The sequence below is a fragment of the Saccostrea echinata genome, unplaced genomic scaffold (assembly GCF_033153115.1).
Source record: "Saccostrea echinata isolate AGI-Se365-2 ecotype Australia unplaced genomic scaffold, CSIRO_AGI_Sech_v1 ptg000064l, whole genome shotgun sequence".
Classification (NCBI taxonomy): domain Eukaryota; kingdom Metazoa; phylum Mollusca; class Bivalvia; order Ostreida; family Ostreidae; genus Saccostrea; species Saccostrea echinata.
Window position 1 is genome coordinate 7745864 of NW_026889813.1, and position 61974 is coordinate 7807837.

The 61974-nt window shown below is 32.8% G+C and overlaps 2 protein-coding genes and 1 pseudogene across 2 annotated transcripts; 1 reads left to right on the plus strand and 2 right to left on the minus strand.

Annotated features, from left to right (window-relative positions):
- Positions 1 to 651: 651 nt before the first annotated feature.
- Positions 652 to 21929, minus strand: LOC133175876 (guanylate cyclase 2G-like). Its single transcript, XM_061311018.1, has 12 exons — positions 21613 to 21929; positions 21086 to 21195; positions 16382 to 16516; positions 14742 to 14954; positions 14190 to 14296; positions 13805 to 13912; positions 11806 to 11916; positions 11306 to 11441; positions 11018 to 11172; positions 9229 to 9355; positions 5553 to 5634; positions 652 to 905 (listed from the first exon to the last, which is right to left on the minus strand). Exons 1-12 carry the CDS (start codon positions 21828 to 21830, stop codon positions 836 to 838), a joined length of 1572 nt encoding a protein of 523 aa, XP_061167002.1. The 5' UTR covers positions 21831 to 21929; the 3' UTR covers positions 652 to 835.
- A 4905-nt stretch (positions 21930 to 26834) lies between these two features.
- LOC133175719 (neuronal acetylcholine receptor subunit alpha-6-like) lies at positions 26835 to 28772 on the plus strand (annotated as a pseudogene).
- Positions 28773 to 35655: 6883 nt separating this feature from the next.
- LOC133175614 (uncharacterized) lies at positions 35656 to 45635 on the minus strand. The gene is made up of 3 exons (XM_061310726.1): positions 45611 to 45635; positions 42270 to 42429; positions 35656 to 35888 (listed from the first exon to the last, which is right to left on the minus strand). Exons 2-3 carry the CDS (start codon positions 42317 to 42319, stop codon positions 35708 to 35710), a joined length of 231 nt encoding a protein of 76 aa, XP_061166710.1. The 5' UTR covers positions 42320 to 42429; positions 45611 to 45635; the 3' UTR covers positions 35656 to 35707.
- Between the last annotated feature and the right edge of the window lie 16339 nt (positions 45636 to 61974).

The window sequence follows — 61974 nt, forward strand, 5'->3', positions numbered from 1 at the left end:
TTTTGTTCAAATTATTATTATTAGCCTTGTACTTCAACGTTTAAACAAAATTTAATCATTTCAGGTGAACCTCTTTCTTGTATGAACGAAGCTGTAATTTATGCGAAGAAAATGCTTTTATCTAGTTTTTTTTAGAATGTCTGTTTGTTTGCTGTTTAGCGTCCCTCCGAGAATTTTCCCCTCATATTGAGATGCCACCACTTGCCGTTGGAGGGCTGCAAATTTATCTGTACTTACGGCCTTTGAGCAGTGAGGGATCTTCTTTGTCATATTGTTGCTTACTGATTACTTTACTGAAAAGGGACACTACTCTAAATGGAATAATTGCCAAATCGGTAAGGAAATTTATAAGTTTCTGTTAAAATCGAAAATAACACTGGTGTTTTCTGGATGACATAACGTCGTTTTATCCGCCATGTTGTCGTACAAAGTTTGTATCTCGCTGTCCGTAGAAATATTGATGGCAGGACCGTGACGTCCGTTACCCAATGACAGAGCGTCATTCTCGTCCTAGGAAAAATAATTTTTATTTATCCAAACAAATCTTCTTTAAACAGACACGCTAAGAAATATCAATGACAGACAAGAATAAAACAACTTTAAATGAACAAATTTATTGACAACACGGAGCAGCTCCATTGATGTATGATTTCTATAACTTGTACATTGTGTAAGAATGGAATTTCAAGCTCATATCACTTTCATTTCAGCAAATCAAACTTGATGTAGTTCAAGATCTTGTGTCTGCTTTCCAAACGTACTTTTCAGAGTTATTTAACAATGAAACCACTTTAAATTCCACATTTTAATAACGAACTTGATTTTGCGATTCCAGTCAAGACATATTTTGATATCGAACTGTTGTTGGTGGATTTAGGTCATATGTACCTGGTTTCGCACGGTTTCTGTAAAATAACATAGACATTTGAACAAAAAGCAACATACAATAACCCCTCATTTTTATGTTTTATTGTATAAATTAACATCATTTTACGAATAGCTAAGAAAAAAAAGTGTATTCAAAAAAGAAAAAAATGCAACTGCATAACTCAAATGATGAATATACTCTGGTACATAAAAATGGTTATTAGATGTATATATGAAAGAAAACTAGATAAAGTAAATAAAAGCAATTTTTCTCCGTAAAATCATAAGACAATAGACTAACTATGACACTCTACTAATTACTTAAAGGTAAACAAATGGATATATAATGCTAATTTATTTAATTATTCACACCCTATAATACATATACATGTGTTAAATTAAACATTCTTTCACATGTTAAATTGCATTTCTAAAAACTAGTATATATATATATATATATATATATATATATATATATATATATATATATATATATATATATATATATATATATATATATATGATCTCCCATGATTTGTAGTTGGATATGATTTTTATCCAACGAGTTGTGTGTTTTTTATCCCCGAGCCTTGGCGAGGGGATAAAAAACACACAACGAGTTGGATAAAAGTCATAATCAACTACAAATCATGGGAGATTCTTTTTATCCCATGTTTAATACTTCACAACCAATGTTTTTCACTGTTTTATATAGGACTCCACTTTACTTTACTTCATCACGCTAACGCAAAAACCATTGTGACGTCACAACTGCACTTAACTGTGGGTTATGAAAAAAATATCCAATGAGTCATATCCACGGGATAAAGGGGTAAACATGGGATAAATATATATTAAACAAATATAAAAAGAAAACACAAGAATCCTCCGTAAAGCTTTAGCGCTTTCATTAAAAATCTTCAGAAGCTTTACATTACAAAAATGTATACACAACGGTAACATAGTAACAATGATTATGACGTTAAACTAAGCGGAACGTTTAATGTCTATATTGTGACGTCATAGATAAAATACTGCAATGATGATGAAAAAGTTCGGGAAAATCATAGGTAGTTTATAAGAGACTATTAAGTTTTGGCTTTAGAATACAAATAAAATGTTTTTTTTTTTTTTTCCCGTCTCTGGATATCACTGGCACATCTGAGTTTATAAAAAGGTGTGCACTTAGCTGGATTTGTCTATATTCAGGTGTACTGATGTGTTGCTTATGTACACGTACACGGGCACGGAGAGTGTTGCCAGTTTCACCAATATAATATTCTTTGCATCCAGGACATGTGATGGCGTATATGACATCTTTCGTATCACATGACATGTTGGCATTAACTTTAAATTCACGCCCGTTAAAATTATAACTCGTCCTCCCTTCTGTAATGTAGTCACATGTGCCGCATCGAGGATCTGACACTTTGACACCGTATAATTATGGTCAGCGAATTGGGAGGAACAAAGTATTCTCTTAAGGTTTTTGGGTTGACGTTTACTGCTGATAAAACGGCAGTTTTTGTATATAGTTTTCGTTTGTTCATCCTCTCTAAGTAAACTATTTAATTCATAAACAATTGAATTGATGTTTTTATTTCTCGGGTTGTACTTGTGAACAAAGGGTATTGTTTCTCCGTCCTTCGCACGTCGTGTGTTTGAAAGTAATTGTGTTCTATCACACTCCTTGGCTTTCATAATACTATTATCTACCAGTTGCTCTGGGTATTTTTGGCTCAATAAATACAATTTCAATTCCTCCAAACGGATACCCATCGTATTAATATTGCTCACAATGGTACAGATCCTTCTTGCGAGATTATATGGTATAGCCGTTTTAGTATGGTGGGGATGGCACGATCCGAAGTGCAGATATTGGTGTGTATCTGTCGGCCTATAGTATATATCCGTATTTAAGCTGGTATTATCTTTTGATATAAGAACATCGAGAAATTAACGGCATTTGCGTATCATCTGTTTCCATCGTGAATTTGATATCCGAGTTCATTTGGTTTAGTAGATTGTAAAACTCCGATAATTTGTCGACATCATCATCCCATAAGATAAAGTAGTCGTCTAAAAACCTTTTCCATTTAGACTGTATATTATTTGCAGATTCTATTCCCCACAACGAACATAATTGTTCATGTAACTTATGTTCTAAATAACCTAAGGTTAATGTTGCATAGGTAGGTGCGACTTTCGTCCCCATTGCAGTTCCCTTAGTTTGAAGGTAATGATGGTCAGAAAAAGCAAATGAATTGTTTTGTAAAACTAATTTAAGTGCTTCTAAAATAAAATTCTGTTGGAATCTTTCATTTAGTACATCGGGATAATTTTCCATCCAAAATTTTACAGCTTTTAATCCTAATTCTGTAGGAATATTAGTATATAAACTTATGACATCAAAAGTGACAAGTTTTGTGTTACAGGTGATCTGAGTAGGTAAATGATTTATAAAATCCAGATCGTCTTTTACGAAGCTGGGTACTTTTTGACAATATGGTTTTAAAAGTATATCCAATAAGTGACTCAGTCTTTGTGTTGGTGAGTTTGGTCCTCCTACAATGGGTCTGAAGCATAAATCACCTGGTTCAAGACACATAATACATACACTATTTTGATTTGCTATGGCGTCCTTAATAATTTTAGACTTGTGAACTTTAGGTAAACCATAGAATTGGCTCTCTCGGAATTCAAAGTTTGTCAAGTAGTCCTGTTCTTTATCTGTTAAACCTTCCGATAGTGGTCCATATACCAGCTTTTTTATTTTAGTAATTGTTTTTCCTCTCATGACAATCGTGCAGTCTTTCATAAAAGTTGTTGTCTTGTAACATTTGTAAGATTTTATTTTTGTAAAAATCCTTATTCATTAACACAACTCCACCTCCTTTATCAGCCTCTTTAATAATGATAGTAGGGTCATCACATAGGCTTTTAAGAGCTTTTTCCTCTTCCTTAGAAAGGTTGGATTTGATATTCCTGGGTTTGCTTGGAAAATGAATATTTTCTAATGTGTCGCAAACGGCATCCAAAGTTCGATTTCTTCCTCGTTTTGGATTAAACTTAGATTTGTTTCTTACAAGGTCTATTTGTTCTGCTTCTTGAGACTCGGAATCAGATTCATTGGTATCACTTTCATGAAAATATTCATATAGCCTGAGTCGCCGAGTATAAGCTTTAATATCCGTTTTAAGCTCTTGATAATTTACATGAGGTGTAGGGGTGTATTTAAGACCCTTAGTCAGTAATTTATTTCGGAATCCATCAGATTTCTGTCGGAAAGATTAAATACTTCTGGTTCTATTTTAATTACATTCCTGGGTGCATCCCTGGAATTGTTGTTGTTGTTGTTGTTGTTAACAATTGTGGTACTTGGTTCTTGTATCTTTGGCCTTGGTTCATTTTGCCTCCTCCTAAAAAATAATTGCGTACCCCTCTTCCAATATACGTAGTTCTTTCGTTTCTGTAAAAGTTTGGTGGACGTCTAATTGTTTATGAATTAAATAGTTTACTGTGGAGGACGAGTTATAATTTTAACGGGCGTGAATTTAAAGTCAATGCTAACATGTCATGTGATACGAAAGATGTCATATACGCCATCACATGTCCTGGATGCAAAGAATATTATATTGGTGAAACTGGCAACAGTCTCCGTCCGTGCCCGTGTACGTGTACATAAGCAACACATCAGTACACCTGAATATAGACAAATCCAGTTAAGTGCACATCTGGAAACTTGTGGATAAAAACGATTTAACTTTTTCCCTTTTTATAAACTCAGATGTGCCAGTGATATCCAGAGACGGGAAAAAGAAAAACATTTTATTTGTATTCTAAAGCCAAAACTTAATAGTCTCTTATAAACTACCTATGATTTTCCCGAACTTTTTCATCATCATTGCAGTATTTTATCTATGACGTCACAATATAGACATTAAACGTTCCGCTTAGTTTAACGTCATAATCATTGTTACTATGTTACCGTTGTGTATACATTTTTGTAATGTAAAGCTTCTGAAGATTTTTAATGAAAGCGCTAAAGCTTTACGGAGGATTCTTGTGTTTTCTTTTTATATTTGTTTAATATATATATATATATATATATATATATATATATATATATATATATATATATATATATATATATATATATATATATATATATATATATATATATATATATATATATATATTGAACATTTGCTACATACATACATATACACCTCCATCTTTGGGGTAAACATACGTTTCTGACCTATATTGGACATATTTGTCATTTTAATTTTTTAGAAATCTAAAACATCTAAACCTTACATAGAGACGTAGATCAACAATATCCTTATTTTCCAGAAAAAAAATGAACATCTAATTTATAAGGGTAAAAGTGGGAGAAGGACTTTACCCATCTGTCCACCCAGTATCAATATTTGATCCCATTTCAATAGAAGCAAAAAGAAAAAAAACACGGATCTGCATCTTTAGCAAGATTTGAGAAAATACGTTTCTTTATTTCCCTACATTTAGCATAATTTTCTAAAGATAGAGACAAGTTTAAACTCATTTTTTATTATTCGAAAATGAAACAGTCGGACAGAATATGGTGAAATACATATTTTCCCCAATATATGAGATACGTTTATCAGACAAAGCTCTTTGATTATAAAACACTTGTGACTTACTTGAAAACGCAGTAGATGATGATAGTAATGCTGAAGACAAGTAAAGCTCCAAGTATGGATATGATTATAATGTACACGCTGTCTGAAAAAAGGAAAATGATGTGTATAATGTATCAAATGCTGAATAAATAAAATCAATTGAAAAGTTTTTTAATCTGTTTTTCTATTAAACCCTTATGCAGAGTGTCCCAAAATACGTGATACCATTTGAAACAACCGCCAGAAACACAAGCCTTAACGTATTTTTTTTTTTTAAATATATGTCTCATTTAGTAATTGAACAAGCATTCTGAAAGTATTGCATTAGCAATACTAGTCCCCTACCGGCAAGTGTAATCTGGTTCCCGTTAAGAATTGAAAATGCCATAATTCCGTCAAAAATCAATGAAGCGGGGCGAAATGCAAACTTGATCTATAACTAATCAAGGTAAAGTCACATACCAAAAATCAGCTCAATATCTGCAAGCGTTTAGAAGAAAATTGCGGAAAAGCCTTAAAAATTGAAAAGGTCGTATTTCCGTCAAAAATCAATGAAGCGGAACGAAATGCAAACTTGATCTGTAACTCATCAAGATACACTCACATACCAAAAATCAGCTCAATATCTACAAGCGTTTAGGAAAAAAGTGCGGAATACCAAGTGGGACAGACTGACAGACAGACAGAGGGACAGACGGACAGACAGACAGACAGACGGACAGACAGACAGACAGACAGACAGACGGACGGATAGACTCAGAGGAAACCTATAGTCCCCTCCGGTTTCACCGGTAGGGGAGTAATAAATACAATTTTTAGAAACAAAATATTCCAATACAAATTTCATTTGGAATTGTGACGTCACAAAATTACATGTAGTGTTTGAAAGGAATAAGAAGATGAGAATCTAGCAGGATATGCGAGGATACGATATGATTATGGCAATGTTTTTTGAGTCTCATGAGGTATTCCCTAACAAAGATTCGAATGAGCTAATTGAAATAGGTAAGATGTAGCCTTTTATACAAAAACGGTTTTAACTCACTTTGTAATGTATATTCAGCACCCACAATTAATATGTTATAGTAAATTTTTATGGCGTCAGTGTTCTTAAAACTCAAAAAGGAACATCAACAAAACAGATTCGGTGGAAGGGCATATCCTTTAATTTTACAGAAACATGGTAAAACAAGCATTCTGAGAGTATTGCATTAGCAATACTAGTCCCCTACCGGCAAGTGTAATCCGGTTCCCATTAAACATTGAATATGCCGTAATTCCGTCAAAACATCATTGAAGCGGAACATAGTGAAAATTAGATCTTTAACTCATCAAGGTAGACTCACATACCAAAAATCAGCTCAATATCTGCAAGCGTTTAGGAGAAAAAGTGCGGAATACCAAGTGGGACAGACTGACAGACAGACAGAGGGACAGACAGACGGACAGTCAGACAGACGGACAGACGCAGAGGAAACCTATAGTCCCCTCCGGTTTCACCGGTAGGGGACTTATAATTAGTGGGTTACAAATTTTTATTCCAGTGTTTAAATATTGTAGGAGTAAATAAAATTTATTTATGTTTTATTAGTCCCCTACCGGTGAAACCGGAGGGGACTATAGGTTTCCTCTGCGTCTGTCCGTCTGTCTAGCTGTCTTACTGTCCAGCTGTCCCTCTGTCTGTCTGTCAGTCTGTCCCACTTGGTTTTCCGCACTTTTTTTTTTCTAAATGCTTGCAGATATTGAATTGATTCTAAGTATGTGAGTGTATCTTGATGAGTTACAGATCAAGTTTTATTCTGTTTCGCCTCAATGATTTTTGACGGAATTTGTTTGTTTGTTTGTTTGTTGTTTAATGTCCCTCTCGAGAATTTTTCACTCATATGGAGACGCCACAACTTGCCGGTGGAGAGCTGCAAAGAGGCTGTTGTAGTTCTTATGTTATTTTCCCTAAAGTTGTAGCAGTTTAAAAGAAAAAAATTAAATAACAGAAAACAGTCTTAAATTTTTTCAGATACAACGGTATATTCAGCACAATGTAGAACAATATTTAGAAACTGAATATTGACTTCCAATTTGCCATTAAATGAAGCGTAAATTAGTCACATAGCAAAATAAATACTCTGAGAGTATTGCATTAGCAATACTAGTCTCCTACCGGCAAGTGTAATCTAGTTCCCCTTAAAAATTGAAAATGCCATAATTCCGTCAAAAATCATTGAAGCGGAACGAAATGCAAACTTGATCTATAAGTTATCAAGATTAAGTCACATACCAAAAATCAGCTCAATATCTGCAAGCGTTTATAAAAAAGAAATAGCGGAAAACCCTTAAAAATTGAAAAGGTAGTATTTCCGTCAAAAATCAATGAAGCGGAACGAAAACCAAACTTGATCTGTAACTCATCAAGATACACTCATATACCAAAAAATCAGCTCAATATCTGCAAGCGTTTAGGAAAAAAGTGCGGAAAACCAAGTGGGACAGACTGAGAGACAGACAGACGGACGACAGACTCAGAGGAAACCTATAGTCCCCTCCGGTTTCACTGGTAGGGGACTAATGATAGAAAGGAAATTCCAAAGGCTGATAAAATTGCTGCATAAATTCAAGGCATTATCTCATTTAATCTAATATTAAAGAAACTTATCGTGTTTCATCTTAAAACAAAATAGTAACAATAAAACTAGCAACGTTTGTGCAGCAATGTACAAATATATATGATTAAATACAAAATGTTCGTTAATTAATATATATTTGACTAGGAAAATCATCGCATGGGGAGAATAATTTTCGGAATAATTAGTAATTCAGTAATAATGTTAAGTCTCCTTATTATTGATAAGACCCTTACTTTCAAGTTGAGAAGACAAGTTCTTACAAATAAAATGTGCATAGTGTAAATCATGTAACTATTAAGACTGAAAGTTTCTCGCTTTTTAACTAACAACAAAACTGAATTACATCCGACATGACTTTAGCTTTTCCATCATCAACTTTGCCTATTTATATAGTAATATTTCACTATTAGATGCATAAGGTTTTATGTCTATTCGATAGGCAATAGCATGCTCTGAGTACGACCAATTTTGAAATCGACAATAAGCTGATATAACAAGGATTTCGACAACCTCATTTAAAGAATTCTTTGGCTTTGTTTGCAAATAAAATTTCTCATTTGGTCGTATTTTGACTGACCTTTTTCATACCAATTAAAGCCATTGTCTTTATACTTAACTTGACTCCGGATCATTCCCTCTACCTGATTAATACATAGGGTTCACGGTGATCTGATTGGTCAACAGTAAATGCTTACTTCTCCTAGGCATCTTATTCCACCTCGGATATTTCCAGAGGTCCGAGTTTTAATTATGCACTGTTCACAAATATATTGTTAAAAAGATTATTGAGATCAATCACTGTTCGTTATCTTCACCTTATCTTCATTTCTCTTGGCCAAAATTTGACGAATGATTCACAATTATTTCCCTTCAGCATAGATGGATAGACGTTTTTTTTAAAAAAGTTAATAGCTTATTGCTAGATTCCCTTTGAGTGCAAACCATTGTACGCACATTAATCAATGACTTACTTCATTTCATGTAACAATGTGTATGTGTTATTGTCAAAATAGATGCAGGTAAAAAAAAACCCCGTCTGCCTGTCTCTGATTACCAATCTTTTATAATGAACTGACCTGGTCGTTTCTCCGCCACTGGACATTTTTCACCAATAAAGCCACATTTAGGCTCATCAGGAGGAGCATTCTTGACGCCTTCTTTGCCATTTGGCCATCGACTGACGTGGTCTGCTGTCTTATTACCCTTAAATTATAAATTTAAAAGAATTATGAATGAGATGGTATTTAAGGACAGATGATACAAACAAAAAAATGGATGCCTGGATTGGTATATATTTACTTTACCTATTTTGGGTGTAAATGATTTGAATAGTAAATTTCTAAAATATTAAGAAATTGTAAACTTTCTGGGATGTCCAAAATTCCACCTTTCTGTAACCATCCTTAATAATCTATACAGATTTTTGTCACTTTAAATCAGAATAATGTGAAACTTTAAATTTGAAAGAAAAACAAAAATCTATGCGGTTAAACTTATTCATTTTACTTATAAAAACATGAATGAAATTGTTATTTTCAAAACTTTTGATGAAAGTTTGTTTGTATCATCTGTCCTTAATAAGCTGCATTTTTTCCATTGAAATAAAACAATCAAGAGTATATATATATATTTATTACATTTTCAACAGTGAAATACTGTGATTTATTTATTGAATAAAAGTGGTATTCTCTCACAGTGTGAAAGGATACCAAAATGATATTCTCTCACAGTGTGAAAGGATATCAAAGTAAGTAAAAAATAATTTCTGGCCTGTCATAAGATAGAGATAGTATAACTAACCATCTTGACAGAGCTAAAACTGCAAATTTCTTCCCAAATATGTTGCTAAAATCCATGCTATGTAATGTTTTCAATCTCGCAACTGGTAAGCTATGACGTCTCAACCGCTCAACTATGAAGTCAAGCCTATGACACTGTGTTAAGAAAAGACAGAGGCAAAGGGAAAATAAAAAAAATGTAATAAACAGAAAATTCAATGTTCTGTAGATGAATATGAATTTATTTCACTCATGAGACAGGATTTTTTGATATTTTCACTCGTGCTTCGCACTCGTGAAAATATCAAAAAATCCTGTCCCACTCGTGAAATAAATTCCATATTCATCTACAAAACATTGAATATCCTCTATATATATATATATATATATATATATATATATATATATATATATATATATATATATATATATATATATATATATATATATATATATATATATAATGTTTTATACTTGGACATGGAATTTATTTCAAGAGTGGGACAGTATTTTTAAAGAAATTTCCAAGAGTGCAAAGCACGGGTTAAAATGTAAAAATAGCCTCTCTCGCAAGTGAAATAAATTTCATATCCAACTACAAGAAATTGAATCTTTCTGTTAATAGATTTTCTTCTCGTAACGCAGTGTCGTAGGCTTAGACGTCATAGTTGAGTGTTTATTTGACGTCAAGGCTAAAAGAATTGTGAGATTGATTTTTTTTTTGGACATTTTCTTCCCATATACTAAAGACTCATGTTTAGAAATACAGGTTAGGTAAAACTTTCTTGATTTCTCTTCTTTTAACAATATTCCTTATTACAGGTAAGAAACGGAATGGATAGATATACACAAAATTATCGAAAGATTCGTTTAATGAATGCAGAAAATGTCAAAGAAATTCAGGGAGTATATAGACATTGCTTTTAAAACAGTGTAGGTATATCAAAGATTTGTTATATAATTTAGGTAATATAAAAATGATTAAAAGCATATTTATTTGTTTGACTTGACCAGTGGAAAATATATCAATAGATGAAAGGATTTATATAAAGATATTAAATTATGTACTGGTACCTCAAATTTATACCTCAAATTTAATCTCCTTTATCCCTTTACTGAGATAATTAATAGAAATGATTCTGCTAAATGTACCACTAACGGACATGTCTAGAACTTGGAAGTCAAGATTTCTATCTCCCTGATGATCTATGTTCACTTTTCCAGTTAAACCATCAACTTCCTCTGACAGAACAAAATGAAAAAAAAAATGTCATTACATAAGAAAACAAAAATATTCTTCATGCACAGAAAGTAAAGCAGAATCAGAAAATAATCAGACAGAGAAAAGTCTTTAAGCAGAACTTATTAAAAATACCTTTATCTGTCAAAGTTGTAGCCATTTTAGCCATGAGTTCCCCGTCAAGTGGATTTTTCTTTACTTTTAGTAGTTTATCAGTTAACATTGTCCACATTAATACCGCATCAAACAGGTAAGCTGAGTAGGCGTCTGGCTTGAATGAATGAATGATTTCATATCATCATGCTTTGTTACTTTGAAGGTGTTATGATTATCAGTAAGTAAAAATGTTCATTAAATTCATTGGAGTTATCCAAATCTTTATAAATTTTTAAAAAACGCATACTGAATGTGGAAGAAATGGTGAAGATTAGATAAAAATTACTAAACAACGCCTGAAGTTTGATTTTTATTCATATTATACTTTAAGCATGGGTGAATAGCAAAAGATACACAAATATAATGCACAAAGCTATGGTTAATCAAATGTATATGTGCAGTTATTGAGCTTTTGATATAACATGCAATGATATAGTATAAGAAATATCGACAGTACGTACCTCCATAGGAATACTTACCAAAGTAGGCTTAACAGGTATATTCCAGTTAGGATTAGATTTATTGCCATTTTCTTTAGCAACTGCTTTGAAAAGAGTCCATGGATCTTTCTCTAAGGATTTCACCAAAATCTAAAACATATAGTTTTTAGAGAATTAATTGACCTCTTAAATTGTTAAAGTCCTAAACACAGGGAACACCAATGCGTAATTTCATTTTCTTTATAAATTCTGTTGAGGATTATGCTAGACGATGGGCGAAATATGAAGAGGAAGACCTGAACACTTTGTCACACTGAATAAAGTCTTTTAGAAATTTATTAAAGAACTGGATAAAGTCTTTTAGAAATTTATTAAAGAATCGTGTCAGGAAATAAAAAGGCAATTTGCTAACCATATATCCTTTCATATTTTATGGTTCCAGCAGACAAGGCTTTCAACAGTATCGTCCTTGTTTGTAAAACTCATTATTTCAAATGCATTTTAAAAGAAATTGGTTTTAATTCTACATCTGGAAATCCAACTTATACTCACGCTCTAAGAATGAAATTCTTCAAAATCACATTCCAGTCTTTAAAATTTTTAACATTCCAGACAACGAAAGTAATTTCAATCTACCCATTCTATACTGGATTCCTAAACTTATAAAAATCCTTACAAAGATACATTGTCAGGTCCAGAAACTGCTTTACCAAGCCCCTATCTTTACTCCTCACAAAAATATTAACTGTTGTAAATGAGAAACTACAGATCTACTGTGCTCTGTATATCCGAAAAGTGGTTTTATCAAATGTAGATTCACATAAATTCTAAAGAACTTTTAGAGAATTTAAAATCTCAAACTTTTCAAAAGTCCGTAATATTAAAACATATGACTTTTTAACACTTTATGGAACCTTTCAACTCGACATTCAGATATATCGAAGACGTTTTATCAATTCCCATTCTATCCCTATGTCCACTCGATATATCCCATTGAACTCGAAATAAAAGATACCACAAAAATTGCCACTTTCGTTTTACATTTGAATGTTTTATTGAGAATAGACGATAAGGGCCAACTATCAACTTAACCGTATGACAAACGAGGTGGCTTCTCCATCGTCAACTTTCCTCATTTATGTAGTAGTATTCCACTTTCCCCTGCTTTTTGTGTTTATGTCTCTCTACTTATTCGGTATTTTTGATCATGCTCTGAATATGATCAATTTTACAAGCGAGACAGGCTACTGAAAATAAGTTGATGTTACAGGGATTTCAAAAACTTCGTTTAAAGTCAGTATTTCGTAAATTCCATGGTCGTTATAATGACCTTATTAGTAAATACACCCTACCATTGGGTTGTGTTATGACTGACATATTTCATACCAATTGTTTGGCCGTTTTTATGTTAAATTTGACTACTGATATTTCCGTTTACCTGATAAATACGTAGAGCTCACGGCGGGTTTGACCAGTCTTCTGGGGATGTTTACTCCTCCTAGGACCGGATCCCACCTCCAGAGGTCCGTGTTTTATGCCCTTTTCACAGATTTGTATTGTTTATAGGTTTGAGATCGATCACTGTTCGTTATTTTCACCTATTTCATTATGTCATTAAATTTTTTATATTACTTCGATTAACGAGATTGTTCAATTTCAAATATTCAACATATCAGGTCTCCTATAAAATCTTACTCTTTGCGGTTCTTTATTATTTTTTTATGTGCAATGAATATTTAAATGCTTTATTTGAAAAAAAATGTATAAAGAACATCAAAAAATTAATAATCAGAAATAATCAATGATCTAAAGTATCCAAATGGCAAGAAACTTTTGATTTACCGATTAAAAAATATAGGATACTTCAACAATATCTCAACATTCCTGTCTAAAAAATATCCATTATATACTTTAAATGGAGTTACAATATTTAATATATTGATGACTATCATTGAAAATTCGATCGAAGTAGATATATAATAAATTAACATCCATTTATATTATTGGTTACAAGAAACAAAGGACTTAATTGGTTTACATGAAATACTGGTTCAAATGCTTCCCTTGCTATATCGTCACTCGAGTCATTTCTTCTCCAAACCTTATCAGAAAATACATCAGATTCCATTGTGTCATATGTGTATAGCTGAAATAAAAATTAAGCAAAAATAACATTTTTCTACTAAAAAAAAAAATAATAATAAAAAGATAAATAAAAAACTGACTGATATATTAAACAAATTTAAGATTTCTGATAATGAACATAATATACGATACCATCCAAGTCAACTAAAGATAAAAACATACTGTTCAAACTTTACTTGTAGTTGTAGCTATCAATAGTATGTTTTTCTTACTTCATTAGTAATGAATATTACAGAGTAGAAAATTAAAGATATAAATGAAAAGAATGGTACACGTACTTCACTATGAATACAAAGAAAAGCAAACTCTCCCTTTGTCATTCCAAGTTTATAAGCAACTAACATGTATCTCCGCATGTCCAACCAAGGTAATACCATGATGATAACTGCAAAATAATGTTTATTACCGAAGCAATCTAGAAAAATTCATTTTAGTTATTTATTTTTGATCTTTTTATTTCAAAAAAGAAACAGAATTAAAATTTTATTTTGATCTATAAACACTTGAATACATAAATATGTACCAAAGAAACTTTTATACATGTCAAATAATCCTCTACAAAACAAATCAACTTGATTTCACTAACTCAGTCTGCATATGTAAAGATCATGTGTTCGATTCATGACATGTGATTCGGCGACTGACTGTTCACTTATAAAAGCTTGATATTAAAGTGGAAGTTACACATTTTGAAGGTGTTAGAACAAGCACTATCACGGTAAAGATTCTAACCAGTCCTTGGATGTGATAGGTCTAAAATTGTGACTAACAAAACATTCCAAGGAAAGCATATTAGTGTTCTTTTTAAGAAAGAAAAGGGGAAAACGTACTCCTAGAATTGCGTTTCAATTCCGTGAAAATTTGTTCTATATTTTCCTCCTCCATATTGTTGGAAACTTCAAACGATTGTAAGATTCTGTACCACGACTTATTTTGGGATTTAGAAATTTCAGACGCCAAGGCCCTATGTTGATCTCTTTTGTCAAAAATAATTGCAAATTGTGTCCACGAAAAGAGAGACATAATGTGGAAAATAACATCCGCTGAAAGAAAAAAAAAGTATATCAATAAACGTAATAGATCGATTAAACCAACTCATAACATGTATCTAAAATGCAAGTTTAATTCAGTAAAAAAAAAATTGAAAAAATTATTTCACTTAGCCGGAGGAAACTTTCCTTATAGAAATTTATAGAAATGTAAGGAAGAGATACATAGGAAGAAAATTTTAAAGCGTAGAGTAACTAGGTTTGTCATTGCTTCTGATGTTCAATCATCAGTTCATGGGAAATACACAGGAACAGGTAAAAATCTGATTACCTTCGAATATTGACCCTCATGAAAGACGATAAGGCACATTTGGCATTGGAGAATTGTTACAACTGAATTTTAATAAATCCCATATGTTTTCCGTCTTTTACCATTAATTTTTGTTGAAGAATTAATTTCTTTTGGGAACAAATGATTCTACATTATTTGTAATCTTTGAAACAGATACTGTTTTTTCATACATATATACTTGTAGTTAATTATGATCAATAGAAACAAGATGTGTTTGTGAAACACAGATGCCTCCGTATGACAGCAAAAAATGCAAGTCAAACTCAAAGGTCAAGGGATAAAAATTGTTGTTACCCAAAGAAAGGACTTGTTCTCAATGAATATACCTGTGAAATATGATAGCCCAAGCACTAACCAATAGTTATGGCCAAGGTTAAAGTTTTTTTTTAAATGTGGGTTAAACTCCAAGGTCAAGCTTAAATCAAAGGTACCCAGGCCTTGTCATAATACATATTTAAAATATTAAAGTCCAAGCAACTGTTCAAAAGCTGCGGCCAAGGTAAAAGTTTTTCTAAAGTAGGTCAAACTCCAAGGTAAAAATAGTTAGTATCCAAAGAAAGGCCTTGTCATATGGAATCACCTGTGAAATATAAAGGCCCTAGTACTAACTTTTCAACAGTTACGTTCAATTTTAAAGTTTTTTTTTAAAAAAATGGGTCAAACGTCAAGGTTAAGGTCAAAGAATATTTTCATCCATGGAAAGGTCTTATCACAATGAATACACATGTAAAGTTATGGCCAAGGTAAAAGTTGTGTAAATTCTTGCAAAATTGGGTCAAACTCCAAGGTCAATGTCAACAGATCAAATATGTTGGTACCCTAAGAAAGATCTTGTCACAAGGAATACACATGTGAAATATGAGAGCAATAGGTTCAACCAATCAAAAGGTATGGGCAATGTTAAAGTTTTGCAGACAAACAGATAAAGAGACAAACAGACAGACAGGCGGACGGACAGGGCAAAGACTATATACACCCGAATCTTCGATTACGGAGGCATTATATATATATATATATATATATATATATATATATATATATATATATATATATATATATATATATATATATATATATATATATATATATATATATATATATATATATATTCATGGAGTGCCATACTTACGAAAGCGTGATAGGGGTCCCAAGAAGCGTACCAAAGTTGAATACTTTTTTCGATCTTGAAATTCTTCCCCTTGTGATACCCAGTCAAATACTGGTATATTCCAGTGTGCAGCTAAAAGAGCAACTCCTCTAAGACCTTAAATATATATGTACATGTAATTAAATAACCAGTGTAAAGTAATATAGGTATTTTGTATTGATTTCTTGGGAATATCTAAAAAAAAAAAGGTTACAAAGCTGCAAATGTTGTCATTCCATTGCATTTTCAAATACTTTATTCCCATATTTTTTTTATGATAAAAACTATTTAGTCGTAAGGACACAAGAGAGAGAGAGAGAGAGAGAGAGAGAGAGAGAGAGAGAGAGAGAGAGAGCAGATAAATAAGTAAACATGTTGTATTAATTTCGCATTACTCGCAATATTGTAGGGGAAAAGGTTTTGGTCAGAAAATTGTTTCCAGAATTGATATACACCACTATTTTATGCCAAGATATTATAATTTTTGATATCAGAAATCAGCATATTCTTTTATTCTCGTTATACTATGAGATTGAATGTTAATTTTTTGTTCAAGTGTAATTACTATCTGGAAAAGCGTTGTAAAGCGTTGATTTAATCTTATTCATTGCATGACCCTCCGGGGAAGAGTGGAGCTACAGTAGATGATCAAAGTATTACATAGGAATAGAAAGGAACAGAATCTTTCAAAATCTTCTTCTCGAGAAGCATTGATACTGATGTGATAGCTTCATTACATTTTGGTCGCCCGCGTGGCGCAGTGGTTAGAGCATTTGCTCTAGAGTAGCAGAGTAAGGAGTTGATCATTACGTCGCGGGTTGTGACGGAACCTATTGTCATTTTGCACATAATGTGACAATATGTACCTACCCTCACTGCACATATTGTCGTCTATCGGTACATATTACCGCCAGCTTAAAAGTTACATATGTACATATTGTCACTGGCGACGTTATGTGCCTTACGTTCACTGCACATATTGTCGCCCCACAGATATTGTTGCTTAAAGATTTTTTTGTTGTGTTTTGGTAGTTTTGTGAATGTATTTGATGTGTAAATCACACTGACGTGTCTCGTATGCTATTTCATTCAGCGTGATTGTGATGTCCTTTCATATTGTCGCCGGCGATAATGTGTACCTACCCTCATTGCCCATATTTTCGTCCATCAGTACATGTCGCATGATATACATGGCAATACTTCCATATAGACTATAGATCATTGCTTTGCCTTTTTTGAGAAGAAAATTTTTCAAAGAATTTTCCCTTATATTCCTATGTAAAACTTTTATCACCCATTGTGGCCCCACCCTACCCCTTGGGTCATGATTTGAACAAAATTGATTTTGTTTTTGTTTGTTTGTTTGTTGTTATAATATCCATCTCGATAATTTTTCATTCATATGTAGACGTCACCACTTGCCGGTGGAGGGCTGCAATTTTAGACCTATACTTGGCACTCAGGGTCGTTGAGCAGTGAGGGACCTTTTGCCTGCCTGCACCTCATAATTGAATGTACGCTATGTAATGAAGCTTTCACATGTGTCATCTCTTCTGACCCAGTAGAAAAAAAGATTTTGAAAGAATTTATTTCTAAATATTTTGTGAAAAACTTTGATCACCTATTGTAGCAACACCCTTCCCCCAAGGGACATGATCTGAATAAAACTAAATCTCTACTTCAGAATGAAGCTTTCACATAAGTTTCAACTTTTCTGACACAGTGGTTCTTAGGAAGATTTTTAAAAGATGTCACTAAATTTTCAGTAATTCTTAATTACTTCCCCTGAAAGAGGGCATGGCTCTTCATTTGAACAAACTTGAATCCCCTTTATCCACGGATGCTTTGCAGCAAGTTTGGTTGAAATTGACCCAGTAGTTCTTGAGAAAAAGCTGAAACTGTGAAAAGTTTACTGACAGAGGGACGGTCAGACAAAATGTGTTCAGAAACGCTCACTGGAACTTCCAGTTCACGTGATCTAAAACTGTCAACCCAAACACCAATTATATCGGCACATAATTGTATATAAGAACGACGCAAAAACTAATTTCCAAATAATTATTACTACTAAACAAGAAAACTAATATAGGTGATGCTCGATCTCTCGAAGTTCAAGGGACCGCAAGAAAAGTTCGAGAGATCGAGGGGTTCGAAAGATAGAAAGTGAATAAAATCCGGAATTTTCAGTTCCGATCATCATTGTTTTACTATTATAAATACCGGAAGTACATGTTGATAATGTCATTGCACGTTTTCATTCGTATTTTACAGGTAATTCACTTGATTTCAACAACAGTGATCGTATTTTGAATAAATAAAATGATCTTTTTAACTTTTTGTATTTATTTGTTCCCATTTCATGATTTCATGAAACCTCAATAGCGATCGTCGGTGTGGCTACCCCCCGGGTAAGATCGGGTCCTTCACCAGATTTCTCGTATCAAATAGGCATCCAGATACTGTGATAAAATTTCTTGTGCAATGTTTGTAATACTGGGATTATATAGACTCTAATAAAACTTCATAATCTATGGAAAATTATTGACACGTTATTATTTTCTAAAAAATATCCTCTCGCTGTCAAGTCAAAATAAGTTGTGAAGCAATCCGTTTATAATTTACCAATTATAATCAATTAATTATATCAATACTCGGAAGCTGACAGGTATAGTGTCATCTATGTAAACACCCAATTAACACCTCCAGGCGTTCACTGTTTTCCAGGTAAGTCCAAGCTGCATTAATTTTACGCTTGATTAGCGTATACACACGCGCAATCATATATAACTTCGAGAAATAGAGAGTAAAAACCAAAGAAATGTGTGTGATGGGACCCAGGTGTTGGTTCGAGAGATAGAGAACTTCGAGAGATCGGAAGTTCGAGAGATCAGAAGTAAATTTGCTTAGTTATATAGAAGAAAAAAAAACGGTACCGGAGGTTCACTTCGAGAGATCGAGAACATCGAGAGATAGGAGTTCGAGCCATCGAGAGTCACCTGTACACGTACACGTATTCAATCTCCAAGTATATATTATAAGAAAAAAGAATAGGCCGATTTTTAAGATATCGGTCCTACGGATGAGACCGTATAAACCGAGGTCCCATGTCGCAGTAGGTGCTGGCACGAAGAAGATCCCTCACTGCTCAATGATCCTGAGTGCCGAGTATAGGTCAAAATTTGCAGCTCTCCAGCGGCAAATGGTGGCGTCTCCATATGAGTGAAAAATTCTAGAGAGGGACCTTAAAACAACAAACAAACAAACAAAACATTACCTAGTGTACATTTTTGTACAGTTTTGTTTAAATGATGGCCCCCAGGGATAGGGTGGGGTCACAGCCGGCGATCAAAGTTTTACGTAGGAATATGCAAAGAATATATTTTAAAATCTTCTCAAGAAAAATACGCTCATGATTAGTAATTACTATACGAAAGCAACCTCAGGTAGTGTTAATTTAAGTTTCTTCAAATCATGAACCCCGGCTTAAGGGTGGGGGCATAATGTGCGATCAAAGTTTTACAAAGGAATAGATAGGAAATTTCTTCAAAATTTTCTCAAGAACAGCAAAGCAATGTTAAGTCATATTGATATGGAAGCATTGTCACGTAACATGTACTGATGGACGAAAATTTGTGCAGTGAGGGTAGATACTCATTGTTGCCGGCGACAATATGAACAGGACAACAATATGTACCGTCACAATCCCGCTACATGAATTAGTACAGGAGACATGTAAGTGTGATTTACACACCAATTGCAACTACATTCACAAAATTTAAAAAAAAGCAACAAAGAAATCTATTTGCAACAATATTTGTGGAGCGACAATATTTGCAGTGAGGGTAGGTCACAAATGTCTCCAGCGACAACATGTACATTTGCAACTTTTCAGCCGGCGACAATATGTACCGATGGACGACAATATGTGCAGTGAGGGAAGGTGCATATTGTCGCCTACGACAATCTGAACAAAACGACAATATGTACCGTCACAACTCGTCCTAGGAACCTGATCGATCCCACTCCATCCCATCTCATCACTCTTCGTTATTTTTGCCTATTTCATTATCGTATTTACATGCATATTTATCATGTTTACACTCTTTACCGTATAACTTGTATACAACTGTATCTAATATAGTGTTCCATGATAGCTGCTTCAGAGGAATTAAAATGACAACTGTGTGTACAAAACACTTTCTTGATTTGCTGTTTAATGAAAATACAATCTCATGAAAACTGAAGATATGTACCTCGACAGTATCATCGTCATCCATATAACTGTAACCCTAACAGTGAGACAAAAATATGTTTAATGAGGGTACCTGCGACATTATGCACACGTGTACAAGTATACATCCTGCGACAGTGTGTACCGATAGACGACAATAAGTACATTGAGGATAGGCTCAGATTGTCGCCAGTGACAATATGTACAGAACGACAATATGTACTGTCAAAATTGATATTCATAAAATAAGTTTTTCATAGTTGTTCTTTGATTCAACACAGCGTTGGAGAAACAGTTTTAGTTGAAATAGCAAAATCAAAATAAATACTTCATCAACTGTTTAGTAAGCATAAACATTGCAGTAGTAATGCAACAGATCTAGTCATTAACTATTTCTAGGCCATGTCTCACATGCACTGACTGCGTTTTTGTTATACACATGTATATGCACTTACTAACAGGGCAGGGTGGTCCAAAGATGACATTTGGATTATATGTTTCTTTTGCGTCTAAAACAGCGGCCAAGGCCGTCTTTTCATTGCAGTCTGTATCATACCACTTTACTCTGAAAGTAGAAAGGCGTTTGTGTACAAGGATATGTCAAAAAGCTGGAAAGAAAAATTGCATCATGAAAATAACACTTAAAGAATTAAATCAGACATAAAAACATAGAAAAAAAAACCTAGGATCACAATGAGACTTATGATATTGGTATTAATAAAATTAAACTAATGCAATGCACTTTTTGGAATTATTTCAAATTTGTCCAATACAATGTATTTTGGATAATGGTACAGATTATAATTTTGAACATCAGAATACACTAATTTCTTTTTAATTACTTTGGTAACAGTTAGTATTGAGAATTGTGATCATATACCTCGAACAGAACATACATATAACGAAATTACAGCCAAGTATGGAAAAATAATGATAATAAAAACATTATTATATATGGCATATCCAAATTTACTTTACTTACTTTATGGTGGAATTCTGAAAAACAGTCTGAGGTGAATTCCAGTTTTGACTTAGAGCAGTTAAGGCAACTTTAAATGCACCAACACTGGAGGAGGCACTTAAATTATAATACTTCTTACTCGGAGCCATCCACGCTATTCGAAATTCATATTTTTCACTATGCAAAACAATGTTAGTTATTCCAAATGTGAAAATTATTACCAACATTATAAAATTCATATCCGGTGTGAATATGGAGACGGTTTATTTAAAATTTGTTTGCAATTCATCAGAGGAATGAAAAAATCCAAAAAACGAAATTGTATAAATTATATGCTGTTTCCACTCTTTCGAGCATAAAGTGCACAACAAGCCCAAAGTTATCGTCATTGTTCTTAAAATAAAAAAGTAACGTATGAACTTCATTAAAAAAAAAAATTTTTGTTCTTCTGTATTAATCAAATGAAGGCGTCACGTCATGCTTGAAAACACATTTATGTTGATTAACAACTATTCTTATGCTTAAACAGACAACTGCATGATATGCAAAACTTATACACGGATTTCTGAAAATCATAGTCATTTGAAATTATAAAATTTTATTGCAATCAGCTAATTTTTTTTCTAGACTGTATCTTCCTACAGACTGCTCAGTTATTTTTGGACTTAGTTCTAGATATTTAGTTTCTGATCATAGTATATCATATCATCTTATAAATAATTCTGCACTTCAGTGTCATAAATGTAAAATCAGCTGACAATACGATAAACAAGATCGAACCAAATAATTTACTAGTACTCAATGTTTTGTCGTAAAATATAAAGTTCATTGCTTAGTTTCATTGTTTCTTTACGTATCTGTGAAAGATATGTAGATAGATATGTAAAATATGTAGTGATTCATAAATAAACACTAATGACTGTCCTTGCATATATCTTACTATAAAAAGATGACTTTCTCAATTTTTTTGAAAAGAGGAGAGTATGATCTATACACTAGACAAAATTGCTAACGCACCGCCAAAGCAATGTAATAGTCCCTTTCTAAAACTTGCTCATGCCGTTACTTTTTGTTGAAATAAGACATTTAAATGCCCAAACTAATAAGTAATTTCAGTATATATATCTACTGGAGCGTAACTATTTCCTAGAACTGCATGAAAATTCTTTTTTGAGGAATAATTTTCAATTTTTTTCTTTGTGTTTGTGTTCTTTATGATTGCATTAAAATGAAACTAATAATAATAATAATAATAAAAGAACTGTTATAGGACAGTCATTGTGGTGCCTGTAGGATGTTTCAAAGATAGGTTTGTAAAAAATTGAAACAAACTTTTTGTCTCTTTTAAATTATAGAAGATATTGCGATTAGATTGGCAAATATAAAAATGTTTTTGACAGGGGGGTTGCGACATTCAATCGACAAAGCACAATCATTGCAAGAGTGTGATGCAACCGAAAGTGTGCATGGTGGACGGGAACAGATGCCAAAGCACGGGGCGACTACTATGTGATATGATAAACATATCGCTCTACATCATTTCAGAGACATGGACATCGCCGATGTTGCAACCTTTCTGGCCCCCACCGGAAACCACCAGCTTCATATCAGTACATAACATTGCGCGAACAGGCTCGGATATTGGTTTAGAAACAATGAAGCCATTTGAGGGTCTTGTTTTGACTCCAAGACATTCGCAAATTCGGCTTCATTTGGCATAATAGCAATTTGAATTTAGTTGTGCCGATTAAACAAATGTTCTATCTACAGATGAGAATGTTGACAAAATATTGTCTAGCTATATATAGTGTATAACTTGCCTCCAACAGTTGTATCCATCCGTGATTTAAAAAAAAAAAATAGATGAGATGCTTTTCTAAGATATCTTCAAGAAGTGTGTGAAATTAGACCTTCTTTGAAGTCTAAGCTATTGTATGAAAGACAAGAAAATGTTATTTTCGTAAAAGGTTCATTGCAAATTTCAGTTATGTTCACAATCTTTACTCTATCTGACCATGTGTAAATAAAAATTTTAAAGATTTATATATCAATAGATTCAGCTATATGCATCTCATACGAATTTACAACTTTATGGTCCCACTGCACGACGTGGAAACCAGTCCTTCGGATGAGACCGTATAAACCGAGGTCCCATGTCGCAGTAGGTGCTGGCACGAAGAAGATCCTTCACTGCTCAATGGCCCTAAGTGCCGAGTATAGGTCCAAATTTGCAGCCCTCCACCGAAAAGTGGTGGCGTTTCCATATAAGAGAAAAATTCTCGAGAGGGTCGTTAAACAACAAACAATTTTATGGATAATTTATTCAATATAATTATTCTTATATACATACAAGGCTTGCTCACAAGATTTACAGAAATGATAGAGAAAATTATTAATTTATATCATTAAACTTAACGAATCCCACTGTGGGACGTGGAGACCGGTCCTTCGGATGAGACCGTATAAACCGAGATCCCGTGTCGCAGTAGGTGCTGGCATGAAAAAGATCCCTCACTGCTCAATGGCCGTAAGTGCCAAGTATAGGACAAAATTTGCAGCTTTCCACCGGCAAGTGGTGGCGTCTCCATTTCAGTGAAAAATTCTCGAGAGGAACGTTAAACAACATACAAACAAACAAAACAAGCATTAAACTTAAAAAAAAATACCTTTTTGCAAAAATCGAGAACTGGAATGAATTGAAGATTCTGTGGGGAAAAGATGAAGTTAGACTAATTTAATAACATTTTCAAGGTAACATTTCCCTTTGAAAGTTCTATTTTATTTTCTTCTGAACTATACAAAAATGAGTAGAATTTGTTTTTAGAAATTACGTTAAAATACTGTTCACATACTAAGTAACAGAAACATTTATTGAACTCAAAATGGATCTTCAAAATTGTGGTGACTTTTTGTGGCCTCGCTACTTTTAAAAGTACTTTTATATTCAACAGCTACAAATTGTAATTAAAACAAAACTTTTGCCAAGAAGAATTATGCATCCACACTCTCTGTTTTACCAGAACCAGAGGATAAACTTATCATACAGATGATAATCCATCAAAACAGAAGGTCGGTGATTTTCCCGCCGTAGAGCTAGAAATTGCTAAAAATCATTTCAATTAAGTTTTAGTTATTTAATATTTACGTATGTTGTACTTTTCAGATAAATTACTGATGTCAGTTAAGCTCTTCAAACTAACAATATCAGGCCGGTAGCAACGGTTTAAAATGATCTGACAAGCAAGAAAAAACCCCTCCTAATTACTCAAATCCTAGAAATTGCCAGTGCTGGACAATACAACAGAAAGTGGAAATGGCCAACCAGCATCTAAATGAAAATTTACTATAGCAAAAAACTATACTCAGAAAAAAGTTTAGGGGGCTCCTTGCCCTCAGCGTTCTATGGGCCTGAATATACAGTGTAATACAATTAACTGTCATAAAACTGGATTCTAAGAAGGGGAATATGAGGAAATACTAAAGTGAAGATAGATTTTGATAAATCGGGGATATAAATTTCACTCGATAGTGAATGTATTAATCCAATTTTTATCATAAAAAATTATGTCCAAGAAAAAATGACAAGGAATACAGGTGAAGTTGTGTTTATTTAACCTTGAAGATTGCATAAACACTAACTTTAGCTATGAGGTCAGATTTTGTGATTTAAACAATTGAATCTTTTAAATAGGATAATACATTGTTATTTAATTTCTTTATAGGGCTTATAACAATTTGCTTCAATATTTAAAATGATTTAAATCATTTAAAAAATAAAATGTGTTTTTACTGTTATCATGCTCTACGTATGCTCTATGCTCTACGTATGAACAATTTCTAAAACGAGATAGGTTAATTATTGACAAACAAGTTGATGAAACAAGAATATCAGCAGTCTCGTTTAAAGTCATCATTTCGTAAATTCTATGGTCGATACAATGACCTTGTCAGCAAATACAACCTATCATTAAGTCAAATGCTGACTGAATTTTTTCATACTTATTGTTAGGCCATTATTTACACACTGATTTGTCGACGGATTTTTCCGTTATTTCCCAATCATGACAAGGAGCACACGGCGGGTATGGCCGGTCGGCAGGGGATGCTCACTCCTCCATGGCACCTGATCCCACCTCTGATGTCTTTGAGGTCCGTGTTTGCTCTGCTCTTATTTTGGAATTATTTAATGGACTTTTGAGTCGATTACTTTTCGTTATCTCCACATAATTCATTATAGGGGATTTAAGTTTCTAGCATTGAGGAAGAATGTTAAAATAAAATAAAAATAATGAAAGTCATTATCACCGGAGATGATAAAAATACACTTTATTATTCATATATAAACAATGTAAAAAGTACGGTGTCTTTTTCCCTCTCTCAGTGAAATACATTTTTCTTTTTCAAATGATAAAAAATTACAGCAAAATCGTGTAATTTTAGAAGGTACATTGAAAAAATCATAAGGTTGTCATGTGACTTCTCCAATTAACTCTTACAAAATAACATGCAATGTTCTACATGAAAAACAAAATTGTGTAAACAATCTAATATTAATTTTTTAAAAGTAGATAGAAACGTTTCACAACAGAAATTTTATGAAGATGTTTGAAATAACGTTCTACCTAAATTATAACTCTTTAATTCGATTAGTTGTTTTGTCTACAGTTTTTATACGCAGTATTTTAGAAATAAAGTTCGCGTTTTCGTGGATGTTGCAGCAAAAACTCCGAAGTCAAGAAATGTTGTTTCTGAAATATTAAAACCTAGTGTATATTAAAAATTGTTCAAAAGTAAGATCTGGGAAATAAAATATAGTTCCACAAAATATTGTTCCTCATTTAATGCTTTTGGTATGGAATTTAATCTGGGGTTTTAACTGAATATAGTTTAATTGGCATTGTAGAATCCAAATTTATCGTGAGAACTAAAACATTGTGCAGAGTTTTCGAAATATAGGTCAAGACAAAAATCTGCTCAAAAGCTCTTGAGTGAACCTCTTTAACTTGCTTTATGAGCAAAATCGCGGTGTGAAAATGTTGTGGTGAGGTCCTTGGAACAGCGCCTTTAGTTAAACCGGCTGTTTTAGGCAATACACAGCTTATGAATGAATTATTATTTACTCTTTGAATGCGGCTTTTTAGGTATTAAAACGTGTAAAATGACAATTTTATCATTGTTTTAGATAGCTCAAACCTTAAGAGATCGTATACATGTTTATAATTTTTCCCCTGTAAGAAGGCTATATGATGGTTTGTATGTGGTTTTCGTCGGAATTTTAAAGTTCACAAAACACATATAAGTCACGAAATAAGGATGCACGGAAATACGAAAACAAAATACGGAGGGGTCAGATGGAGTTTTGTTTTCGGAATACGAAAATTAAAATGACGGATATTTGTTGTTGTTATTGATGTTGTTATTAATTCAGTAGCAACTATTAATATAATTATTGTACTTTTGTTAATATTTCTTAATAAATAAATTCTTAATAATTCGTATAATTCTTTAAACTGTATGGAAATGCACGGAAGAATTTATCATCCGTGTAAAAACAATCCGTGATTTGTATATTTTCTCTATTTCCCTACATCCGTGATTCCGTGTCCTGTCAGTGTTTTGTAAATTGCGTCGGCATTTAATTGAATAGGCCCTTTAAATAGCTAAAAACATGATAGACCTGTCATTTAATTAACACGTTTGCAGTCGGATCTCTTTTGATGCATTTAAAATCTCCCTTGATCTTCTATAAATTGTGTATTTAATGATAATTAAAGGCCTGTTTTGAACAAAAGGGTTAGCAGATTTTTTTAACACATTCAAAACCCGAATATAAAAGCACTATATAATGTAATTTAGAGTATGGATTCAACAATGCATTTACTAATTATTAACCCAGAGTACAAAAAGAAATGGCTTAATTAGCGAAGAAGAGGCTATCCAAAATAATGAGCAATCTGGAGAAAGTGGGATTTTTGTTCACATTTCTTTTTCTTTCTTCTGTTTTGCCACTGTCTTGGACTTACAATATCAATGACGAACTGAATCTACACACAACATTGTTTCCTACCACATACGATCCTCACGTCAGGCCCGGAGCGAATAGGACAAGTCCTCTACAGATTAACGTAACTTTTTACTTATTCAGTATCAAGGAGTTTGACGAGACTATAAGTAAATTCTCCATCACCGGAGGTCTATCTGTATCATGGATAGATGACCGATTAATATGGGATAAAACAAGTTACGGGGGGATAGAGGTCACTATTGTCCCCCAGAAGAAATTATGGATTCCATTTCTTGTCAATATGCTGGACTATAATACATTGAGTGAAATTGGACATCAGAATATGAATGTAAGGTTGGAAACTGATGGACAAGTAAACTGGGTAACTCCTAATCTTTTTGAGAGTACATGTGATGCTGATTTGTCTTACTACCCATTTGATACACAAACGTGTACCTTGAGATTCTTTATACCAGGGTATTTGCCCTCGGAAATTACATTCATGATCACCGACCAGATGTACATGTCGGAGTTTAGTGAAAACAGTCTTTGGGAGGTGACTGAAACAAAGCTATATACTTTCACAAATACTCTTCTTCTCCAGGAGGTACGAATGGCCATCACTATGAGAAGGAGACCAGTTTACTATATATCGAGCTTAATCCTCCCTGTCGCTTTTCTTTCGTTTCTCCAGCTGTTTGTTTTTCTGATGCCGCCCGACTGTGGTGAACGGGTTGGGTTTGCTGTAACCGTGCTTTTAGCGATCGCTGTCTATCTAACTCTAGTTCAAGATAAATTACCAGAGGGGTCAGAACCCAGTGTATCTTTCTTAAGCTACAAGTTGTTGGGAGACTTTATGGTCGGCGTTTTTATTGTGGTAGGCGTTGTCATTGGACTACGTTTTTATCAGAGAGAAAATGACAAGCCAATTCCAATCTACTTGCATACTTTTCACAGAATTTCGCTTTGTGATTGTCTATGTTGCGGGAGAAACCGAAAAGTGCACTTTGATGAGGGAGACACCATCAAAGATATTTCACTGGACCCTGTGTCTGAAATTTTGACATGGCGTGATATTGGAATAGCAACAGATCGTTTCTGTCTAAAAGTGTTTGGATTTTGTCTAATGAATTGTAATATTCTTTATCTCATTGTCCTTTCTATCCTCTCCTAGAGGAAACATGGAAATACTTTTTTCAAATCGCAAAAGACATTAATTTCCAATAAAAGCAGATGAGTTTTTTTGACATATTTTTTTTAAAAACTATTTTCTCCTTTTAAGTATTTACTCTTCTTGGTTATGTTAAAAAAAATTAAGGTCTTAACCCTTAATAGAAATGTTAAGAAATGTTAAGAGAACAAGTTGTTGTCCTTTAAAAGGACGCTATACAGATATACGTAAGGAAATAATACAATTAGTTTGAAATCAATTTGAAAAGCTTGACATTACCATCAGCATGGTTTTGCTTTAATGAAATTACTTTTAATCGGCTGTAAAAACTAAATGAAATGGAGATTACGAACAGTATTCAAGCTCAAAAGTCCATTTAACAATACAAATTTTGGAGCAGAGCAAACACGGACCTCTCATACATCAGAGGTGGGTTCAGGTGCCATGGAGGAGTGAGCATCTTCTGTCGACCGGTCACACCCGCTCCTTGTGGTCCTTGTCATGATTGGGAAATAACGGCAAAATCCGTCGACAATTCAGTGTGTAAATAATGGCCTAACAATTAGTATGAAAAACTTCAGTCAGTATTTGACTTTAAGGTAGATTGTATATGCTGACAAGGTCATTGTATCGCCCATAGAACTTACGAAATGATGACTTTAAACGAGACTGCTGATATTCTTGCTTCAACCACTTGTTTGTCAATAACCTATCTCGTTTTAGAAAATGGTCATACGTAGAGCATGCTCTTGCGTATCGAACCAACTGAGAAATATAAACCCCGTATGCAGGTGATAAAGGTATATTGCTGCATAAGTAAGGGAAGTTGACGATTGAAAAGTTAAAATCATCTTGTTTATCATAAAGCTTTGTTGTTAGATTACCATTAACGTCTTTTTCTAGTAAGATATCCAAATATGAAACAGATGTGCCAGACTCTGTGATATCTTTTAATTCAAGCTCACCGGGATATATCGTATCGATATGAGAATGGAAATAGCCATTGTTAATTGACAATACGTCGTCGATATATCTAAATGTTGAGTTGAAGGACACAGCAAGTATTTTTTTCTTTTCACGTATAAGATTTTGACAAATCCTGCTTCATATGAATACAAAAATAGGTCTGCTAATAACGGGGACGCCATTGGTATCCATGGTAATTCCAATAGATTGTTGAAAGACCTGGTCTCCAAAAACCACATAGATATTGTCAATCAAAAACTCATGCAAGCATCTTTTTAGTATCAACTTCAGAGTACTTGTGTGTAAAATTAGAATGTTTTTAACAAAATAATTGCGCAAATGACCAAAGACAAGGTAAGTAAATTTACGAGTTCCATTTTGATTGAAAAAGCAGCTGGCAATGATGTCAAAAAGCCTGGACTTTCATTTATCGTGGGGAATGGTTGTATATAAAGTTGAAAAGTCGTAAGTTTTTATGCTGTTGATTTTGGTAAAAAATTTTTGATTTCAAATTTTCCAAAAGTTCCTTGGAATTTTTTAGTACCCACATCTGATTTACACCTTTTCTCGAATATATTGTTTCACAGTACTCCTGAAGTTTCTCCTTCACTACTGTTAATATTTAAGTGAGGGGTAAAGAAAGAGGCTTGGTAGAACATTTACTGGAACCCGCTGTGTATCTTTGTTTGTAAGAATTTTTATGAAGTTTCGTAATCCAGTATAGATATGGTAATTCAAATTCATTTTGGTTGTTGGGAATAGTAAAAATTTCCAAAAACTGACATATGATTTTAAAGAATTTCCTACTTAGAAAGGGAGCTATGGGGTGTAAGTTGGATTATCGCTTGTAGAATAAAATCCCAGTTCCTCTAAAATACAATTTCAATAATGAGCATTACAAACAAAGACAATGTTGTTACCTGCTTTGTCAGCAGGGACCAGAACATACTGATCGTGTAATCTATCTAATTCTTTTTCACTTCTGAATTATTGAACACAGAAGGATAGTTGGTTTTCATTTTGCCCTTTAATCGCTTAATAGAGAAATACCGACATCTTACGAACGAACGTAACTCGCCCTAACTTTCCATATCTCGGAAGTTTTCCAGGGACCAGTTATTGCGCCTAGTTTAAAATTAATAAATCGGAAAAATTAAGTACATGTATATGTGTATAATAGAACGGACAGTATTTGAATCACTTTGTAAATGATAATTTCACCTGTCTAATTTTTTGTAATCACTTACAGTGTAATTAAAAGCGGACAAAGAGAAGAAAATACGCCAAAATACCTATGATGGGTTAGGAAACACGTTTGTGATGCGTCAGTGGTTATACGTATATACATGTGTACTAGTGTGCGCTGTGTTTATTTGGGGAAAGTTAGTTTTATATCATGGATGAAATCTAAACTTATTCCCTGTATAAATCCATGCAAAGGCAACAAGTTACTAGGTGATGCGCTTATATAGTGTCTTGTATTTAAAAGTGCACATTTATGTGTTTGTAAGAGAGAGAGAGAGAGAGAGAGAGAGAGAGAGAGAGAGAGAGAGAGAGAGCACAATGGACAATAATTGTTTTAATGAATTATACAATGCAGTATTGTTTACTAACGTTCCAGAAATCAAACATTAAAAATCAGAAAATAGTTGGCACTTCTCCGGAAAACGTTATATTTTTAAGGACATACGCAACGTTCCTTACCTACTGATAATTTTTCAAGATATTCTTAAGATTATAGTGTCATTAGATGTTCGTATACAAAAAAAATCAGCATGCATTACCAGGGGTTTTGAAAAGATATCAACTGATGAAAATTCTTGTATTAATCAAAGAAAAATATACAAAAATTACTAAACATATATTCTAGATGTTTTGTTTATCCAAACTTGTTTTAGAAGAAGTGTACAATAGCATATATAAACATTAAAATGTAGCACACAGTTCCTTTAAGTTTTGGAACTCTTCAACTCCTGGGGAAAAGACAATAAAGTTCAAACTACGTTGCGTATGTCCTTAAAGTGGTCTCGTAGAAGTTTGTGTACTTGGGGAGGGAGAGGGGGTCGAAGCTCAACTAATCGAATTAAATGTCCATTTTCATTACATTTAAGTAAATGGATTACAACGATCCATATACTACAAACCTCATAAAAGTGGAATGGGGCAATGCATGCATATGCAATATCTTTTTTCCATATCGTATCTAGTAAAAGAAAACGTAGCTTTTTCATTATGTGAAATATCACTTCAAAGAAATAAACGAGCATTCATATGATAGACAGTATCTTCTTGGATGATGTATTATATTGCAATCTTCACTTAACTTATCTTTCGGCTGCCTTTCATGATATATGTTATATCTGTATAGATATGTGAATTATAAAAAATTGCAAATTATGCATTTGGGTAGGGTCACAGACGTAGCATCGTTTTTTTTTTAAAGTGGGGGGGGGTATAAAAAATCAACTTACCTGAAAAAACCTGACAAGCAAAAAAAAAAAACCTTCTTTCGGTACCATTTTTTTTCATACATTACTACATTAGCCTTATTTGACTGTACTGCAACGGGGGGGGGGGGGGGGGGGGGGAATAAGCCTTTCAATGAACATTTCCAACAGTGAAAAGTAATGTGTGGAAAAGGTGGGAGCAGGCCCTTTGATGCTACATGTCTGAGGGTGTTGTATATTTATTAAATTTTCTTTGTACTCAATGTTCCATTATGTCATTGTTCGTTAAGCATGCATTATTCGTCAGAATATAAAATTGTATACGTGAAGGGTAACTTTTGACCCCGCACTCAGAGTAATTTCGACCGAAGCTCTAATGTACAGAAAAAAATATAGTTGAAATTACAACTTGCGTCATCTCTAAGAAAAAAAATCATAGATTGATTCAAGTATACTGACAAAAAGATACTGTAGTTCTCAAAATGTGAATAATTTGAAGACATCAAGTGCATGACGCTGATTCACTGAGTTTTACTGAGTTGTCAAGGCATGCTTCAAATGTACCTGCACACACAGGCAAATAAACAGAACAGACGAGTTTTCAATGATGAGTAGAAGTAGTTTCTACTGATATTTTTTTTTCCATATTTTAATACAGTCATGAATTCTTTCGGTAAAAATAATATTGCTGCAGATTTATTTATTATTCATTAGTCGAATTATAAACATATAATTTTCGTTTTTAAAAGTGGGAGGGGTTGGGGGAGCCAGAGAAAAATCAACTTACAAGAAAAAATCTGACAAGCAAAAGAAAAAAAGCAAACACAAAAACAAACAAAAAAAGGGGGGGGGTTTAAACTCGAAAATCCTTTTTCATGGGGGGGGGGGGTTCCAACTTTTTTCAGAACAAAATTTTCTTCATACATTATCATATAAAAAATTGGGTCGGTAGATAGGTAATAAATTTTTTTCCAGAAAATTTCAACATTCTTATTGATGGAGAAAGAAAATTCAAGAGAAAAAATTATCGTTTCCTCAGTTTAATCAAGTTTTGAGTCGGATCATTTTTAGCCAGTCGGTGAGGGCAAAGAAACAATTTTTTAAAGATGGTCTAACCTAATTTGGCTGATACCATGTGTCTGGAAATTACTCACCGAAGCAGCATTCATGTGGACAGGGGTTTACTAAGGCCAATTTCTGTTCAGCTGATTTGCATTGCATTTAATTTGTGAAAACTGAATATTTTAAATGAAACGTGCATGAGTTTCAGTTTCAAAAACATTCTCATATATGTCACGTCAGGAATGGCAATTGATTAATTTTCAACACAGATATTGTCAGAGGTGATAATTCCTTGTAATGGCTAAGAAAATTATCAAAATAAAATTAAACCCCGCTTCAATATACATGTACATGTATTATAGCCATATCATGAATGCATGGTAAAAAAGCCCGGTCGTATTTTTCGGTTGATAAGGCTTCTTCTCAGATACATACGATCCTTCGACGTAATTTTGCTCCAGTCTTTGCCCCCCCCCCCCCCCTTTCAGCTCCTTGATTTTTTAAAATCAAATATTTAGGATTTCCAACGTTTCGGCATGAGCATTACGTAAGAGACATGATTTATTTAAATGCGCATCTGGTGCATCAAAATTTGCACCATATATGATTTACATATACAAAGTTTAGCCAGTAGCAAGAACAAAAAGGCCACTGTTTTACCTTTATTTTTTTAACTCTCCCTCGCCCTCTTTTTCGTAAGACAGAATCTTTGACTTCATGCTTCAAAATAAGACATTTTTCACTTTCCTTTTACATGTGTATTTCCCTTTTCGGAACCCCTTTGCTCTTTTAAATGTCCATTGAAATGTATTGTAGCGTCACTGTAGCGACTACGACAAGAAGTAATTTTCAGGTATCCTGCGGGGATTTTATCTTTTGAAATCGCAATAATATTGAAGAATTCAATAATGCAAATGTGAATACAATGAGCGATCCCCTTTTTTGGTTACGTTCGTTCGTAAGATGTCGGTATTTCTTTACTGCGAGATTTTAACATAGATGTATACGCGATCTGATTCATTTAATCCATTCTGGCATCGTGTCAAGGTCGTCTTTTTCATGTCTGGCCCATCGCCTGGCGTAATCTTCCACAGAATCCATAATATTTATAAAATCATGATGCCAGTTAAAAGATCGGGGTTCCCTCAATTTTGGCCCTTTTAAAATTATTAATTTAAGGTCCTCATTATTAACTATATTTACGTCACCAGTAATAACGTGTCCAGCAGGACTATAGTTGTAGGGTGAAGAAGAACATGAACACACACGATTGAGGATTATGTTTCAGATACTCGATATCTAGGTTCTGTAAAGTTTTCTTGTAATTAAAACGTTTGGAAGCAATAGTCGATGTATATCTGTAGGAAATACGAGGTGTAGTCTTCACCTTGAAATATGGTGGAATACAAGACTGGATCCTTTTGTGATTAAGAATATTACTTATAGAATAAAATTTTTAAGAAATATTAATTATAAACGGTTGCTTTTATTACACCAAGTATACTAATCATTGAGGAAAAAATATATCTATATAGACAGGCACAAACAGATATCAATTAGATAAATTTTATAAAACCATAATAACCATTAACAGTATTTTACTAAAAAATTATATACATGTATATAAAATGACATTTGAGCAACTGTAAAATATAAAGAAATGAAAATGATCAATATATTAATAAAATATCATAAATCGCAAGAATTTTCTGAGTAAAACGACTTTTCAAAACAAAAATTGGAAATGAGTCTAAAAACATTCAAATCAATTTCAGATTCAAAGAAGATATGCACGTATTGACTCCTTAAATTGTTAAGGAAATGGATATGACGTACATGTTTGTAAACCAATTAATAATTATCATTTAAATACCCTTAATTGATGAAAGACCTCAAATTAATCGATACATTAATTTTCATTGATATCTGATGAGAACCTCACGCGTGAAAAACATAATTTTAGACAGGACTCTAGACTATAAGAGATTAAGAGATTACAATTCTGAGGTGAATTAGTAACTTGTCACTGTTTCTGTGGAAGTTCGGAGTTCATCATTATACCTCTGATATAAAAAACTAATAGTGGAATTTTCATCTTTTCATGATTTCAAATCAATTCTCAAAACACGCACACGTTCATTCCTCTTTTGACTTCTTACCGAATGCCCATTTTCTTTCTTTTTTTGTATAATGAGTGCCTGGATGGCACTACCAATAATAATTCATCAGAATTTATCCCTTTAATGAAATAAATTTAACAACATACGTCTGAATAATTAATTATAATTTATCCAATGGTAACAGTTTCAATAATGATATATTGATATATTTGTGCACTGCATATTAGATATGAAATTATTTGATAGGATTTTATTAGGTAATTTATAATAATCAAAACTAATTGTTTTGCCAACGTTATTAATACATGTATGAATAAATTAACATGTTACTTTTCCTCAAAAATTCTCAGGCTTTAGAATAAAATGTGGATTTATCCGGCACCTGTCCGGCGTTACATCCGTCAGAGACACAACAGAAGTGACAGTTGTATTGTCCTGTCATTGGAACACTGCCGTAGTTGGTACAGTATTCCAGATCTGACGTTTGGTGGAACCACTTGTTTCGACACTCCTCCTCTGTCACACACCTAATTAATAAAAAAGAGAAAAATGTGTTGATGGACTCCTAAATATCGAAGGTTTTTCCATATTTTTTGTAAAACATGAGATAGGACTGTATACATTATCTTGACTCCTTGCTAAAGTTTTTCGATTAATACAAGAATACATAATAATTAAGGATTTTTAGAAAGCCATTCTTCTTTGATTTGATTTCTAAATCAATTTTCATTGATGTTTCTGTGTTGAATTCTTGAGAAAATGATAAATGTATTTAAAAATTTAAGCAAAAGGCTGTTTACATAAATGTGTTTAACCCAAAAATTTGTCACAGGGATAATTTAAGGTCATTTGGACAAAGGTACGGTTTCAATACAAATCTTGCCCAGTATATTTCAAAAATATGAAAGTGATTTAAGAAATTAAAATTCATGCTTTCTGAGTCATTGAAATTCCATGCAGTAAGAGCATACAAATCGTTTTTCTCATATGACTTCCCAAAGGCTTATTGTGACGCCATAGACTTGTGTATTTTCCCGAATTTTCTCAAAAAGTTGCAGAAGACATCATTTTCCAGTGAAATTTTCTTTCAGATAATATAGAGCACATGCATCGCCCACAAAGATTTTCAGAAGTATGATTTTTCAAAGGATTTTACACAACATATCCGAAAATTGCAGTGGGCGATAACTGTGAACACTATTTTCTTAAGGAAAAATACCCCAAGAAATGGGTCCTTTTGAGGCTTTTTCTGTTAAAAACTTAGAAGTGTACCAAATTAATGACGTCATATTTCCAGAATGGTCCTATTTCATATCGTATTCTTTCATGATTCATCACATTCTTATACTCAACTCATATTTAAGCCAATTCCATAACTTTTTGAAAACATTAAATTTTGAGGGCAAAATAAAGCCCAAACCGTACCTTCTTCTTTGACAGTAACTAGTCAAAAAAGCATGAACATCTTTTTGAAGTCTTCATTTCTTACATAAATATTTCATGGCTTTTTATAAAACTTTCGCTTGTATATACTTAAAATATATATAGCATACATACTTAAGATAGGCAAACTGTTTGCATGACTAATGTGAGCAGTTATGTATTCTTGTTTTACCCCCACTTGAAAAGCCAGGGTATATAGAATGATGGGGATGTTCGTGCGTCCTTGCGTTCGTTCGTCCTTCCGTCCATACATCCGTAACACTTCGGGGGTACCGATCTCTTATCAACAACTCCACTTTTACCACTGAATAAAATTTTAATTAGACTCTCACAGAATCTTTATAGCATAGTCCTATTATTAACCTTAAATTAAACATTTTTATCAGACAGTTATTTGGGGTTTACCATAGCATAACATGGGCACAGCCATTCTTTCTATTACATTTGGGGGTACCCATCTCTTATCTGCAAATTCTTCTATATCACGAAATAAAATTTTATGGGACTCTCAAGGATTCTTTATTACATAGTGCTATTGTGCATCTCATATTTCATGTTCTTATCAAACATATATTTGAGGTTTTCCATGGCAAAACATTGACACTGCCATTCTTTCTATGATATACGGGGTATCCATATCTTTTCCGCAACTCCTCCTATACCACTGAATAAAATTTAATAATACTTTCACATAATCTTTATTTTATAGTACCATTGTGACCTCCAATTTCATGATAGAACGTTTGCTCTAGAGTAGCAGATTAAGAAGTTGATCCTTACGTTGCAGGTTCGAATCCCACCGCTCCTTCGGATGAGACCGTATAAACCGACGTCTCGTATCGCAGTAGGTGCTGGTACGAAAAAGATCCCTTACTGCTCAATGGCCCTCAGTGCAGAGAAAAGGTCTAAATTTGCAGCCCTCCACTAGCAAGTGGTGGTGTCTCCATATGATTGAAAAATTCTCTAGAGGGACGTTAAACAAACAAAGAAATCTATTTCATGTTCTGATCGGAAAAAATATTTGGTGTATACACCTGTATAACTCTCTTACGAGCATGACCTCCTATACCACTGAATAAAATTTAATGAGACTTTCACAGAATCTTTATTACAGTTGCAAGGTGTCACTGTGCACCTTTTATTGTTTATTCTGATCAGACAGTTGCTTGTTTTTTTTTTTTTTGTTTTTTTTTTAAGCAAAAACGGACTTTGCCATTATACTCTTATGGAAGCAGCGGGCAGGGGGTGGGATGGGGTGGGGGAGTGGGATGAGTTATCATTTTTTTAGCTCAATGTTCACAGTACCTCTAGATTTAAGGATCCTAGTCTTGAGCTCAAGACAAAGGGTAAGATAAGTTGACTAGTGAATAAGCAATTTTGTCCATCACAAACTTGAATGAATGATACTAGTTATCATGCAAATAGTTTGCATGTTAATAACAGAATGTTCAAAGATATAACGCTTCCATATATAACATGAAGAATAAATTTACTACCATCCTTATGCTTGTGAAAGTTGTGAAATCTTGTATCATAAAATTTTCCATATAAGTAGACGTGCACAGCTGATTATAAACATATAATCAATTTGCATCCTAGAATGTCGCAATGAAGACTTATAAAATATTGTGAAGAAGAACAGGGACCACAATATTTAATTTGCAAAAAGGACATGCATATGCAACACACTATGTCATACAGTAGGGAAAGTGGTAATATGAATCGATCAGAAACCTGATTTCCCATGGCCACTAGTTTGAGTTTATCACCCGAAGACCTCTTTCTTATAGATAATTGTTATTTCATTTAATCTTGCATCAATACAAAAGAAAGGGAGAGAGAGAGAGAGTCATATTAGAGAAATACCGACATCTTACGAACGAACGTAACCAAAAAAGGGGATCGTTCATTGTACTCACATTTGCATTATTAAACTCTTCAATGTTATTGCGATTTCAAAAGATAAAATTCCCGCAGGTTACCTCAAAACTACTTCTTGTCGTAGTCGCTACCGTGACGCTACAATAAATTTCAATGGACATTTAAACGAGCAAAGGGGTTCCGAAGAGGGAAATACACATGTAAAAGGAAAACGAAAAATGTCTCATTTTGAAGCATGAAGTCAAAGATTCTGTCTTACGAAAAAGAGGGCGAGAGAGAGTTAAAAAAAATAAACATAAAACACTGTCCTTTTTGTTCATGCTACTGGCTAAACTTTGTACATGTAAATCATATACGGTGCCAATTTTGATGCACCAGAGGCGCATTTAAAGTTACATAGTGTCAATATCATGTGTTTCTTTTAAGTTTTCTTTTTCGTGTTGGGGCAAACTAAAATTATTTTTACTTGTATTTTTCTCCACAAAAGTAGTTTTTTTAGGTTCTGAAACCTGTAATTTTCTGAGACGTAATACTTTCAAGAATTGAATTAAATTTGCATGTGTCGTGCAAAAATCTTACTTCTGTAAATTTCCCCGTTTGTCCGTCACAGTGTCTCTTTAAACAAATTATGTCTCTTAAGTAGATTCCTTATTTTACGCGAGTGCTCAATATCGCGAAATGGCCGAGGGGCATCAAATCGCGAGAACAATAACTCGCGAATGGGTGATGTATCTAGAGATTTTACATACAGTAAAGCACCATAAAAATAAAAGCGATTAATTTTATTTTGCGAGTGGTGCTTCTCGCGTAATTACGCGATAATTTATTCCTCGCGTATATTTAGGAATCTACAGTAATGCTCATGCCGAATCGTTGGAAATCCGAAATATTTAATGAAAAAAAAAATCAAGAGCTGAAAAGGGGGGAGGGGGGGGGGGGGCAAAGACTGGAGCAAAATTACCTCTAAGGATCGTATGTATCTAAGAAGAAGCCTTATCAACCGAAAAATTACGAACGGGCTTTTTTCCCACGGATTCATGGTATCGCTATAATACATGTACATGTATATTGAAGCCGGGTTTAATTTTATTTTGATAGTTTTCTTAGCCATTACAAGGAATTGTCACCTCTGGCAACATCTGCGTAGAAAATTTATCAATAGCTATTCCTGACGTGATATACATGAGAATGATTTTGCAACTGAAACTCATGCACATTTCATTCAAAATATTCAGTTTTTTACAAATTAAAATGCAATGCAAATCAGCTGAACAGAAATTAGCCTTAGTAACCCCTGTCCACATGAATGCTGCTTCGGTAATTTCCAGACACGTGGTATCAGCCAAATTAGGTTAGACCATCTTTAAAAAATTCTTTCTTTGCCCTCACCGACTGGGTAAAAATGACCCGACTCAAAACTTGTTTAACCTTAGGAAACGATAATTTTTTCTCCCGAATTTTCTTTCTCCATCAATAAGAATGTTGAAATTTTCTGGAAAAAAAAATTATTACCTATCTACCGACCCAATATTTATATGATAATGTATGAAGAAAAGTTTGTTCCAAAAAAGTTGGACCCCCCCCCCCCATGAAAGAAGGATTTTCGACTTTAAACCCCCACCCCCTTTTTTTGTTTTTGTTTTGTTTTTGTTTTTGCTTGTCAGAATTTTTCTTGTAAGTTGATTTTTTTTCTCTGGCTTCCCCAACCCCTCCCACTTTTAAAAACGAAAATTATATGTTTCTAATTCGACTAATGAATAATAAATAAATCTGCAGCAATATTACTTTTACCAGAAAGAATTCATGACTGTTTTAAAAAATGAAAAAAAAAATCCGTAGAAACTACTTCTACACATCAGTGAAAACTCGTCAGTCTTTTTTTATTTGCCTGTGTGTGCAGGTACATTTGAAGCATGCCTTGACAACTCAGTGAATCAGCACCATACACTTGATGTTCTCAAATTATTCATATTTTGAGAACTACAGTATCTTTTTGTCAGTATACTTGAATCAATCTATGATTTTTTTTTCTATGAGAGGACGCAAGTTATAATTTCGACTATAGTTTTTTTTTCTCTGTACATTAGAGCTTCGGTCGAAATTACTCTGAGTGCGGGATCAAAGTTACCCTTCACGAATACAGTGTATCTTGTAATTTTATATTCTGACGAATAATGCATGCTTAAAAAACAATGACATAATGGTACATAGCTTGAGTACACGAAAATTTAATGAATATACAGCACCCACAGACATGTAGCATCAGAGGGGTCTGCCCCACCTTGTGCACACATTACTTTTCACTGTTCGAAATGTTCATTGAAAGGCTTGTTGCCCCCCCCCCCCTTTTTGTTGCAGTACAGTCAAATAAGGCTAATGTAGTAAAGTATGAAAAAAATTGGTAGCGAAAGAAGAATTTTTTTTTGCTTGTCAGGTTTTTTTCAGGTAAGTTGAATTTTTTTCTCTGGCTGTCCCCCCTCCCCATTTAAAAAAAACGATGCTACGTCTCTGACCCTACCCAAATGCATAATTTGCAGCTTTTATCATCCACATGTCTATACAGATATAACATATATCATGAAAGGCAGCCAAAAGATAAATTAAGTGGAGATTGCAACATAATACATCATCCAAAAAGATAATGTCTATCATATGAATGCTCGTTTATTTCTTTGAAGTGATATTTCACATAAAGAAAAACCTACCCTTCTTTCTTTATGAAGTTACTTTTTCTTTTACTAGATACGGTATGGAAAAAAAATTATTGCATATACATGCATTGCCCCATTCCACTTTTATAAGGATTGTAGTATATGGATCGCAGTATTCCATGTATTTACTTAAATGTATTGAAAATGGACATTTGATTCGATTAGTTGAGCTTCGACCCCCTCTCCCTCCCCAAGTACACAAACATCTACGCGCGAGCACTTTAAAAATATTACGTTTTCCGGAGAAGTGCCAACTATTTTCTGATTTTTTTAAAATGGTTGATTTCTGAAACGTTAGAAAACAATGTTACACTGTATAATTCATTACAACAATAATGTCCATTGTGCTCTCGCTCTCTCTCTCTCTTACAAACACATAAATGTACACTTTTAAATACAAGACACTATATAGGCGCATCACCTAGTAACTTGTTGCCTTTGCATGGATTTATACAGGGTATGAGTTTAGATTTCATCCATGCTATAAAACGAAACTCTCCCCAAATGAACACAGCGCACACTAATATATACATGTATATGTATACGTATAACCACTGACGCATGACAAATGTGTTTCCTAACCCGTCATAGGTATTTTGGCGTATTTTCTTCTGTTTGTCCGCTTTTAATTACATTGTAAGTGATTACTGAAAATTAGACAGAAGAAATTATCATTTACAAAGTGATTGAAATACTGTCCGTTCTATTATACACATATACTTAATTTTTCCGATTTATTAATTTTAAACTAGGTGCAATAACTGGTCCCGGGAAAACTACCGAGATACGGGAAGTTAGGGCGAGTTACGTTCGTTCGTAAGATGTCGGTATTTCTCTATTTATACATGTATTATCTCGCTCTTACAAACTGACCTTTTATAGCTTTTTGGATAGGCAGTTCCGTCATGGACAATGTCAGTCATGCAGAAATGTTCATCCGATGTACAATTCTGTAATCTTCCCAAGTAGATTGACCTCGTATCACAGGAGAGAGATGAATTGGCATCTCCACATGTATGACACTTTCTAATGCCTTTTATAAAATAATGAAAGATTAGTATTTAAACGTGTATATCTATATATTATTATGAATTAAATTCACCCAAAGAAAAGCTTATACAGGGAAGTGATGTGTGCTTTTCAAAGAGTAACTTTTACAAAACTCATCCCCATTCAGTATTAAACATCATTATACAGGGATATCAACAATCTCGTTTAAAGTAAACCTTTTGCTAATTCTAACTTAGTTCTAATGACCTTGCTTTACGAATACAACCTGTCACTGAATGGAATGTCGACTTAATATGTTTTTCATACAAATTGTTAAGCCTTTCATTCATGCTGACTTTTTTACGGATTAGCTTTTTTACCCGATCAAGGATAAAGAACACACGGTGGGCATGACCTGTCGACATGAAGTACTCCTCCGTGGCACCTTATTCCGCTTCTAGTATTTCCAGATGTCCGTGTTTGCCATGCTTTCATTTTGTGTTGTTGTATTCGATTTTGAACTTGATCACTGTTTTTTAAATTAAATCTTTACACAATTTAGTAAAGTATAATGAACATTAGAATAATCTTTTTATACAAAAATTAATTTGTATGCTATGAGATTTAAGATTAGAGACATATTGTTTTTGTCCTGTCTGAAAATCATGTCAGTATCTCCTTTCACAATCTTTAATCTTCCTAACAACTTTAAAACAAAAGAAGTTAGAGACTTTATGTTTTGTAAAGTTATAGAAATTATGACAGGGGTTTTTGAATTAATAATTTTTCATCCAACTTTTAAGTCTCCTTTTTTGATTAGAAGAAAACCTACTCAAATTTATATGGATCGAAGAGGGGTGGGATGTGTTAAGTCAAACAGGTATTCTATAAGTAATGAATGTATTGTTTAAATGGAGGGAGGGTCCGCTTGAGATTAAGGTCAGTTACATTATAAAAATGGTTAATAATTCGTTCCTCTAATTCAAATCAGTAATTTCAATGGTTGGCTCAATGTATGTTGCATTGTTGAACATTGAGAATAAATTTCTTACTATCTTTTATCAAAATATTACAGGAAAGACATTTATTTCAGCATGAATTATTACTGAAATGACACATACATTTATATTTAAATGACATTACTTTAATCATTGCTATCAAATGCGTGTCCAATGATGTAAAATAATAATATCAGCGTGTTAAGAATGTTTGACTGACACTTAGAATTTCTCTTGGATAATCTGCAAATATCAATACAACCAAAGGGGGAGGGTTACTTTCATTTAAATGTGAAAGGTATAAATGCTATGTATCTGTTAGGTATATACATGTATAAGGAAACTGTAAAACCACATACATGAACATGTAATTATTCAGAAGACATGTCCACTATGTCAGTGGCTTGTATTTGTTAACTGGTCGTCATTCTGACTTTTTAGTCCCCTACCGGTGAAACCGGAGGGGACTATAGGTTTCCTCTGAGTCTGTCCGTCTGTCTGTCTGTCTGTCTGTCCCACTTGCATTGGTTTTCCGCAATTTTTTTCTAAACGCTTTCAGATATTGAGCTGATCTTTGGTATGTGACTTTACCTTGATTAGTTATAGATCAAGTTTGCATTTCGTCCCGCTTCATTAATTTTTGACGGAATTATGGCATTTTCAATTCTTAACGGGAACCAGATTACACTTGCCGGTAGGGGACTAGTATTGCTAATGTAATACTCTCAGAATGCTTGTTATTATTGGAATTATTGGAATGCCTCCATTTGTAAGCTTTCATAAGAACATTGAAGGAAAGTATATATTTTCTAGGAATGGTAACATGATGTCAAATATTGTTACGAACTTACCGTATTGATACATGCAATTTGTTTGACTTTAATACTTTGTTATTATTGACTTTCTTGTTATATTTTTATTAAATCCATATGGTTATGTACGTGTGCTATTATTGTGACTTTCATTCGGACTAACAGCATAAAAGAAGGAATAAAACGAACTCTGAGCCCGATGTCAAAAACGTCCTATGTATTTGCAAATTAACTATTAATTGAAGAGATGAACAAAAGTTGATGTAATTGAACTTTATTAATTTGATTTGTATTCTTATAATGAGAAAAATGGTATGTTTCGTTTGTTCTATATCGGTAAAACGTTATTATTTACCTTTCACAGTTAGGCGCGCTAACTTGGATAATGGTTTGGTCATTTTGACGTTATGAGTATCTGACGTCTCTACGTCAACATGACAACTTTTCTTTATAAAGCAGAAGTCAGTTGACAGTAGGGAGCGATTCGGTATACTAGGTGTATAAGACAGTGGTATGTACAAACTGTACCCAGTCTAAGTATATTATTTTCCCGTTTGTGAAAGAGTCGTTTACAACCATGTTATTAGAAACGTCCTGGATTGACCATTGGTTCGTCACCCTTTTGTTAACCTAATTGGACCATTCGATCATCAAAATAAACCTTGTTACACAGGATGTTATTCAAATAATTCTGGTGCATGTATTACTTAAGGTAAACCAACAATTTATCGTTATTTATTATATAAATTATGGTTAACATAACCATTTTGACCTTGACCAGTGACCATAAAACCAACAGCGACCCATAATTTAGTAATTACCCTGTACCCTCAGTTTCGTTACACTATTTTGAACATGTTACATAATTCTTGGCATTTAATTGAAAAAATTGTATCAAAATATTTTTAAATACTTAATACAGATTTAAATTTGATACTATATTTACAAAAATCTGTTCAGCAGCCTTATCTGTAAACTCCAACGTAGGAAACAAATTTAAAATAAAGGAGAAATGAAGATTGATGTTTATCAAAGTGAGAGTTAGAATAACCTTACATTTGAATTAAATGTAGTTGCTTCAATATTTTTAGTGTGGAAATTATACTCTTCCATATTTTTCATTTGTTAAGCATAAAATAAGATAAAAAAGCTTTATTTATAATGTAAAGGGAAATGTAGTATCCAATGAATCTTTGAAGAAGGTGAATATAACAAAAAGCAATCGATGCCATCAATTTTAAAAAAAAAAACTATACAAACTGGTATCAGTTGCAAAATCCTGGACCCCTGGAAAGACCAGAGGTGGGATTAGGTACCTTTATCTATACAACACACCATGTAAGCTGAGGTATTTGCACTTCGCACTTGAGTTTCTGACGATGTTATTATAAGAAATCGAAAGAATTAGATATACCTGTAAATGTTGATGGACGACTGTTCGATGGTGTTTCAGTTGGTAGTACAGATACAGTACTTGTCCTTGTCTGAGTGGAAAGTTTTGATGTTTTTTTCTGCATTTTTTGGGGTTGTTACTGTTTTCATTGTTGTTGATTGTGCCGTTGGTGTAGAATCTAATAGAAATAAAAGGACATTGCCATTCCTTTTTTTCTTTTTTCAAAAAAATACTTCTAAGCATTTCAAATATCTGAAAAAATTACTGAACTTTTCAATCATTTAAAATAAACATGTACAATTTTTTAACAAACATGTAAAGATAAATTAGCAATAGATGCATTTTGGAAATTGGAGGCACAGGAACTACCCATAATTACAATTTTAAAAATAATGCTGAATTAACACTCCCAACCCCTCCCCCAATCCGTTTTATATTGAGTAGAATTTTTTCCTCAAAAATAGAGGAGACTTTAAAGTTCGATTAAAAAATATTAAACTCCTTTCATACATTTTTATAACTTTGCAAAACATAAAGTCTCTTACTTCCTTTGTTTTAAAGTAATAAAGCGAGGATTTAAGACTGTGAAAGGAGAGAATGACGAATTTCGGACAGGACAAAAAAAAATATGCCTCCGATCTTTAATCTCTGAGCATACAAATCAATGTTTGTACAAAAAGAGCTCTCGGATTTAATTCAAATGTTCCCTATACTTTACTAAATAATATATATATATATTTTTTAAATGAAAAAGATTTGATAAAAACAGTGATCATGCTCAAAATCGAATACACCAATACAAAATGAAAGCAGGACAAACACGGACATCTGGAAATACTAGAAGTAGAATAAGGTGCCATGGAGGAAAACCCAATGTCGACAGGTCACGCCCACCGTGGGTTCTTTATCTTTGATCAGGTAAATGAACTTATCCGTAGACAAGAAAGTATGAATCGATGGCATAACAATTTGTATGAAAAAAATATAAGGTCAACATTCGACTCAGTGGCAGGTTGTATTTGCAAAACAAGATCATCAGAACTAACATGGAATAAGCGAAAGGTTGACAGTATAGAACACTTGGCTGGCGGATTTGGGAAGATAAATAAAGATACACCATACTGACCATCAGAAAAACAGTGTCTTGTTAAGAGGACTTATCGCAAAAATTATCACTAAATCATAATTTTTCGAAGTAGAAGTTATTTTGTAAATAAGGATGCCATAAACGACATTATATAGTAAAGTATATATTTTGTGACTTGTATTAAAATTTGCAGAACAAAACATATGTTCCTCTCTAATAAATACTACCAAAATATACTTTTCTAATGAAGTAATATTTTTAGCTTTAAATCGGGTGATTCAAATAGTTCATGTCTTAATTAGACTTTTTTTTAAATTACCACATCTGAGAAGAATGGAGAAACAGAATGATTCTTACAAGCAAAATCACCTTTGCAACCATTGGCTGTTGGGTAGCTGCATTAGGAAAATATTGACAGCTTTACAAAATACACACATTTGTACATTATTCAAGTTCATTTGAAACTGTGGTGACCATTTAAAAAAATCTAACTAAGACATAAACTATTTGAAGCACCTGATTTTAAGCAAAAAAAAAATTAATTTCACTAGGAAAGTATATTGTTGTAGAACGTATTTATTAGGGAAATATTTGTTTTGGATGCAAAGTGTAATTACACATCACGAAATACGTACTATACTATATAATGTCGAGGCATCCTTATTTTATAAAAAAAAAAATCTTTTACTTCGAAAAATTACGATTTTATGACAATTTTTGCGATAAGTCTCCTTAGCAAAATACTATTTTTCAAATGGTCAAAATGTACCAAACTTTCCATATCCGTAAGCCAATTGTTTTAAACTATCCTGCAAGTGGATAAAACACTTGGCTGGCATGCAAAAACAACGCAGTTATTGATGTATAAAGCTGCAATACTCATAATAATTTCAGAAATGAGATATTTACTTTAAATTGTCCGTATGCATTGAAGTCGTCTCTTGCTTTAAAAAAAGAAAATATTTGCAATTGTTATAAAACTCAGACTCTGTAATTCAAAGAATAGTGAAAAGAAAATTATTCGGGCTGTCATTTTCTCTGTACAAAGGACATATCCTCCTCTAAATCAAACAAAAAGGATCAGCATTATAAATTTTATGTGTTATGAACTATTTTAGAGGTTGTTTTCTCGTCTTAGAATTATAGCCCCCCCCCCTTTTTTTTTAAAAAAAGATAATTTATGAAACAAAATATATTTCTTTATGAAAGGTAAATATTCAGTTTCAAGTATTATACAAACAGATCAAATATATGTTTTAAAGTGATATGATCCAAACTTTTGTAAAGCTTTATTAGGTGACAAAATAAAAAATTCCAAAATCGATGGACTGGCAACAAAAATTTCAGAAAAAAGAAATTAAATTTGTTTTAAAATTCAAACGATACAAAATTGCACCTCTTCTCTATCGGTATAAATTTTATTCGATCTTATTGAAATTTCCTTTTAACAAACAAATCTGAAACTATGTATACCTGTATTTATCAGCATATGAAAATTTAAAACAAATCAGTTATCTCCTAAAAACAGATATAGTTAACTCAAATATTGTTCATTCAAGATATGATATAAAATTAATGTCTTTCATTGCGAAAAATTTCATTATAAACATACTTTTTTATTCTTATTTATCAGCATAAACCAAAGAAACTTAGATTGTACGAAATGTCATAAATTGCCAATTTTAACTTTAATACCAGCTGGAAAATTCAAACTTAAACAATAAAACAAAAGGTAAAAACTATCATTCTCAACTTATACGATTGCATTACATAGGAATCAGATGTCAGACCATACCAAAGCAAAGAATATGTGGAAATGATCACGTAATACTCAGTAACTTTATTCGTTATAATTTTTTTTGTTTAAGATTCAACCTAGGTGAGTTCGATCTACTCTACCCATGCTGGCTTCCTAAACTCTATAAAAATCCTTAAAAGGAAAGATATATTACCGATTCTAGCAAATGCTCTATACCAAGCCCCAACTCCTTACCGAAATATTACTTGCTGTAAAGGAGAAACTTCAGACGTACGTTCTGTGCTACAGCATATTCTAGAAGTGGTGTAAATCAGATGTGGATTCTCAAACATTTTAAAGAAAAAATAAAAATCACCATTTTTTTCGAAAGTCTACAACATTAAAACGTATGACTTTTCTACACTTTATACAACCATTCCTAACGATAAATTAAAAACTAGACTTTTTGATATCATACAAAATGCTTTTTCAATAAAAATGGAACTCGGAAACTTTCCCTTTTGTGTGATTGGCCATCAACAAAATTATTTCATTAAAACACTCTGATTCTACACACAAGTACTCTAAAGTTGTTAATAAAAGGATGCTGGAGTTCCTCATTGATTTATGTAGTTTTCGGAGACCAAGTCTTCCAACATACTGTTGGAAACCCGAAGGCACTAATTGTGCTCTTTTATTAGCCGACCTGTTTTTATAGTCATATGAAGCAAAAATACTTACCGTGGCCTTCAACTAGACATTCAGATCTATCGGTTTTATTAAGAATATATTACCCATTAATATGTTAACTCGATATATCCCAGTGAATTTGAAATAAAAAACATTGCACTGTGCCACATCTGTTTCATATTTGCATGTTTTACTGACTATAGAAGGCAAAGGCCAACTAACAACTAAACTTAAGACAAACGAGATGACTTCAGCTTTTTCTTCGTCAACTTTCCTTATTTATGTAATAATATTCCGCTATCACCTGCATATGATGTTTATGTTTCCCAACTTATTTGCAACTCAAGAACATGCTGTAAGTACGATCGATTTTTAACCGAGGCAGGCTATTCACAGAAAAGTTGATTTTACAGGGATTTCAACAACGTCATTTAAAGTCAGCATATTGTGAATTCTATGGTCCTTATAGTAACCTTTTTAGCAAATGTAACCTGTCACTGGGTCGTATTTTGGCTGACTTTTTTCGTATATACATGTACCAATTGTTAGGCCTTTGTTTTTGTACTAAATTTGACTACGGAATGTTCCTTCTACTTGATCAATTCATAGGGCTCAAGGAGGGTGTGACCTATCAACAGGGGATTCTTACTCCTCCTAGGCACCTGATCCTATCGCTGTTTGTTATCTTCACCTTTTTCATTCACTTAAATGGACAGCAATTGCATGATTTAAACAAGCTATGAAATGACATAAACAATTAAGGAAAATACATACATATTATGGTGTATGGCCATCTATGAAATATATAATTATGGACTTTTTTGGTGTTGAGTATGGTTGTTTTACACCAGAAAAAGTTTAATTTTTTCAGTGCCTGGATATCGAACATCTGAAACATAAACCTCCAACGTGCCATGTTCCTCTTCACCCTACAACTATAGTTCTGCTGGACACGTCATTACCTGTGACGTATAGTTAATGATGTTAAAGGGCTAAAATTTAGGAAACCCCGATCTTTCAACTGTCGTCATAATTTCATATATATTACGAATTCTGAGGAAGCTCACGACAGAAAAAGAAGACCTTGACACTTTGTTAAAATGCATTAAAAGTATAGGATGGATGTTAAAATCTTGCATTATGCGATTGAAGGGCAATAAAAAAAATATATCCTTCTGCCTCAATAATTTGGAATTGAAAAAAAAGAATTAGATAGATCAGTATGAACTGGTCTCAGCTGACAAAGTAAGTAACAATATTGTCTTTGTTTGTAAGGCTCATTTTATTTTATTTATTCTATGATGTCAAGAAGCCTGGACTCTAATTTATCGTGGGGAATGGTTGTAAAACGTATTGAAAAGTACGTTTTAATGTTAATGATTTCCATTAAATTTGTGATTTTAAAGTTTATAGACGTTCTTAGGAGTTTTTAAGTATCCACATATGATTTACACGACTTCATTCTCGAATATATTGCTTTGCAGTAATCCTGAAGTATCTCATTCACTGCTGTTTATATTTAGTGCGGAGTAAAGAAAGAGGTTTGGTAGAGCATTTGCTGGAACTCGCTATGTATCTCTGTTTGTTAGAATTTTTATGTAGTTTAGCAGTATAGGTATGGTAATTCAAATTCATTTTGACTGTTGGGAATATTAAAAATATCTAAAATGGACATATGATTTTGAAGAATGAGGTTATGGTAATTCAATTTGTTTAGTGGGAATATTAAAATTTTTTAAAATGACATATGGTTTTGAAGAATTTCTTCCTTAGAAAGGGAGATATAAGTACAAGTTGGATTACCACTTACAGAATTAAATCTCAGTTCCTCTAAAAAAACACACAATTAAAAAATTGAACCTTACAAACAAAGACAATTTTGTTACCTGCTGTGTCAGCTGAACAAGTAGATATTAACTGAGTATTCTTTCTATTTCTTTTCACTTTTAAATCATTGAAAACAGAAGAATGGATGGTTTTCATATTACCCCTCAGTCGCTTTTAAGCGAAATTTCAACATCCATCAGACACTTTTAATCCAATATGACAAAATGTCTTTTTCATGTTAAGCTCATCGCCTGGTGTGAATTCATAATATTTATGATGTCAGTTGAAAGATCAGGTTTCCCTAAAGTTTGGCCCTTTTAAACAAGTGATTTAAGGTCCTCATTATTAACTTTGATTACAACACCAGTAATGACGTGTTCAGAAGGACTATAGTTGTAGGGTGAAGAAGAACAAGAATAGGTTGGAGGATTATGTTTCCGATGTTCGATACCTAGGCACTGAAAAATTTAGAAGCAATAGTTTATGCATATATGTAAGGAATACAAGGTGTGGACTTAGATTTGAAACATGGTGAAATACAAGACTGGACCCTTTTGCGATAAGGAAAATTACAAATATTAACTGCATCAATTCCTTTGTTGGCAAATTAAAGTTTAAGGAACAATATTTACTTCCACTGAATATTTTTCTCTTTCATTTCTTAAGAAGAAAACCACTGTCGTTTATCAGTCAGTAACGCCACTTAGCAAGCCACCTGTATATATTTCTTGAGCGACGTATGGCTCTTCCATCAATTATATGTACAATGACATACACATCTCTGATACAATATTTAACACATTTAATTTTACGTTAAATGTTTTTATAAAGCCTATGATTTGCAATATCCATAATCTTATCACAGATCCGAACCAGTATACTTGAGTTGAAGAATCTAAATATTGACCTTCCTTGACTTTTGAAATAGACTTTTTAAACTTTCAAAGGGACAGAGTAAAGTTTTGTGCGAATACATGTTTGATAACCATAAAGGATACATAGTGCAATATCAGACAAAAGGACTCCCAGTATTGACAGATTATAGCATTAATCTACCTATTTGTGATTTTTAATGAAAATTTTACATCTTGTGAATAAAAACGAAGCGCCAATCGCAATCAATGCTTTTAAACAACGCCTTGCCGAGGAGAAAATTCTGACTCATGCACAGTGATAAAAAAGAATTTTCTGGACCCGAAATTCTTTGCAACTTACAACTTCTCAACGTTAACTATCCCCCCCTCCCCCCCCCCCCCCCCCGGTTGACAATACAAATTCAACAAAAAATGAATTTTACTCATCTTGATTTAATGGATGTTGCAGATAATAGATTAAACATTCTTTGTTTAAAAAATGGCACTTTTAGGACTTCGTTATGGACTTATTACTATGAACTACTAGAATATGACGCTTTGTGATATCACGGTCTAGACATCCAAATGCCCCATGCGGTATCTAGTTATTAATACACAACTGCGTACTAACGATCGCACTGTCAATATATTACATGTACATCAAGCAGTTATGTATTGTCCAATATATTAATACTTATATCATTACTTGGCAATAATACATCAGTAATATAACTCTGTAACTAATTTGGCGTTTTGTTCCCTAATTGCATCATTCGTAATAACCTGTAAGTGGTTTTATGCAATAAAAAAAAGTTCTACAATGTGTATTCTGTCTTTTAGATTAAATGCATGTAAACTCAAGAGACACAAAGTCACAGATACTGTACCTTTACAAGAGCATAACAAGTGATGGCAGAGATAACTTTGGCCACTGTTGCAGTGAATATATCGACATTCTTTGTCTCTGAAACAAACTATTTGAACATGTTTCATTTATTCCAAGAACTTTTAAATACGACCTTTGTCATTTTACAGAGCATAAATATATCTCATAAGATTATCCGTAGCATATTACACACGTGTGATTTTTGCAACAGATGATACTGATTGATTTTTTTTAACTTAAGAGCCATTCTCTTTAAAAAGGTAATTTTATTTAGGAGCTGTGGCACGCTTACTCTCAGAGTTTCTCCAAACTTTATATGATAAACGCCTTTGATACAGCTAATTTAAATCATGCAAAAATTTGTTGCTATGTGTCATGGTTACCATGGCAAAAAATAATAAAGTTTGAAAAATGGCATTTTTGATTATGTTCAGAGTCCCATGGTTACGTTTGTAGCAATATGAAGCAAGTTACAGTGACTTTTTTCCAAAAGTCTAAGCTTCTTGTCTTAAATGCGTGTTAAATAAAACTGGAACATCAACTATACCATTCCTTACTTTGGAAACAACGTACTGAAGTTTAATAATTTTATTCATTCGTTTTTGTATGTCATACACTCAAAAGCAAAAGCAATTTTAGATTGAAATTCAACCAAATGAAAGAGAAGGATCCTTGTAACACATCCCAAGGAAGAAATGTGAAATTTCTCGTTAGTTGGCAATGGTTCCTATGGATTTGATACAGCTAAAAGGATTTCAAATTTACTTTCTGTATGTTACAATTTGATCCTATCTTTTTAAAGACCATTGACCCTTTTACAATGAAATATATGAAGATAGCGAACAGTATTCAGGCTCAAAAGTCCATCAAACAATACAAAATAGGAGCAGAGTAAACAAGGACCTCCAAACATCAGAGGTGGGATCAGGTGCCATGGAGGAGTGAGCATCCCCTGCCGACCGGTCACACCCGCCGTGTGTTCCTTGTCATGATCGGGAAATAAAGGAAAATCCGTCGACAATTCAGTGTGTAAATAATGGCCTAACAATTTGCATGAAAAACGTCAGTCAGCATTTGACTCAATGATAAATTGTATTTGCTTACAAGGTCATTGTATCGACCATAGAACTTACGAAATGATGACTTTAAACGAGACAGATGAAATTCTTGTTTCATCAACTTGTTTGTCAATAATTTACCTCGTTTTAGAAATTGTACATACGTAGAGCATGCTCTTGCGTATCGAATCAACTGACTCGTAAGATTTTTTGTGAAAAGGGTCACATATTTCTATATTACTTGTGATAAGTCTTTTTAAAGGCAATAATTTGATCCCAATTTTCACAAAAATTCAAATTTAATTCTAAAAATAGAGTGTTGCTAGAAAATAATAGAAATATTTATCTAAAAGCTTAAAAAATATACATTTCATTTTCTTGAATTTTGGATTCACAAAACTTTTTATAATTGATATTCATGAACAACTAACCTGACTTTCAATTTTGACTTCCACACAATTTCTTACTGGATGCAAGAAGCTAACACGAAGGATTAAATATTGCTATAAAGTTAATAAAATTGAACATTTTCCCTTCTTAGTGCTATTTTCTTTATCAAACTTTATCAATATATGTTATGATGTTCAGCTTTAGTTTTAACAGGTAAGTAGAATTTAAGTGAGTCAAATGATATGTTTCTTGATTAAAAGTAATTTTATTCCTAAAGCAGCAAAAATTGATCGGTTTAAACCATCTGTACTTTGTTTACTTGGTTACACTACAATGAAGCTATTAATCCCGATTTTTATGATGCCATCTTCGTTATCGGGTCCTAACAAAGTACATTTGCTAGTCTTGAATTCCCATGTTTTCTCTATGAAAGCAGCATTAATCTAAGCTACACCGTGTTTCCATTGTAACCATGATAGTTACATGTATCTTAAGAATGATATTGCCATTACCTTATTACTTAGGGTCAAATATTTCTATTGCTTGTGTCGTTGATTGAGTTTACTCAAGTAACATCCAAAATTAGTTAATATTGAGCGTTTTTCAGCATTTAAAATGTATTCCAAATGTACCCATGGTCATTACTTACCAAGGTGCACTGGTGGTCTACAAACGTAGAGATATATTCTAAATAGTTTCTTTATGGGATAAGAAGCAACTAAATGTATTGATTTTATGAGTATGGTTTGCTTGATTTTCTTAGTCTTAATTAAGGAATTAAGGCTCAATATAGATTCAAAGTATCTAAAAATTAAAAAAAAAAAATTCGGTAGCCGTGAAATATAGCAACTAAACTTTAATTGATATATGTTTCTGGCATCAAGTTGTCAAGTTCCATAAAAAACGGTGACTAAGCATGCCAAAAAAATTCAAGTGGTTATAGAATAGCTCTTAGAATAAATAACACAAACAAACTTTTTTTTCAGAAATCAGCAATATTTTTCATATATTAATATTTAAATAGGTAACCTGAATGATATTTTCTGGGTAAAGTGGGAGAATTTTGCAAGATTTTGTCACAATGTCAAAAATATGTGCAAAATTTTGTACCGAATTACATAGAAAACGATACAAAGTCGCTTATCTAGGCACCAAAGAAAACTTACGACTTTTTTATGTTTCAGGGATTGATTATTTATCTCATTTCCATTCAAAATAAAATCAAAATATATATCAATCCATGCATCAAATTTTTGTTTGTGGTATGTAGCCTTAAAATTCAAAAAATAATAAAATAAATTTACTAATTAAAGGATTTATCATTAAGAGGTTGATAAACAAAGAAAGAAAACGAAAATTAAGATGTTTACATTCAAAATTGTGTCAAAGAGGTCTTAAGCTTATATCTAATAACGAGAAATCTTAGCAAAAAGTAATTGAATGAATATAAGATATATATGCGTTGTTTGTAACAATAAATGATTAAGAAATAATACTTTTTAAGGCTCTGCATTAAAGTAGATAACATAATATACGACATACCAAAAATGAAGCCATCCATCACAGAAACATACAACCCTTTAAAAGAAATTGTAATATCATTTTGAATGTAATCGGAAATTGTGATTATTATAATTAATATTTCTTTGAAATACTTCAGTGCATAAAATGGAGAAACTTATATATATATATATATATATATATATATATATATATATATATATATATATATATATATATATATATATATATATATATATATATATATATATATATATAACAGGGCATATATGTTTATAATAGGAAAATACTGTAAAGGCCTGACACAATTTTTAAAATTCAAATAAGATAGTATAGATAATACCTCGTTAATCTCGCTTTGAAACCTTTGTCAGTAGTGTATTTGTGCAATACAGAATGGAGAGGGAGATGGGGATTAGTGATCAGGTTTTTTTTTGAAACATGTCATTGTTATTTATCTAGTCTAATTTTAAACCCATTTTTGCAATGTTAGCTAAACCTCTCATGAATATCTAATGTTCAATCAATGGCAGGTAAGTGTAAATTCTCTATATTTAGAAAATAGTAAGGTAAAAAAAAACCATTGAATCATTTTATTATATCAAAGTGTAAAATCATTTTGGAATTTAAAATTGGATCCAAATTGACAATATTCTATCATAAATATGCAAAAGTGAAATAAGGTTAAAAGCAACCGAAAAAGACCCAAAACCCGGCATTAAGTGCAGTGATCCTTTATTTTGTTTAAAAGAGTCAGTTTTTCAGACTGCTTCTTCACAAAAGGTCTTTTGAATATCAATTTAATGTCATTTATCAAGTTTTTATGATCATTAAAATTATAATAATTGTTTTCTTTTATATGAGATTTTTTTGCCCTTTCCGCCGCCCATAGGAAGAATCAACTATACTTAAAACTCTCTCATTGAAAATGGATTCATAGTTAATTCAAGGGGTAAGTATAAAAATCCAGTCTTCGGCATATACTGTTCAATCATTAAATTTATTTCTATCACACACAAGTTTATTCAGTTAATGGAAATCCCTGTCTGGATATGGCACTGCGCAATCCAAGAGACATCCAAAGTTGCAGCACTTCTCGAAGAACGAGCAGTCCTCATCTGTGGTGCAGCGGGCCAAGCAAATGCTAGAACTGGACAGGGCACCAAGTAATCGATTGTCTGGACATCTTCCGGGGTGGGTCGGTAGTAGACGCCCAGTGGCTGAAAAAATATAACAAATTATTATCATATCTAGGTCTTGAAATTACCCAGTTTTACCTAAACGAGTAATAAGTGTGTCAAATCACAAGCCAACTGCAAATAATACTTGAACTGAAAAATTAAGTTTAAACTTGTTGTAAAAGAATATCAGAAGTTTATCTTTTTGTTTGTTTTTTTTTTTCTTCTTTTTCATCATCCTGAGACAGATCTGGTAGATGCTGGTAACCTATGAAACAAGATTTAGTTTCGAAAGAGTTAACAAGTGAATCTAATTACATGTACATGTATTTCATAAATTGTTTACTGATAATCATACCGTATGTGCAGAGTAATCCTATTAACACGGCGATAAGAACTTTTACCATTCTGAAATCAGTGCACCCTTATCACAAAAGAAGAACAATTATTTCGCTTTTTGTCTCTTAATTTGGAAAAACCTTGGTGCTTAATGGACTGTTGCTTGACCTTTGCGTTTCTGGAATTCCGCAGAATCTACTTATATAGCGATTCATCATTTATAGCAGAAAAAATATTTATAGACGAAGCCTTATAAAAAGTCCTGCATGATTAATTTATGCTTTTCTCATAGATGTAAACAAAGTTTTTTTTGCTTTGTTTTTTTGTCTTTTGTTTATCTGTTTTGAAAAGATGCCTTTCACAATTAGCAACGCAAGGGCATCATGGTCATCGAGAACGTTCAAATACTATTCATAATACCATATACTCTTTAAACAGCATAATTTAGGATAACTGCGAAGTTTTTAGATAACTAAACTAATAACTTACTTCCAATGCATATTTATCATGGTATCATGGTACCTCTTGAAAATGGGGGGGGGGGGGATTATTGCTATTAAAGTTGCAATTATTTCATGATTTCATTATTGATGCGTGTATTGTAAGCATATTCAATGAACTTTGCCTTTGTAGTTTTTAATCATCCATTCAAGCTTACAGAATGATTCGTCATTATACGCAAGGGTGCTCAATATATGCTAGATACATGTTTATGCATTTTCCTTTTATAAGTATTTCTGATGGAATTTTCTCAATTGTGTCTGAAAAAACTAACACACCTAGATTAGTCAATATCGTGCGTGCCAAGCTGGATTAATTGAACATTGTCACCGATGCAATATCGGGAATTTAAAGAGAAAAGAAAGGGTAACATGAATAGCTTCTAGTGCACAACAATAGCACCTGTTATTGGCTAAATCATTATAAAAGAGAATGGAAGGTTATTTTGACAGACTCCAGTTGATACGAACTAAGAAATACAAAAACTTCTTTAAGAGTTGAAATTAAAAAAAAATAGATTTCAAATATTTTTTTTTTCAGAATAGACACGTTAAAAAGCAGTTGTTTCAAGGCAGTGTAGATACTGTAGATACTTCGTGGACCCCAACATCGGATGAGGTCACACTAAGGAATAAAAGTTTTACATAAGAATATGAAGGAAAATCTTAAATTCCCTTGATCCGATTGTTATGGTAAAAAACAATATCTGGTTGCTTCTAAAAAATTCTCCGCAGAGAGTTTCCTCTTTCGTAGAATTACATTCTCCGTTACGTTTTTTTTTTTAAAAAAGAAGATATTAATACCAGGTATATTGAAATTTAAAAATGAAATCGTGGGTCATACACACACTAAAATCAAAGTACTGAAAGTACTGGAAAGCGCTAAGCAATGTTTACGATTTGACATTCATCAGAATTATTTTGAATTTAAATTGCCTATTGTATTGGAATAAGTAATATATTGACAGTGCAAACGCTAGGGGCGAGCGCAGTTGTTTGATACACATTTACTTAAACCTCACGAGGATATATTTGAAGATTCGAGACTGTGACATCCCATGACGTCGTATATACGTTGCTATTTAAGGTATGTCACTTGTTAGCTTTTAAGAAAAGTTCAGTAATAACTTCTCACTTCAAAACTATTTATTACAATTTCATTTTCTATAACATATTTGAATTATACAAATTATAAAACATTCAATTTAAAAACTGGCCATAAAATCATAAAGAACAAGATTTATGGGGGACTGTTTCTTGTGGTGGAAAGATATTTAATAGAAAGTTCTACAAATCTACACAATCTAATATCTTGGAATGTTAGCCCTACATATTTTTACTCGGAGCATTTTCCCCGTTATCATACGCTAGGAATTTGAAATGCAGGTGTCAAATTTTACATGTTCACTCAACAGAATTTGCCAAAAAATGAATATATATTTAAAAAGTCAAGATAAAATTCACACAGTTTTTTGCCTGAGCGTCAAATTTACTATCTCTCAGCAAATTCGATTAAAGCAACTCAGTTACTTTTTTTTGTTTTTGAAGTTTAATTTAGTTATGGCAAGAAAGAGCAATACCACAGTAAGTTATGGAAAAACTGTCTATTTGTGTTAAATTGCAATTCCGGAATTATTATAGAAAAAAGTTCATTTTGGAGCAATGTGCACAGTCCGAATTTTACTCTTCGTCTCGGCGTTCCTTTAAGAGCTAGTTTGCCGTTATGAGCAGCACTCGCTTCTAGTTTTCTTTTTCTTTAAGATCATTAAATCTATGCAGATAGAACAAATCTGACCTCTCTAGGCTTTTCGTGTAATTCCGAGGCGCCTCTACATTTTACGTTATTAGAAATCGTCACATCCGTTGCTTTCAGTTTCATTTTATTAGACTGAAACACTACAGCACTGTGATAATTTTTAATAATAAATTCATTTCGTGTTCACGAGTGTTTCAAAATGAAGATTTGCTGTTGGTGACATAGGCGCTTGGTTTCAGGTGCATGGATGGTATATTTTGTGTGTTATGTGTTTTTCTAGGTGTGTCTGAATACACTCATTAAAATAAAAATCGAAGATCGCTGAAATTAGCACGTTTTAAAAATATCATGTAACTGTATATAAAAAAGAACCAAGGTACGACAGTTGCCACCTTAGATTTCAGGGGGTGTCTCGGTTCACAATTGATTTTAATCAATATCTACACTTTTCCTACCGTTGTCGGATGAGATCTAGCTTCAAAAATGATTGAATAACGCCCTTCAATCGTGTGCCGATTTGAACTGAAACCAAGCGCCTATTGTTGGCGACTGTCATTTTATTTGTTAGAAAATGTAGATGTTATTTCTTATTGCATACAATACTGCATATCGATAAAAAAAATCCTTATTGATAACATTTATTAAAGTTATGAATAAAAGATCTTTAAAATAACGAAAATGATATTCAGTCTGAATTGGGTATTTTTTTTTTATCATATCTCAATTTATTCTCATATTCATAAGCGATTTATAAATTTACGATTTCATAGAAAGGATTTTACAAGAAGTACATTCAATGGAGTGTGCAAGATATTTACACAGTCGGCGGTATTAATTAATGATAAATAAGACTTAGACTATAACATTTTGTTTTGAATATGCTACAGCTGTGCCTTACACATTTTTAACACTTCACATTCATCGCGCTGTGCAACATATCGGCATCAACATTTGACAAAATCTAGGAAATTAGCACCTGAAGAGTTTTCGTAGTTTTGTCAGAGATAATAGGTATATATACAATTTGAGTATAAGTATATTATATTTGTCTTCTTCGTTTGATGAAAAAAACATTTAGTGCTATTCTTTAATCTTTGACTTTCATATACATGATTTATAATGTATTTGCGTCGAAAATTAGTCTTTTCTGTTGATCTCACAATATGTGTAGCTGATTTGTAAATATCACATTTTTAAATAAAAATGTTATACTTTTTTCTTCGGAATAAAAATATGTCATTAAAAACTCGAGTATTTTTTTTTAACTCTTTCTTGTTAAAATACTTTAAAATGAATCGGTAATTTTTTTTACGGACATTTGATGCTTTAGCTTAATCTTAACTTGTTTAGGTATGATATCAACTACCACTCAAAACATGCTGATAGGAATAAAATAAAATATCAACAACCCAAAAAGAAAAGATAGTATATTAATCTCAAGTATGAACAAATATGAAACCCTATTTTCTGATTTTCATGAAGATATAAAACATTGTTTCATTCTGTTTTTATTTAGTGCTCATAAAGTTGCTAAGCAGACAAATCGGCAACTCAAACATACCTGTCCCGTTACTGAGAACGTTTAAGTAAGGTTTTACATTTTCGACATATCTTGCGCACAGCACACACAAAGCGCCATATTTGTCATCAATATTTCCGAGAAATTAGTTTTCCTCTCGAAGTGGATTCAGCCACTAAGTGTCCTACATGTACGTACAGTCGTAAACTGCCTTTCCTTGCGAAACAAGGCTATATTACACGAATATAGACAGTTCATGAATGCATTTACGTCTGTGAATAATTGATACTGAGATGCGAAAATCAACATCATTGATAGCTCTCTGCATGGTGCAGGGGTGATAATAGAAAGACTTGTTTTTAGTTACATTGTCTGAAATAAGGGTCTAGAAGAAAAAAAAGTTAGTTAATATGGATATAAATTATATAGATCATAAAAACATTGTATATCAATTTTATGCGAAATTTTCTATTAAATAACTTATTTCCAGTTTGAGTTTTAAATACTTATTAAAATCCCATATGAGTTTTAAACAATCACTATATACATGACATATAATAAACCGTTTTTAAAGAATTTGCACCATTGATGTTTTTTTTAATACTTCTTCGATACATGTATTATCACTGCAGCAATTGTTAGCTACATGTTACACAGTGCCGACATAATTTTTAATGAACTACAGTGTATAGAGATAAGAACCGCCTTTATCCACTAACAGCAGATTTTCGTACAATGTATACTGTCTACCACTTATTGACACCTATTATTAGACATGTGCGTAACACAGTATTACTCTAAAATAGCCGAAAGCGAGTTGGGGATTTCCAGTTGCATATTTTTAGAAGACTCGGTGGAGTTATCTTACTTGCTAAGTGGCGCTGGATCGCGAACGGAAGTAGTATTAAGATGACAGTAAGCGCTTTGCGCTGCGCTTAGCGCTTAAAAATGCAAAGCTTGAGCACGTGCAGTGGCTTTGGAAACAAAGCGATGGGAGTCAAATGAACACCTGGTAATCCAAAATCTCTAACTGACCCTGGAC

Excerpts from the sequence above, each read along its gene's own strand:
- LOC133175876 (XM_061311018.1), bottom strand. The coding sequence starts at position 21,830 with ATGAATTTTATAATGTTGGTAATAATTTTCACATTTGGAATAACTAAC. Across the intron at positions 14,955-16,381 it reads GGGACCCCTATCACGCTTTC|CGGATGTTATTTTCCACATT; the intron begins GTAAGTATGGCA and ends TTTTTCTTTCAG. Across the intron at positions 9,356-11,017 it reads TAAAGGAGATTAAATTTGAG|GGTAATAAGACAGCAGACCA; the intron begins GTATAAATTTGA and ends TTATAATTTAAG.
- LOC133175614 (XM_061310726.1), bottom strand. The coding sequence starts at position 42,319 with ATGACTGACATTGTCCATGACGGAACTGCCTATCCAAAAAGCTATAAA. Across the intron at positions 35,889-42,269 it reads TATCCAAAAAGCTATAAAAG|GTGTGTGACAGAGGAGGAGT; the intron begins GTCAGTTTGTAA and ends TTTATTAATTAG.